Source organism: Colossoma macropomum, unplaced genomic scaffold, assembly GCF_904425465.1.
Source record: "Colossoma macropomum unplaced genomic scaffold, Colossoma_macropomum, whole genome shotgun sequence".
NCBI lineage: Eukaryota > Metazoa > Chordata > Actinopteri > Characiformes > Serrasalmidae > Colossoma > Colossoma macropomum.
In genome coordinates this window covers 32,283,344-32,355,432 of record NW_023494807.1, presented here as the reverse complement: position 1 = coordinate 32,355,432, position 72,089 = coordinate 32,283,344, and the positions used below count along the sequence as shown (strand labels likewise).

Genomic DNA, 72,089 nt, shown 5'->3' with positions numbered 1-72,089 from the left:
GGTCTTTTTGGTCCTCGGGCCACAAACATTCCACTTTGGCCCACCAAGATAAAAAGTTTGGGCAGCCTGGTTTTGGAGAATTTGATTTTCCAGCACTTTGACTTTTATGTTTTTTACCTCTTTGAACCAAATGCATTTTTATGTAGTTTATACATGTTTCCTATAATCTATGATATATCTAAGACCCCTCATTATTCATTACATTTATCGTTAATTGCTCATTTTATAAGGTCAGTCACTTCCACTAATCAAGCCAGAGAGAATCTGCTACCTCTGCCCAACAAACATCCGCATACAGGGCACAGAGCTTTTAGCAAATCAGCATTTTCTCATCCATCCATTCATCCATCTATCCATGCAACCAAGCCAAGAACCATTAAGAAACCATTATTTCTAAAGGTGTAGCTATTATCTATCCAAGCAACCATCCATCCCTCCATCCATTCCTCTATCTATCCATCTCTCTGCTCTTAACTCTCCATTCTCCAGCCACACTTTCACTGCAGGGAATTTCATGATGCACTTCAGGCCAAAGGTCACCAACAATCTTCAGTCATCCGACTGTCTTATCCCTCAGTGGTCCCTCACCCATCCTCTTTTTTGTTTTTTTTTTATCAGAAACATTCTAGTGGTCAGTGATCAGCAATCCTCACAACTTCTATGCAATGACCCCTTAACCACCAATCTCTCTGGTGGGTTAGAAACTGCCTTGATTAAAATCGGTGGCTTTGGTCTCCATCGATCCATCAATACATCAATCCAACCATGCATCTCACCATCCATCCATCCTTCCATCCAATCATCCCTCCATCCATCCATCCATCTATCTATCCATCCATCCTTCCATCCAATCATCCCTCTATCCATCCATTCAACCGTCCCTCTATCCATCCATCCCTCCACCAATTCATCCAGTCATCCGCCCCTCCATCCAATTATACATACCTCCACTCATCCAACCATCCATCCATCCCTCCCTCCCTCCATCCATCCATCCATCCATCCATGCGCAGAGGAAAAAGAATGAAATAACCACTGACCAGACTGGCTCTGATCATCCACAGTCATACTTTGGGGAAATGTCCTTTTCTATTAGAATACTGTAATATGCAATTACTTTATCTGTAAAGCATTACAGTTTACATTCTTGTAATCACATTACAGTAACTGACTTATTAAGAATTGCATGATTTGTTTGCTCACATATCTCTTAAATAACTATATTAATTACATATGATTAATTTAAAACATCAACAGCATATTAATACTACAGTGTAAACTGGTTGAGCTATTATTGACCCCTTAAAATCTCAGTCGTATTACATACTTAGGCTTATTATTCAGTAACTACAGGGACGTCAGTGCAAACTGGCTGAGCTATTCTCAGGTTATAAAAGTGTCTAATAAAAGTTCTGACCTGCTGGTGGGCCCTGACCTTTCGAGGAATTAAAGGGTGACTTCTGAGAATGAGATGAGTGAGTGTAAAAAGCCTTTTTCATGTTTTTCTTTTAAAAAGGAGCCGCTACATAATGTGAAAAGACTACATCAATTAACTTTTTTTTTTCCTAGAAACGTACATCCAACCCAGGAACCACTAAGAAACCTGAAAGTGAAGCCCCTCCCCTCCACCCACACTTTCACAGCAGGACATTTCACAATCATGATGATGATTTCATGATGTACTTCAAGCCAAAGGTCACCAACATTCTCAAGTCATCAGCCTGGCTGGCAGCTCCCACTTGTGACGCTTCTCCTGCATGTGAGGGTGTAAAAGCATAACAACCTACTTCACTGTTGCCCACACACTGGCCAACAAACCTGGATGGAAAACTTTGCTCTCCTTCCTCCTCCACCCTCAGTGCTCCTGCATCCATCCCTCTGTTTCTGTCAGAAATGCCAGTGGTCAGTTATGAGCAATCCTCACATCTTCTATGTGACGATCTCTTGTCCACCAATCCGTCTGGTGAGCTAGAAACTGCCTTGATTAAAATTGGTGGCTTTGGTCTGACTGCAAGCTGCCGGTTACACAGTGAACTACTGCATCATTTCCAATGAAGACTTGTACTGCTTCATGGATCACATCATATCTGGAGGATCAGTCCTACAACTCAGCCTGGAGAGATTTAGTAGCTTTTGCTCGTGAGATTAACCTGGTGTCTCAAATTACATCTCAGCCCACTGACCTTTTCATCAGCGCCAAATCACTGGCCGAGGTTTGCGTGCCATCTATTTAAAAGAATAAACACGAATATATTTTATTTTCTTCGTCTATTCCACCCAAAGTCCCTCAGAAGATACCAGGAGGCCTACCTGTCCATCACTACCTGTGAACTCATTCACGTGTTGTTTGATAATGCCCGATAAACTTGACCCTTATTTTAAAGCTGCACTGTGTAAGATGTCTTTGTTAAAACTGAAAGAGGTGTCATTACTGAGTGAGGAGAATTAAAACAGGCTAAAATGAAAACCAACAGTGAAAAAATGTGCCCGTCAACTGTAATAAAAAGATAAAAACCACAAAAACTAAATCAGAACTGTAATGTTGACTGCAAAACTAACTAAAACAAAATGGAATTACTGATTTAGAAACTTTAATTTTAATTTTTCAGTGTGCGAATGAGAGTTTAGAAGTGTGCTTCTGTGTGTGGCCTCTTTATGGAAAGCTATTACAGCGTTCATTATAATACTAAAACTAAACTAAAACTATTAGTTTTCAGAAAATAAACACAAAACCCGAAACTATTAGTGCACCTGTAAAGCTAACTGAAACCAAATTGAAACAAAACAAACTAACAAATAAAAAAAGGAAGAAAGAAAAATAATGAAAATTTTAAAATTATAATAACCCTGGTGTGTACTGCTGTGAGTCGCCTTGTGAAGCCTACAGTAAACATTTAAAAATCAGAGGCGTCGAGTTTTTCACACCACGTTGTACATCTTTATGTATTAACGTCACACACAGACTCTAAAAGGAGGTCCGGCTTGATGTTTCGGTCTCAAATGATCTCAAAATCAACATCATCCTGATGAAGATGTGATGACAGTAGTAGATAATTCACTCACATCCTCAGAGACGCTCCTTCACCAAGTTTAGACTGAGTTCTCTCTGAATTCTCTTTCAATCAGCAGATTCATCCGCTCGGGGAAGGGGACCAAAGCGCAACCTACAGTACAAAATGTTCTTCCACATGCTGCATGCAGTCATACAATTCCACCAGAGAGGTGAGGTCTCCAAATCCCTAAAACTTTCCTAGTGCAGCATTAAGCTAATGGCATCATATTCAGCAAGAATAAAAGTGACACCAGTACAGAGCCCTGTGGTACACCACACTGAATATTATGTCTTCTTAGTATATCTTTACCTACATTAAAGAAATTATGTCACAAACCAGTACGAGAACACAAAGACATAACCACTGTCCAAACCGACCAAGTATAGGACAATTCCAAGTCTAGTTTTTTAGGATGATTTATAAACATATTTTCATCAGTGGTTTCAAATGCAGCACGTAGATTCCAGGTTTACTAGTTATTCTAGTCCTTTTTTTTACTTCTGTCTCTAATGCTATTTTAGTGATAAGACTTGTTCTCAATCTAACACTGTTTATCACACTGACAGCCATTTAAAAAAGGTGTTGAAATTGCGTCTAGTGGAACAGTTTAGGTGCTGAACAGTTTTTTATTTTACTCTTCTAAAAACATCAGCTGAGGTTTGTGAATGTGGATTTATATGATGTGTTCTGGACTCCAGAGATGGCCTTTTTAGGAAGATGCTAAGAAATTAATGGTTTACTTATCAAATCATGCTCAGTGAAAAGGCTTTAAGTGTGGATCAGCAGATTACAATAAACCTGTGGGGTTGTTTTTATTGTCAATTTTTTATTATTATTATTTTAGGAGTATATAGCTGCTTCTGTGTGCATACAGACATGTAATAAATGCAATTTTAAGAATGTAATAATGGACAGTTTGCTTTTTGTTATTGTCATGTTTGTGTTACGCATTTCTCCACTGGTGCTCCTTACACTGACAGCAGTGATTTACCGTGACAAATAAGCTCGGCCACTAGAGGGCAGTGCATTTTGCCGGTTGGTGTCCTGTTAAAGATCAGGACAGACTGGAGCACAGGTGCTGTAAAAGCTAATTGCATAGTATAAGTGTTGAGATCAGCGCTTACAGGACCTCAGAGCTCTTTACGCCATCACTGTAAGTGTTTACAGTCATTTACATATTTCTGCTTTGTTTGTTTTGTCTTTGTTTTCTCATATAAACAAATGTGCAAATGTCAACTTTGTTTCCAGCACTTATAAATAAATATAATAAATAAACATGATTAGAGGCTGATTTATTTTTGACCATGCAGCATTATATAATGGAAATACAGCAAAGGTTTTGGCACCCCTGGTCAAGTTACATGTTTTTGCTGATTTTCTAAGTGTAATTAAGTTAAACATCCTCTACAGAGACACACTGCTGCACATTTTAATACATTATTACTGCTTATTGGCTGAATTTAACATAATGGGGGAAAAATAAAGCTGTGCAAAAGTTATGGCACATACTGTATGTTCTATTTTTTTCAATATGTTGAACAAATAAGTAGTTATTGTGCTGTAAAATTAGCAGAACAGGACCACTTTTAAGTTTTTCTCTCAGTAGAGGATAGGATGCGTTTTTATTATTATTATTATTATTATTATTATCAATAAAGTGTGAAATTTGACCAGAGGGTGTTCATACTTTTGCATACACCTGTTATTTAATTTACATAACCTCAACAGTACAGTTTTTTGTGAACAGTTTTATTTTGTTGTTTGACAAACAAATTGACAATCATGAGTATAAAATAAGGGACACACCATAAAATAAAAAAATCCTTGGTAGGCTTAAGTGAGTGTGTGTAAAATATGTGTAACCAGTACGAGGTTGTTTTAACAAAGGCAGTATTCCACCCCTCCACTGTTCCAGTCTTAGCCTCATGTATATGTATAGCAGCTTATTTTTGATGAATCTGTGAATAATTCATATTATTAATGAAAAACTATAGAAATCTGTGTCACATTTTACCCTTGAGTTACAAACTACACACAAAGTATATGCATCGACGCTCTTAAAGATGGTTCCTCAAGGGTTCTTTAGCAAAGACAATGGTTCTGCATAGAAACAACGAAACACTCAAAGAACCATTTGCATGCTTAAAAGGTTCTCTGCATGGTGATATGGTTCTCTATAGCACCAAAAAGGGTTCTTCTTCTTTGCATCATGAAAGGTTCGTCAGATTGATGGAGAATGGGTTGTGTATAGGTTCTATATGGCACCTTTTTAAAAAAAAGGTTCTATATAGCACCAAGAAGGGTTCTTCTATTGTTACAAGGTTGACATCATAACAATAGCAGAACCCTTTGGTGTTATTAGGAACCATTTACAAAAATATACATCACCTTCACTGTACACCAAGAACCATTTCACCATAAAAGAAGAAGAACACTTTTTGGTGCTAAATAGAACCTTTTTATTAAAAAAAGCTTCTATATAGAACCATCTACAGCACGTTTTCCATCAATCTGAAGAACTATTTTAACATGCAGAGAACTTTTGAAAAATCATCTTTTTAAATAAAAAAAACAAAAACACTACATGTTGTCAAACTTATTGGCCATTTTATCAGAAACACCTACCACTCTGTAGTTTTACAGTTACAGACTGTCGCTGATCCGTTACTGATCCGTTACCGCAGGTGAGGAGGAGAGATCGCCTGAAGGACAGAAATGACAGTGTATCAGCCCCTTCTACACCATCCATCAGTGGAAAGGGACCACCGTAGGACCACCGCTGACCAGATTTTATTTTGGGTGGCGGACCAGTGTTTCATGTGCTGTTTTTGTTATTTTGTCCAGACCCTGTACATAAAAAGACATGTTGGTGTCTATTAAAGGTAAAAGTTGTACATGTTGTATAATAAAATAATTAAAAAAGAAACTATTTAAATAAACGAGTAAAGCAAACTGACCGCCAGAAAAGCCGAAAGCAGCTGGGAAAACAACAACGTAACACAAGCTTCACACACAGGACTACAGTCTTAATCTCACAGGTGCTGCAGAGCGTGTCTTCTGGTGGTGGCTGACCTACTGATCTGGGTGGTCTGAGTGGTTTAGTGAGCAGATGGAGGGTAGATGATCTTTTCCCTCTACCCATAATCCTCTTCACACAGGAGGGGTGGCCGCAGGGTGAGGAGGAGAGATCGCCTGAAGGACAGAAATGACAGGTCAGTTGAAAACAAGGTGAGAGGTGGGCTGTGAGAAGAGGCTTCTAGGAGGAGGACCTCACTGAGAAGGGTCTTTAAGGGCAGTCCAGTTCTCTGTGTCCTTGATGACGGGGGGAAGTGGGCTTTAACACTGTACTGTAAGAGTGAGGGGTCGCTGAAATGGCTATTAAGTACGAGTTATTAATTTTTCAGCATCAGAAAAAAAGCAGAAAATACATTTAACAGAAAATCACACAGAAGCCTGAACAGCTAAATCTACTCTCAGCTGTTTGAGTGTTCAGTGAGTCACTCTTCACCTTTATTCCAGCTTCCGTTCTTTTCAGGAGACTCTCTTTCAGTTCCTCAAAGAATCTGCAGACACACCTCCAAAGTTCAGTCTTAGAAGCTGGTTGATCATTTTCTGAAGTAATCAAACACATTCAGTGGTGTTGAGGTCTGGACTCTGGGGTGGTCAGTCCATTGTTCAGCTTCTTTGTTTGATGTGTCCGTCTCCTTTTCTCAGTGAGGTTCTTCTTGACAGCTACACATCCTTTCAGACCCACAGCGCTGAGTCGTCTTCTCACAGTGGAAGGATGGACAGAAACACCTGTGGATGTTTTCAGATCTGAAGCAGCTTGATTTTCTCCTCTCTCTCAGAGATGAAAGCTTTAAGTGCTGTTTATCTGATGGGGGCAGTTTTGGTGTCTGCCAGGTCTTCCAGGTGGTTGTTAGGAGCCACATTTTCTCTGTAGCTTTTAATCAGTTTTTGAGCTCCAGTTTTCTCTTTGACTTTCTCCTTCATTATGCAGGTGGATTATCTCATACATAGTCTGTGCTGAAAAATCAATCAACAATTACGTGTACACAATGGCTGTTTTGTTTGGAAATGAAACACATATATATGCATTACTCCTAAAGTGTATATATATATATATATATATATATATATATATATATATATATATATATGAACTTCGATATATATATCAGTGGTCACTCGATATTCCTTGGCGTGCCATAATAAATAAGCAAATAAATAACTAAATACATATCTATATATTTACAGTTGTGTGCAAATGGCCGGGTTCAAATGAGCTAAGTTAATATATAATAGTATATGAATATTATATCAGTTGTGTGCAAATGGCCGGGTTCAAATGACATGCTTAGTTAAAGTATATAAATATATAAATTATATATATATATATATATATATATATATATATATATATATATATATATATATATTAAAAGTGTATAAATATATAAATAAATAGACAGAGCACACATTTCTGCACGTTTTAATACACTATTACTGCTTATCTGCTGAATTTGTGAAAAATTGCAGGAAAATGATGCTTCATGCCACATACATGCTATAAGATATGAATGGCTGCTAATGGCTGTGCATTAGCAGTAATGCACTTCACAGTTCTCAGAGGTCAATGTGAATTTCAGTGCCCTCAAAACCAGCGTCCATTTTCAAACTGTTTCTTTACGTATTTCTATTCATCAGAAGACCTTCAGCTGAAAAAGCATCCTGAAAAGCATCTGCAGTGTGTCCAGCAGATATTTTACCCTTTCTGAATGTTTCTCGCTCTCCATTGAACAGTCGCTCTTGCTTTTGTTCAGACAGTTTGACAGGTTTAAGTACAGCCTGTCAAATTGTTCATAGGACAAAAACAATCTGCTGAACCCCTTTCAGGATCTGTCGTTTCCAGGACGACTGATATATAGAATAACTGTTATTCTACATAGAACTATATACAACACATTCTGCATCAATCTGAAGAACGATTTCACCAAGCAAAGAACCATTTAAGCTTGTTAATGTTTCTTTAAGTGTCCATGGTTCTATAGAGAACCATTGTCTTTACTAAAAAACCCTTGAAGAACCATCTTGTTTAACGACTTTGTCCCAATGCTGGTTGAATGAAATACAAAAATGTTTGTGTTGTATATGGTTCCATATAGAACTGTTTTGAAAATGGTTCCATATAGCACCACGATTTGTTCTGCTGTTGTTACTTTATTGTTTGGAACCATATCCAACACATTCTCCATCAGTCTGAAGCACCATTTCACCATGCACAGAGCCATGGTTCTTTGAGTGTTCATGGTTCTATAAAGAACTGCTGTCTTTACTAAAGAACCCTTGAAGAACCATCTGTTTAAGAGTATATGAATGATAAACAATCAGCCCCACAGTGAAGGCATGGACGTGTCAGACCAGGCCAGCGTGACCTGGAGCACCTGGTTCAAAATCTCAGTGCTGTAATAGTACATAGGCGACGAGACCCACTGTGTTTGGGAACCCGGGACACTTTTGGTGGGGATTATCTCATAGAAGCTTAGGGTTAAAGCACTGAGTCAACCTATATCGAGGCACAGCTTTAGATACCTGTTCCCTGGGGGCCAGCAGCAGATAGTCTGCCAAGGTGACATAATTGCTGTGACTGGATTTTGGAGAGAAAAGCTACTATTGAAAAATGCAGCAGCTACAGCTCAGATATTAAATCTGGGTAATATTACATCATTACCAGACAGAACCATCAGAGCCACACTTTTGGCTTGCTGGCCTTTTTAAGTGGTCAATCAGGGTGAAATAGGGTCATGTTTACAGATCAGTGTCCCACCTGCAGGGGGCATTGATGAGTGTATGAATAAAAGCAAGTGAGAAAATTGACGTAAGAGGCCGGATAGCTGTGAGGTAACGACATGAAGAGATTTGTGGAAAGCCTTTGTAAGATCTATAAACGAGGCAGGCTTGAGGTCATCCGTAAGAGCCCTAGTGCACTAAAAATACCACACACACACACATAATGGGTAATGCATTAAGGAACTGGGTATAAACATAACCAATAATATCCAAAATAGTAACATAAAGCTACTGTGGTTTAAGAATACTGCACTATATTTGTCAATACAGCAGATTAACCCTTTGAAAGCGCTGCAAACCAGGCAATGTGAGATATATAATTTTTTTTTGCACTTATTTATTAACAATTTTCAGGTTTTATTATGTTTAAAAAGACTCACATGGCAAAATATACACATAAACATACTTCTGCACATTTTAATGCACAGTTGCTGTTTATTTATGTTTTATTTTTTCCTTATGTCAAATTCAGCAAATGAATAGAAATTGTGCACTAAAGGTAGCAGAAAAGTGCCATATTTAAGTGTGCTTTCTGTACAGGACCTAGAAAATCAACAAAATATGAACTTTGGCTGGGTGTTGAAGCTTTTACACACTACTGAAACATTAATACAGAAGTTGCTGAGGATCCCTGAGTTACAAGGGGCCCTCTTTTTAACAATTATTTATGTTATGTCACGATATTGGCTGGAAAAAAAACTATAAAGTCATCTTCAAACAAATAAACCATGTCATCTATCTGCAGCTGTTATTACACTTTTTCCTGATCAAAATACAGCTTGGTGTCACTCAGGGCCTCCAAACGTTCAGAAACGGCCTGTGAAGCTGATACGGCGGCAGCACAGACTCTTTTAGAAGTTGCTGCTTTTAGAATTAATGGCATTATATGTGTAAGGAGAGGATCAGCCTCACAGCTTTATATACACACCTGAACACTGACAGCAGCTCTGATCCACACTCACACCGTTACCTGCTACCTTTAGAAGGAATACAGATAGACAGATAGATAGATAGATAGATAGATAGATAGATAGATAGATAGACAAACAGTCAGACCGACAGACAGACAGACAGATAGATAGATAGATAGATAGATAGATAGATAGACAGACAGACAGACAGACAGATAGATAGATAGATAGATAGATAGACAGACAGACAGATAGATAGATAGACAAACAGTCAGACCGACAGACAGACAGATAGATAGGTAGATAGACAGATAGATAGATAGATAGATAGATAGATAGATAGATAGATAGACAGACAGATAGATAGATAGATAGACAAACAGTCAGACCGACAGACAGATAGATAGATAGATAGATAGATAGATAGATAGATAGATAGATAGATAGACAGACAGATAGATAGATAGATAGACAAACAGTCAGACTGACAGAGAGACAGATAGATAGATAGATAGACAGATAGATAGATAGATAGATAGATAGATAGATAGATAGACAAACAGTCAGACCGACAAACAGACAGACAGACAGACAGACAGATAGGTAGATAGACAAACAGACAGACAGACAGATAGATAGATAGACAGACAGACAGACAGATAGATAGATAGACAGACAGACAGATAGATAGATAGACAAACAGACAGACAGATAGGTAGATAGACAAACAGACAGACAGACAGATAGATAGACAGACAGACAGACAGACAGAAAGACAGACAGACAGATAGATAGATAGACAAACAGACAGACAGACAGATAGATAGACAGACAGACAGACAGACAGACAGACAGATAGATAGATAGATAGACAGCTTAAATGGTAAAATGGTTCTTCAGATTGATGGAGAACGTGTTGTGTATGGTTCTATATAGCACCAAAAAGGGTTCTTCTATTGTTACGATGTCAGCCTTGTAACAATAGCAAAACCCTTTTAGGTGCTATAAAGAACTATTTTCAAAAAGGTTCTGTAAAGAACCATATACAACACATTCTACATCAATCTGAAGAACTATTTCACCATTTTCACCATTTAAGCATGCAAATAGTTCTTTGAACGTTCATGGTTCTATGTGCCATTGTCTTTACTGAAGAGCCCTTGAAGAACCATCTGCTTATTATAAGTGTACTATTTGTCCACCTCTGGTCATTTGTACTCCAAGTGCAAGAAACTTTGTTTTGAGGCAAAACATCAAAAACCAGATTTTTGTGAGAAGCCTGAGTGGAGTGGAACCCGAGTAGTGGACCTCATTAGGGTTAATCGGTTTTAAAGGCCTGGTCAGCGAATCCGTTTTAGTCCACGTCCAGCCCAGCTCCATAGAACGAGGGGGGGAGGGGGGCAGATTGAGGGTAAGCTGTTTGAAAAAGTGGAGTGTAAGTAAAGTAGATATAGAGGTGATACAGTGTCCCCCCGGCAGTAACCTGGTCACACCGAAGACGGTGACTGTGCTCACAGATATTTCACTCTTTCACTCAGGATCACTATTTTACGATGGCGGTTTAGGGCCACTGTTTAAAAAATAAAAATGATAGACTAAATAGAATAAAGTCATATTTTCTAGAATAAAATCATAATATTTTGAGAACAAAGTCGTAATATGTTGCGAATAAGGTCATAGAATTATGACATTAAAGTGCAATATTGCCAGGAACAGTCGCAACACTGTGGTTTTCAAAAGGAAGGTAGCAACTTCCACGTTATAATGAGGGACGTTGGTAAAGTTCTACTTTCATATCAGTTTCACCTACAAAGAAACACTCAGTCTCCCTGTCTCTCCTGCACATCAGCACCAGCCTGTTATTAGTATAAGAACCGGCTGAACCGGCTGTGCAGGAAACTGTGTTTATCTAGAATAAAGAACCAGACTCGGAGGAAACTGTCTCTATTGTTGAAGGAGAACTCGTGGGCAGTGCTCGTCTACATGGCTATCAGTGGTCACCTGTAGTTTCACAGAGGACAAAGAGACTGACAACCAAAATGATCGCTTGGTGTCTTCGTCGTCCCCAACACATTTTGGCAGCCCCCCCTACAGTTAGCCCACTTTATCCTCCAAATATTGCAAGTCTATTCTTGTAACTTTATGACTTTATTCTCAAAATATTATGACTTATTACAATTTTATTCTAACAATAAGACTTTATTCTCTGTTATTTTCATTTTTATTTAACAGTGGCTTTAAAACGCTGGTGTACTATTTAATTCATTAAACAGTGCTGAGTTTTTCATGGTTTTTAAGATTCTCGGGGGAAGATCTCAAACACAATATTACAAATATCATGCACCAAAAAACCTCACAAATTCACCTGCTTTGCACGTTTGATTACTGTGGTTGCCTCTTCATGCAGCGCCCCCTAGTGGACATCCACTTAGATGTTTTCAGTATAATCAAATAAAATATTTGTTCCCCCTAATTGTGTTATCAGAGTGACTAGGATGTTGTTGTGTCTGTATTTGTGAAATTTTGTTGAGCTGCTAGCGAGCAATGAGGGGGGGGGACCCCCTGCTGTGAAAAACAATTCACACCTCTCCACAAAAGAGCCGTGTTGAGATAAAACGCACAACTGGAGCTTTCTACATGTCAAACAATCAGCTCTTACACACAAACAGCATTAAAAAACACTTTTATAAGGCTTGCTCAGCTACAAAGAGGAAAATCCTGTTTTCAGTTTTGTATGTGCATGATTGGGATAATGGAATACAAGTATTGGGAATATGTATTCAGAATACAGACATTAAGTATCTATATTCATTATAGATACTTAATGACATTAAGTATCTGTACACAGTTAAATTTTCCTTTTTTAGAAGAATATTACAAGAATACTTACCTAGTAAATAAAAAAATACTACCTCCAAAATAAACACCATCAGTGCGTGTTTATTAGATTTATTTAGAATGTGTACACAACATGTAGCAAACATGCTTCTTAGTCGAATCATAAAGAGGACCTTAATTACAGCTTGAAGTTACAAACACTGAGGTTCCAGCTAATATATCAATGTAATCAGTTATTAATCTCAGCGTTACTGAGCTCTGCTAAAGCCTAAGTAGACTGATAAATCAACGTGATCAGTTATTAATCTCAGCGTTACTGAGCTCTGCTAAAGCCTGAGTAGACTGATAAATCAATGTGATCAGTTATTAATCTCAGCGTTACTGAGCTCTGCTAAAGCCTGAGTAGACTGATAAATCAGTGTGATTGGTTATTAATCTCAGTGTTACTGAGCTCTGCTAAAGCCTGAGTAGACTGATAAATCAACGTGATCAGTTATTAATCTCAGTGTTACTGAGCTCTGCTAAAGCCTGAGTAGACTGATAAATCAATGTGATCAGTTATTAATCTCAGTGTTACTGAGCTCTGCTAAAGCCTGAGTAGACTGATAAATCAACGTGATCAGTTATTAATCTCAGTGTTACTGAGCTCTGCTAAAGCCTGAGTAGACTGATAAATCAATGTGATCAGTTATTAATCTCAGCGTTACTGAGCTCTGCTAAAGCCTGAGTAGACTGATAAATCAACGTGATCGGTTATTAATCTCAGTGTTACTAAGCTCTGCTAAAGCCTGAGTAGGCTGATAAATCAATGTGATGATCAGTTATTAAGTGTTGTACTGAACTCGTGGGAGCATCAGTGCAGTGAAGCAGACTGTGAGAGAGATGTTACTTTTTATGTATTGCAATAAAATATGTTTCTGAATACATTTAGGACAGCGTATTCAGTATTCAGCCTTCACTACTTCTTTTTGCACAACCCTCTGTATGTGCATATTTATACTTGTATAGTTTAACTGACATTCGCTATGAAACTGAACTGCGAATTTTCCAGAATTTGTCTAGGAAAAAGTTACAAATTTGCCAAAAAATTAGTTTTGTTGCTGATCTGCTTCCTAGTTCATTGAGTGTAAATCCTCCTAATGTCTTCAGAAACCAATTTCTCCCAAAATTAGCGAACAATTGTTCGAGATAAGTCTTAAGGCTACTCAGCAGTGAATCTGCACTGTGTCTTAGTGGACAGATGGCCTCTTGTTGATATCTGATCTTTTATAAGAGCATCTGTCATTCAAGTTAGCAGAGTCAGATGGCCTCAGGACGTTTGTGCTCTACATCATGCTGACTGGTTTTCTCCCACACCTTCTTTCTGCTCATTGTATCCATCTTAGTGTTTAGACAACATCAGCTCATTTGACGACCATTAGTTGGTGTTCTGCTTCTGGCTAAATTTAGACACCCGTAAAGCTTCTTAGAGGAGAACCCTCTTATGAGTTCCTTTCCATGAATAGCATCCAAGTATAGACCACACAAAGATCCTTAAGCGAAAATCCCTGGCAGGTATTTAATTCTAAATGAGTAATTACTGGGTTTGTCAGTGTGTCTTGGTCTTGCAGGTGCGTGTGTCTAAGCGGCTCATTCGCGCCTTGGCTTTGGAGCGAGTCGCACATACACACACACCGTGAGAGGCAGCCATAGTTTCGACTAGCCGTTCCGCGGAGCTCCGAGTTTTCTCAGGGTGGGATCTGATCCGAAACAGCCGCCAAAATGTGTGACATGGGGGCACTCGATAACCTGGTGGCCAATACGGCCTACCTGAAAGCCCAAGGCGGGGACGACAAGGAAATGAAGAAACGGCGCCGGAGCTTGGCCCTGCCCAAAGCCGAGCAGTGCGCGTCCATCAGGGCGAGCGTGGAGAAGGACTTTGAGTCCATTTGTGAACAGCAGCCCATCGGACAGAAGCTTTTCAGGCAATACCTGAGTAATGCTTCACCTGAATACGTGGTGGCTGCGGAGTTCCTAGATGAACTGAACGACTGGAACCTGTCCGAAGGTGGTGCCAAGGACAAGGCCCGGACCAATATCATCAACAAGTTCTGCAAAGAAGGATCCAAGAGTTTTCCTGTCCTACCTGACTGGAGATGCGCTGGCAAAGTGCAAGGCTGTCTCGGACAAGGACTTTGAAGAAGTGATGATGGGCAAAGTGAAAGATGCGACACGGGAGTTCCTCAAAGGCAAGCCCTTCACGGATTACCAGGCCAGCCCTTTCTTCGACAAGTTTCTGCAGTGGAAGGAGTACGAGAAGCAGCCAATCACTGAGAAATACTTCTACGAGTTCAGGACGCTCGGAAAGGGTGGATTTGGAGAGGTAGGTTCTTGGTGTAATATAGCTGTTGATTTGTTGTAGATCCAGGACGTTGCTGGGAATCGATCAACATAAAAGTCGTACCATGCACGATTAAATTAGAAGGATCATGGTACCTGTGAGAGAATGTTTGCGGGCATCTTAAAACTAGACTAAGCAAAAGTTTAGGTCTCTTCTAACTTCTCACTTGCTTTCAGGTATGTGCCGTGCAAGTCAAGAACACTGGCCAGATGTATGCCTGCAAGAAGCTGTGCAAGAAGCGTCTGAAGAAAAAGCATGGTGAAAAAATGGCTCTGCTGGAGAAGAAGATCTTGGAAAAAGTCAACAGCCCTTTCATAGTAAGCTTGGCCTACGCTTATGACACCAAGACCCACCTGTGTTTGGTCATGACCTTGATGAATGGCGGTGATCTTAAGTACCACATTTACAACATCGGGGAGAAGGGTATCGAGATGGAACGGATCATTTACTACACCGCCCAGATCGTTACTGGCATCCAGCATCTGCACGCCATGGACATCGTGTACCGTGACATGAAGCCCGAGAACGTTCTCCTGGATAGCCAGGGCCAGTGCCGTCTCTCTGACCTTGGTCTGGCTATTGAGATTCCAAATGGAAAAACATCCACCCAGAAGGTGAGATCGAAGTAGTCATTAACTGTGTAAATCAGGGCCCAGCTAATATGAAACTTTCATCACTGATACCGATTTTTAAAAAGCTGAAAATGCTGTAAGATGGGCAAAAATTATATTATGCCAGTATTTAAATATGTCAAACCTGTTAAACTTGCATAAACCGCACAAACTTGCAAAGCATCCAAGAACCTAAACTCTTGAAATGCTCCATTAAGGTCACTCTGCAAAGAAACCTGAGATTGTCCAAAATGATAACTTTCCAGGAGAGGGCAAAAACAATCTTAACCTTTAATGTAAGTTAAAAGCAATGAATTTTTTTTTGAAGCAAATTCAGAGCATTTTTATTGGTCCTTTCATCATAAAATTTCACACAACGTAAAGCACATCTGCTGAGCTCAAATTGTGCAGAACATTAAAATTTGCAAAAAAATTTAAATTTAAATAACAAAATTTAAAGCACTTTGTTTCTTCTACTTAACAAAAGCACCTCACAAATGAGTTTACACACAAAAAAAATCACTTCCTGTTCTAAATTGATTTTCTAAGTGAAAGAAATCCTCTACAAAACAAACTGTGACCTGTGTAAAAGTTACATCACATTTTATATTTCATGGTCTAGGTCATATATGTTCATTTCCAATATGTTGAATACAGCAAATATAGAATATAAATTGTGCATTAAAATTTGCAAAAAAAAATGCCATATTTGTAGAGCATGTGTTAACTTACTGTCACTTAGAAAATCAACAAAGCATGTAGTCATACTGGAGGCGTTCAAACGATTGCAAATGACGATACAAAATCTCCATTCTGAGACTGGACTGAAATTTTTGGCAGGATTCCCAACAATTCTGATAATTCCATGGAATGATAAATTGGTCAAGCCCTAATATAATAATATAATCTGTAGTTACAACAACCAGAAGTACCAAAGAATCAGAATGAAAAAGTTTTGAATTAGTGAGGAGCTGAAAGTTGAAAGTTTTCAAAATTTCCAAACTTGAATCTCAAACTTAGATTGGACGTCAGTTTTGTGTGATTTTACTTGCAGCCTAAAAAAGCTGTTTGCTAAAAAGGGGTCTTGAAGTGTAAAGCACTGACCCCTGTGGCCAGGTTCTCTGTCAGAGTGAGGATTACCGCTTTGTTAGGAACATTCTGAGGGGGGCCTCTGCTTCTGTTACATAACTCATTTGGTCTCTTGCATGCTGAGCATCGCCGGACCAATTATAAGCACAGTTCAAGCTCTTAAAGAACCATCTCGTTTGAGTCCTGAGCAATGTGCAAAGTGTGCAAGGTGTCCTCATCTGCTCTGATGGACCTTCATCCACAAAGCTCTAATTTGAAGGAGCAATTCTGTGGTTTTGAGCTTCGTCAAGCTTTAAATGGCTAATATATAATCAAATTGTGTTTTCGCAAATATCTTAATTGATATAATTTAAGTTTTACGTTACTATTACATAAAGTGATATTGGTTTCCTATAAGCAGCCACAAAGATTTGGAACAAGGGCAGGGCAAAGTGTGAACACAGCAGGAAGACTAAAGCTGATTTTAAAGATCAATTATCAAAATATTCAAATTGCCACCCAGCAAATGACATATGCCAACTAATTAGGCCGCCAGCACTGATGATGGTCAATGAATTTGCTATGGCTGCTCATACAATAAACATTTACAAATAGGAGGTGTGTAAAACTGAATCCTATTAGCTGTATTTTATTTTTATTCCATTTTTGCATCCAATCACAGACTTTAAGATTCTGGTCACTAAGGAAAACTAGCTTTGTCGTGCTATCATTTCTGACTCTCTTCGTCAGCTAGCATGTTAACTTTCCGTAAACTTTGCTATTGATTTCAAGTCATGGCTCAAAGTTACTTTTCAGTAAAAGTAAAATCAGAAATTAAACTGAATTGCTACCAAGGCCATATAAGGCTAGTACAAGGCTAGCTTGCCATATAAGGCCATGGTAGCTAGCTTAGCATGGAGCCCACGATTCGATTCTACTGCCATTTTACTGTACGTAGGTCTTCCGCACTTAGCATCTGCATTCAAAACAAGTTTCTATGATAGTTTTGAAACTTCGATTAGCTTTTATTTTTATTTAGTTTTTTGTCTTTGGCTTTTGATTTTAGTTTAGTTTTAGTTAGTCTTAAGCAGTATTAGTTTTATTTTGTTTTGTTTCTTTCTGAAAAGTAATACTTTTAGTTTTTATTAGCTTCTGTTTTAGTTTTAGTGTGATGGAAGGTATTTAATATATGTAAAATAAAAATTAACACAACGAACCTTCATTCATGCACTGAAAAAAACTAAATGAAAGTCTTTTCTCAGTAATTCTCTTTTGTTTTAGTTAGTTTTCCAGTGGATATTGAAGTTTTGATTTAGCTTCCATATCTGTCATTTTTATTGTTATTACAGCAAATTAGCACATTTTTTAACTGGTAGCTTTCGTTTTAGCAATGGTGTTTCAGTTAGCAATAACAACCCTGATTCAAAACACTATAAACATGTTGTGGTAACACTTTCTATGAATGTCACGTTTGTAAGCATCTATAAACACATTTGTAACATGTTATAACGCCTTCATTCTGCATTATAAACATGATTATAAACATTTATAAAAATTAATTACACTTTATAGCCACGTTTATTATACATTATGAATTGTTAATATAATGCATTATAAGTAGTGTTGATAACATATTATACTGTCAGTGCCAAAGAAGTCAGTCCCGGCTTGGAGAGCGTAAAGTAAAGACAAATACCAAGCTAACGGTGGTGTACATTACCTTTCCCACACTGGGTAAAGCACTGATGGCAGCTCTAGTTTAAACTCTGACATTTGAAGCCTGTAATGTGTTTTATTATGTATGTTTTAGTGTTTCAGTAAATCCTTCAGTAAATACTTCAACTTGAAGCCTCACTCTGAACACTGGAGGAGGCTTTAGTACAGTACGCTTCACTTTATTTAGAGCGGACAAATACGACTTATGAGCTGTTATAATTTGTTATGATCAGTACTTATAATGTATTATGTTAACAATTCATAATGCATAATAAGCATGGCTATAACATGTAATGCATTTTTATAAATATTTATAGCCATGTTTATAATACCTTATGAATGCATTATAACATGTTATGAATATGTTTATAGATGCTTACAAAGGTGACATTCATAGAAATTGTTACCAATGTTGTTTTTAACTGCGCAGTGGATCCAAACAGGAGTCAAATCTGCTTCAGTCAAAATGAAAGCCCGTTCCATGGCTAAGCTAAGCTCATTATCCTGTGCCCTTCTTGGGTCACCAGTGCAGGCTGAAGCCCAAGGCTAACCCCCAGCGGCTTGGTTGACTTTGTGCTCCTGATCCGCTTACTTAGAAAGAATTACACAAATCTGTCTCTGAGCAGTCTGCTGAACTTAGAAGAGACAGCATATGTGTTTGTGGGTGCTAAGCTAGCTCCCTTCATGCTAACTGTACCTGCTTTCTTGACATATTTTGGGACTGGAGTGGTCAGAAACTCCTGAAAATAGACACAGTTGGCTAAAAATGTAACATATTAGTAACAGATATGCCTACATTTGACCATTTGATGGTCTTGCTCACGATCTAAATGTCAAGCTAGCTTAGCTATTTCATTATTAAATGGCTAAGCAGGTGGTCTTCAGTCATTGGTTTTCATTCTGAAGAGAAAATGTATTCATTCAAGACAAGGACGCAGCCCAGTGTCACATCTTGCATGTTATGCTGGAAATATTAGTAAGTTAAATAACAAAACTAACTCTGTGTGAAATATAAACATGCTAACCAGCTGCTTGCTAACCGCCAAAACCATTTAGTTTTCACAGTCAGCACAGTAGTACATTAAATATCTGACTGCAGGCTGGATTTTATGTTACAAAATGCTGGTGTTGGTGAAATGAAATCCAATATTAAAGCTCAAGAAATCTCTCTGCAGAACTCGTATTAATGTTTTCCATAACTTAAAGCCATTTTAACCAATTTCCACATACGTTTAGAACGATTAATGAATGATTCCAGGTAAAAGGGCGCACCGCGAGCGTCCAGTAGGTGTGCAGTGGAGTTTTTATGTGATGTAAGGCGGTCCACTTCATCACCGCGGATCCGCACATGACTCTTGACAGATAGTAGAGGATTACAATTAAGCCTCTTCTCTCTGGCTCTGAGGAGAGGTCAGCTAGGAGCAATGGGCAGGCCAGCGCTTACATAAAGAGCCCTACCGTAAAAAGGGTGGACTATTTTAGCCACGTCTGCTGAAATAAACTCCTCTCATCCATCACCGTTTTGGCTTTACTGTGTTAAAGATGTTTCAGCTCAAAATACATTTCGGTTTCAATTAACCAGACTGTGCAGAAGCCGCTGAAACATATTCTTTAAAGTTATTTAGCTGGGCAGTAAGAAAGTTTTTGTCACTTAGAACACCAGGTCATTAGAACAGATGCAAATAAACACACATACAATAAAAAGTAACATGAATTTCATATTTTGGTAAAAGTAGTTGATATCTTGTGAGTTAGTTTCATTAAAAAATTTGTGGTTCCAGATTTCTCCAGCTCCAGCCACCACATGGATTTATTCAAATTCCTTAATTTAATCAGCAGCGCCTGATTTAACATAATGAAGTATTGATTAGATAAATCAGGTATTGGATAAGAACTACAATATGGGCTTCCTTGAGGAGAAACACATAAAATCACTGATTATAGTATTCATGTATTTGTGTTTATTCTAATTTATTTCTGCGCAAATAAATCCTGGTAAGCAGATAAACAGCTTTTTAACTCTAAAGCCTTTATACAGTACTGTATATGTATAAATGGAGCCCTTTGCATGATTAAAGGGTGCTCTGCATCATTAAATGGTTCTTTAGACCATTATATGAACAGTATGCTGTAGATGGTTCTATAAACGGCCTTTTCTGAAACGGGTCAATGTCAAGCCTGTAACAATAGAAGAACCCTATCTGGTGTTATATAGAACCCTTTTCAAAAAGGTTCTATATAGAAACACATACAAAACACGTTGTTCATCAATCTGAAGAACGATTTAACGATGCAAAGAAGGCTTTAATCATGCAAAGGGTTCTTTGAGCGTTCATGGTTCTATGTAGAACCATTTCCTTTACCAAAGAACCCTTGAAGAACAATCTTTTTTAAGAGTGTAGACAAAATTCTTTATTGTACAATGAATGTTTCCTCATTCTTCAACAACAACAACAAAAAAGGTTCTTCTATTGTTACAATGTCAAGTCTGTAACAATAGAAGAACCCTATTTGGTGTTATATAGAACCCTTTTCAAAAAGTTATATGCAGAAACACATACAAAACACGTTGTTCATCAATCTGAAGAACAATTTAACGATGCAAAGAAGCCTTTAATCATGCAAAGGGTTCTTTGAGCGTTCATGGTTCTATGTAGAACCATTTTCTTTACCAAAGAATCCTTAGTGTGTAGACAAAATTCTTTATTGTACAATGAATGTTTATCATTCTTCAACAACACAGTGATATTACAATAGCAGTAAATAATGAAATAACCAACTATGCTATTTGTAGCTGTATTGTGTAAGAGTAGTAACTCCAATCCTGGTCATTTTGACTCAAAGTTCTAAAGGTTTTCAGATTAGCATGACATGCATTTATAAAAAAATGAAATTGCCAAATAGGGTTCTATGGGCGGTTCCATTGAAGAGCCACTTTTGCCAACTTATAAATAATGTTTTATTATTTATACACATTTCTATAATCTAAGAATAGCTCAGCTAGTTTGCACTGAAGTCCCTGTAGTTACTGAATAATAAGCCTTATTGTGTTATAAATAAAGAACCTTCACAAAATGTAAAGCTTCTACACCAATTTCCAGTCTCATCTTCAACAAAGGGTCTCCAAAGAACCATTCATTGAAAAGCGTACACAGCACCCACACAGGGAAGAAAGCAAATAAATGAGAATGACCTGTGTCCTCGTCCTCTGAATGAGCTCATAGCTAATATAAAAGTTCTGGAAATGATGTTCTTCTGTATTCAGTCTATAGATTATCTCCATGAAGCCACTTTGACCACCTCTCACATCCATTATTAAGCATGTTTAACTTAATTTCATTTCAAAATTTCCTAATAAATTCCCCCATCTTCTCCTCTTCAGGCCGGTACCGGAGCTTACATGGCCCCTGAGATCCTGACCGAAGTCCCATACCGGACGTCAGTGGACTGGTGGGCTCTGGGGGTCAGTATCTATGAGATGGTGGCTGGCTACACCCCCTTCAAAGGTCCTGACGCCAAGAAGGAGAAGGTGGAGAAGGAGGAGGTTCAGAGGCGCATCATCAATGAGGAGCCCAAGTTTGAGCACAAGAACTTCAACGCTGCCACCAAAGACATCATCCAGCAGTTCCTCAAGAAGAAGGTAGACGAACGCCTTGGCTGCAAGTAAGCTCCTCCATCCCTCTTAACCGCCTGATCCTTCGAACCGAGAGTGTTTAAGCAAGACGAGCAGACTGGAACTCTGTGTCCTCTATATTGTAGCCAAAGGCCACACAAGGTTTACAGGAGAAACAGACTGTGTTGCTTGTATGTTTAGGGCTGGTTTGGTTCATTTGCTCCTCCGTCCTACTTATATAATAACCTTTAGAGGTCTAAAGTTATTGTTGTCATATTGCGATACTGGAATAATAGTTAAATTGTTAATTACATTATGAAATTTATTTACATTACATTTCAGTGAGACCTTCCATTTGTTTACTGCAAAAATGATGTTTATATCCAATCTCAGCTGTTTGAGTGTCAGGGAGTCACTCTTTCCCTTTATTCCAGCTTCCACTCTTTTCAGGAGACTCACTTTCAGCTCCTCAAAGAATCTGCAGACACACCTCCAAAGTTCAGTCTTAGAACCTGGTTGATCATTTTCTGAAGTAATCAAACACATTCAGTGGTGTTGAGGTCTGGACTCTGGGGTGGTCAGTCCATCGTTCAGCTTCTTTGTTTGATGTGTCCGTCTCCTTTTCTCAGTGAGGTTCTTCTTGACAGCTACACATCCTTTCAGACCCACAGCGCTGAGTCGTCTTCTCACAGTGGAAGGATGGACAGAAACACCTGTGGATGTTTTCAGATCTGAAGCAGCTTGATTTTCTCCTCTTTCTCAAAGACGAAAGCTTTAAGTGCTGTTTATCTGATGGGGCAGTTTTGGGGTCGACCAGTTCTTCCAGGTGGTTGTTAGGAGCCACATTTTCTTTGTAGCTTTTAATCAGATTTTGAGCTCCAGTTTTGGAAACTGCTGTTTTTTTACCTTGATTTTCTCCTTCTTAATGCAAGTGGATTATCTTATATGTAATCTCCTCACAAATATCTCTTGATGAATCAATAACTTGTACTTAATGGCCATTTTGACTGGATGTGGTCTCCACAGTCCAAAAGTATCCAGACAGTTCTTTTAATAAGTGAATGAGCCTAAAGTCACCATGTCTAGTGCCAAGCATTGGCTAGAGGGGTATAAAGCCCCCCAGCATTGGGCTGTGGAGCAGTGGAACTGCGTTCTCTGTAGTGATGGAGCTCCAACCGGGAACTGACCATCCAACATCACCTGACCTCACTAATGCTCAATCAAATCCTCACAGCTATGTTACAACATCTACTGCAAAGCCTTGTCAAATATTCCAGATAAAGTTCATTGATACTAACTCTGACCGTGTTTGTGTCCACAGGGGTGACGACCCCAGGAAGCACGAGTGGTTCAAGTCCATCAACTTCCCTCGTCTGGAGGCCGGCCTCATCACTCCGCCCTGGCAGCCAAAGCCCAACGTCGTCTACGCTAAGGACACTGGCGACATCGCCGAGTTCTCCGACATCAGGGGGATCGAGTTCGATGCGAAGGATGAGAAGTTCTTCAAAGAGTTCAGCACAGGAGCCGTGCCCATCCCCTGGCAGGAAGAGATGATTAACACGGGACTCTTCGACGAGCTCAACGACCCAAACCGGAAAGAGTCCTCGGCTGGCCTGGACGGCGACCAGAAGTCAGGAACCTGCACGCTGCTGTAATGGAGCTCTCCAGCCGTACAGTACATGCTATATCAATGCTAACTAAGACCAAAGTCAAACCACACGTTCCTCTGAAGACGAGAGGAACGCAAGCAGAAAGAGAATGGCACGTAAGTCCACTGTAGGGATAGGAATGTTTCGGTTTTCGTCTTCAGATGCTGGACACATTCCTTCGCGCTGAGTTGGACTGAGCTTTGGACCGAGTGGGGAAGTTTGCGTTTACCTCCTTTCCTGCTTTGTTTTTGTGAAGTAGGTAGTAAACCCTCCTCCCCAGCAGGGGGCGCAAGTGAAACTACCATTTGAGAAGACTTTAGAGGACTAGCTTTATAATTTATCTCCTTAATGGACTGTGTGGGTGTGAAAATTGTAACATAGAGTTTGTTTGAGCTTGCTGGGGCGCAACGTCGACAGAAGGCTCAAATGGTTGGAAACGCGTCGGTTGGCGGCATCGTTTCCAAGCATTTCTCGCCTTGCCAAAATCACTGTTTACTTGCGTATCAGTTCAGAAACAGCAACCGACCACACTAAACATTTACATAGCCCTGTTAGAGTGAATGAAACTAAGTTAAAGTTATAGTTATATTTTTGCAAAAAAAAAAAGTGCATTTGAAAGATGTTTCAATGCCTCGTGATACGTTCTGACCTCATTAATCAGTGGGGTTTGCACGACGAGTCTACTCTGATTATGCACCTAGGTTTTCAAATGAAATGTATCTGTATAAATATGTATATATAATTGAGATGTTAATCTATTGAGGTTCGTGTACAGAGTTTAGGTTTTTAATAGATAAGGGACAGAAGATAAGCTTCTGTTCCGTGATGCCCGAGTTAGGATGGTCCAGCATTTCCGGCCCTGCTCATGTCAAAGGAGAATAGACTTTGACCAATTTTCAAAATTTCTGCATAACTCAGTGTGTGAGGTGTAATCAGAGTGATTCAGAGTGGTTTGGTGTGAAATAGTTCAAATGTCTTTACAGTGGTGGTGATAGGAACCAGGCGTCACCATGACTACAACACAAATATAGACATTTTATTTACTATCCAGAACCACCAGTGAACCTACACGAGTCTTCTGAGTTTATATGGAATGTTGATGATGGAAAATAGTGGAAAACCTGAAATAATAAGTTTTCTTTGGGGACTATTTTGCCTCACAGCCCCATGCATATTATGTATCCCTCCACCATGAATATAGTTTATCTCCAAAATCTTCTCAGGCAGTGAATTCATAACCATTTCATGTAGTAACAACTTTCTGTGAGGTAGCTTTTAGAGGTGGACGTCTGGTTCCTATCACCACCACTGTGATCAATTCTGACTCTGTAAGTTTCTCTATAACGGAGCGTTTCACACCAAACCACTCTGAACGATTCTGTTTATATCTTAACCATTTAATTATACATAAAATTTGGAAAATTGGTGTAATTTCCTATTAAGGCTGTGTTGTTGTGCTATTGTCCTGCCTAAGTTGTGAACAGGAACACAAATCTGTCGTTATTAAGAGTGTGCGAAATCCATTACAGTTAAAGATCTGTGTAATAGGGCCTGACCGATATATCAGTTAGCCGATAAAACTGAACATGCATGCATATCACTATCAACAACATTTCACCAATGAACAACAACAAGGTGAGGAGAATTTGAGGATTTTAAGGGTCCAGTGTTCTTATACTACCAATCTTTAGCATTGGTGTAATGTTATAACACAAAAAAACATCAACTGGCATCAAAAGACAAAACAGTACTGGGAAGCTCCACACAAACCTTTCCATAATTTAAGACTTTCTGCTGACAATCATATCAATGGATCAATCCATTAAGTCACTAAAACTCTGTTTAAGTAAAACTACAGAAATCCATTTAATTTTTCACCATAATAAATCATTTTAGCTGATATCGCAGATTATCTGAATTTTATACCTTCTTAAAATCAGTATCGGTGATGATTTATCATATCGGTCGGGCCCTAGTTTGTAACTGTAAATATAACATTGCACAGTCACATGCTTGGTTTATGAATTATCTGAATTAATAAAAATGCTTCTGTCTTTTACAAGTTTGGCCTAAACTTTTCAATGTTTGAACAAATGTGAGTGTTAAATGACAGTTCAGCAAAAAAATCAACCTAATTTTGCACTGATCCCAGATCTACTCAACTAGCCAAGACCAAACTTTGCTACTATAGCTTAGAACAGGAGCTGCAATGCCAAACGCCGAAATAGCCTAAACCGTTTCTGTAAGAATAACTTCTCTTGACCCCCTCAAACTGCATCCAGGTCTTCATTAACGTGGTTCAGAGCACAGTATGACTCACCGTGAGCTATAAACCTTAATAAAACTTCACCGCAGCCATTTCAGACAGCACGAGGGCTGGTTTCCACAAAGCAGGACTGATCTTGGATCAGATTCCTTTGTATTTATGAGAGTCACTGTCCCAGGTACTGGTCTGGATGTGGTTTAAGCGGGCTGAGAGAGGTTCTGGGGACGTATTTTTACAGATTCAATTTGGGTGACTACTGAGCTCCAGTTTCTGTTAGTAATGTTAGTAATGTAAGTGCAAAATTGTGTAAATTGGATTTTTCTCAGAACCATTCTTTTAAGGAAGACCCCTGAATGTATGTTACACCACTGAAAAAGCAAAAAATAAGTGATTATTGACATTAATGAAGTAAAGCAGTAAGCCTTGGCTGAACTTTTGTAGCAGTAAATGTTCATACCTAAAGGAAAACTGCAGGTGAACGTGAAGAAGACAAGCTGAAACTATTTACAGAAGGAAGCACACATCAGCGCAGAAGCTGGCTGAAGTCCTGGGCTGATTTTCAGAGTGCCACACTTATCTTATAAGATGATAATCTGGATTATCATGGCGTACTTAAATCAACCTCTAATCTCTGTGAACTACAGCCGCAAGATGTGTAGCTTTCACCTTTGAGCCACATCTGATCTCTTCACTGCACTGTTTGTATTGTTTTTGATACATTATGAGGAGTGCAGCAAGTCTAACAAATCAGAAATTAAACTAAGTCTTTTAATTCTGAGCCAAAGAAGGATATTTCTATTTTATTTCAAATCTGAAATGGAAAAATGGATATTTTGACCTTGTCACTATCATTGTAAACAAGCAAACACATGACTATACATTCACTGAGCACTTTATTAGGTCCACCTCCTTGTCCCTACTCTCATTGTCCATTTTATCAGCTCCACTGACCATATAGTTTCACTCTGTAGTTCTACAGTTACAGACTGTAGTCCATCTGTTTCTCTGATACTTTGTTAGCCCCCTTTTACCCTGTTCTTCAGTGGTCAGGACCCCCATGGACCCTCACAGAGCAGGTACTATTTGGGTGGTGGGTCATTCTCAGCACTGCAGTAACACTGGCGTGGTGGTGGTGTGTTAGTGTGTGTTGCGCTGGTCTGAGTGGATCAGACACAGCAGTGCTGCTGGAGTTTTTAAACATATCAGTGTCGCTGCTGGACTGAGAACCAAAAATATCCAGCCAACAGCGTCCGGTGGGCCAACACAAACTGTGCAGCAGCAGATGAGCTATCGTCTCTGACTTTACATCTGCAGGGTGGACCGACAAGGTAGGAGTGTCTAACAGAGTGGACAGTGAGTGGACACAGTGTTTAAAAACTCCAGCAGCACTGCTGTGTCTGATCCACCCGCCCCAGCGAGTAACAGGCTGCAGCCTCGACTAAATCTGGGAGGCTAATCAGCTGAGGCAAAGTGCTGATTTATTGATAGCTATTGGAGGGTCAGAGAGTGCAGCTGCTCCTCCCTCACACCGATTAGATGGTGTTGTTGGTTTCAGACTGCAACTCAGCAAGACTGCACAGTTTAATTTTAGCTTTTTAAGATACTGAAATCATCAGTAGCAGAGAGTACAAAGCGCAGCAGCAGTCATGTGCAAAATATGTGAAACACCCCCATACTGGGGGGAATCAACACAAAATATAACAGAGTTAACTATGCATTAATCTGCTTTTTTTCACATGTGGATAAGAGTAAAAAGACTTTATAACTGAAATACAACTGGTTTACAATACAAATGTCAGCATCTGCCATAAGTCTGGGCTTATAGAAAATTAGTTTTCTACTAGCAATTAGGTTGGTTTGATAACTTCATGTTCTTCATCATCTTCCTCTTATTATTCTACACTTTGCCACAAATGATGTCCCGAATCATAGAATTAATTGTGTAGAATCAAATACAGACTCACATAAAAGCACACATATGAACCCACATATTAGTAATCACCTTAGTTACCACCGCAATGGCACAACAACACCTTAGCAACACTTGGGATATCATAGCAATGGCTTTGTCAGGTGAACTAAAAGTTTCTTCAGGAATTTATCCTTTTTAGTTTATTGTGGTGGTGTTTGTGTTCTTTTATCTTCTAATTATGATGTTTGAAACAGCATGAACGTAGCATTATCCACACAGGGCCTGCTTCCTTTCCAGCAAAGTAGGATAAGACCATCTTTTACCAAGATGAGGCTGGATTAATCTGTCCACTCAGTAGGTGGTGCCAAACCCATTTCATGAAATACTTTGATTCTGTAATATCATTGTATGTATGAAATGTTTCCTACTACACTACTACTACACTGTCACAGAAATAATTAGTAGGAAGCTGTAATACATATATATATATATATATATATATATATATATATATATATATATATATATATAGTTTTCCAATACATCAATTAAATGCAGAAACGCCGCCGAGTTCTCTGGGCCGGAGCTCAGTGGAAATATGCGCTGTGGTCAAATGACTCCACATTTCAGCTGGTTTTGGGAAAAACAGATGTTGAGTTCTCCACACCAAAGACGAAAGAGAACATCCAGACTTTTATCAGCGAAAGGTGCTAAAGCCGATATCTGTCATGATACGGGGCGCATCAGTGCCCATGGCATGGGTGACCTACATATGAGTGAAGGTTCCTTTGACAAGGAGGTGCATATTGGGATTATAGAGAGACATATGCTGCCATCAAGACAACGTCTTTTCCCAGAAAGTCCATGGTCATTTCAGTAAGACAGTGCCAGGCCTCATTCTGCATGTGCTACAACAGCATGGCTTCATAGATGCAGAGTGTGTGTGCCGGACTGGCCTGCCTGCAGTTCAGATCTGTCACCTATTGAAAATATATGGTGCATCATGACAAATCAGACAACAACCACAGACTGATGAGCAAAAAGTCCACTGGCAAAACTGCAACAATTAGTATCCTCATTTCCCAAACTATTAAAAACTGTATTTAAAAGGAAAAGTGATGTAACACAGTAGTAAACATGCCTCGGGCGCATTTTTTTGAGCGTGTTGCATCAAATTCTAAATTTGTTTATATTTACAAAATACAATCCAGTTGCTCAGTGAAAACATTGGAAATCTCTTTGTACATTTAAACAAATTGTAGTCAGTTAAATAAGCGTTCAAGAGAGTTAACAAATCACAGATTCTTATTTGTATTGCATTTTTACAAAATGTCCCAATTTTTCCAGAAATGAAGTTTGTAAATACACCCTCAGATATACAGCAATGGTCTTAAAGCTCAACTGTGTATCTTAAATGAGTTTTAAAGATACATTGCATTCACTTTCCTGGGGTAAAGGGACATATTTAACCTGATGTTTCAAAATAGAAAAAATAAGATAATAAGATGGAGAATATGGAATCAATGCAAAATGTATAACTGCAATCGAATATGGTACAATTATGTTGCCTAACATGAATAATTATGTTGCCTAACTTTCAAATGATCATACTTTCACTTCTACTCAATTATATTAGTGAGTAAAGAAATGTACTGTTTACTCACTGAAATTTCTGCCCTTCATATTTAGTTACTAATTCTTTTTTTGTGTTTCATTTTATTATGTTTTTTGAAGACAACATCTGTACTGTTTCGAGATTGGTCAGATCTCTGACTTTGGTGCTTTAGCATTTTATTTTAGACCAAAAGTGAAGAGCAGAGTGTTACAGATCTCAGTTCTTATGCTGAGAGATGCTGGATTTACTGGGAAGTTAAAGCGCAGTTCTTACTCAGTACTTTTTTCTGACCTGATACTTTTGTACTTCTACTCAAGTTGTTCTTTAGGAAGGTACTTTTACTTGAGTCTGGGTTTTGTACTCTACCCAGCTGGCAGTTTAATGTATGAGGGGGCAATTTTTGGGAACCACTGCAGTAAATTAAGGACACACATCATTCACAGTTTTAACATTGTCTATTTGAATTCAAAGTGTTTCATAGTGATGGCATAAACGGGACTTTTGAGAGATTAAAGCAAATAAAGAAAGTGATTCAAAAGAAAGATTTGATCTTTAAAAGCGTTTGAATCGTCACCCCTACAGTGGTTAAATGTGGCTTAGCACAACACTGTCATACGGACCACAGAAAGAAGCACTGATTCATGAAAGTGTTATGAAACACTCCCACATCAGATATACAGCCTTCTTGTCTATATTGTGTATGCAGTGATGCTCATTTAACCCCTTAACAAGCCCTACTACACACTTGTATCACCTAAGAATAGCTCCATTAGTTTGCACTGTCCATGTAGTTGCTGAATAATAGGCCTAAGTATAAAATAATCCTGAAATGTTAAGGGATTAATTGAAGCAAATATAAAATATGAATATGATACAAACTCCTAGGCAAATAGAGGTATCTGTCTTGACCCTGCAGCCGGACTCAGTTGGGGTTTTTCAACCAGCTCTTCAGGTGCCAAACTGCTGTGTAGTTTTATGTAAGGAAAGGTAACTGTTCAGCCTGACGGCGACGATGGAAGGTTTTAGCTCAGTCTTATTATAAATTAGCTTATGATTCAGTTTCTCTCGCTGCCTGAGGCCACCCTGCTGCTGCCCTCGAGGATCACGCTGTCCATCAGAGAGAAACTGGCCCTGCAGCACTTTCTCTCTCTAATGCACACTCAGAGTCACTTACTACAAACTTTACAACTTCTGAACTTTCTGAAGTTTGATGGCACTTGGAAATGGATTTTTATGGCCAAATTTCCAGACCTCTTATATTTGGAGTTTATTTAACTCCTCTGAAATTGTGCCATACGTGCCAGGCTGCTTCTCTCATCTGTAATTTATGCTCTCAATGGGTTCTAGGGACCTTTTCAGCATTATGTTTGGCAGCGTTCAGCTCTTTTAACATTCTGGAGGCAGCTCACTGTTGATATTTCAGTTTTAATAAAAAAGAACATACACACCAGTTTTATTTTTGTAAATAATTTTTCAAATCTTAATTTGTCAATAGCAGAGAAATCTTCTGCTAGAGACTTTAACAGCTGCAAAATGTTAAAATGTTTATTAATAAAACCCCACGTTTGTTAGGTAGACATCTTTGGGACTGGACATAATTTATATATATAAATGATATATGTGTGTGTGTGTGTGTGTGTGTGTGTGTGTGTGTGTGTAAATAGTTCCACATGTTTAGATGGTTAAGATGTAAACAGAGTCGTTCAGAGTGGTTTGGTGTGAAACGCTCCATTCTAGAGAAACTTACCGAGTCAGAACTGTTCACAGTGGTGGTGATAGGAACCAGACGTCCACCTCTAAAAGCTCCCTCACAGAAAGTTACTACATGAAATGGTTATGAATTCACTGCCTGATGACTGAGACACTGTTTTATGATAGTTTTGTATAAAGTTTTGGCCTAAAACGTCTTGTTAATCCATTTATTTTCATCCATCATAGTGGAGGGATATATGCAGGGTGTTGTGAGGCAAAATAGTCCCCAAAGAAAACTTATTTCAGATTTTCCACTATTTTCCATCATCAACATTCCATATAAACTCAGAAGACTCGTGTAGGTTCACTGGTGGTTCTGGATAGTAAATAGAAATGTCTATATTTGTGTTGTAGTCATGGCAACCCCTGGTTCCTATCACCACCACTGTAAAGACATCTGAACCATTTCACACCAAATCACTCTGAATCACTCTGTTTACATCTCACACACTGAGTTATGCAAAAATTTTGAAAAATCAGTGGAATTCCCCTTTAACATTGAGTAGGAGGTGCTGCACATTACAGGCTGTACAGCTATGTTTGACACTATATTAATAATCAAAATGATTTATTAACAGTAAAATACAGAAACAGTTTTTACACGTTTTTCCAAAACAGACTGCAAAGTCTGACACACAGAAGATGCCACTATGGGTTTTGTAGTTCAGTTGTAGTTTAATCATCGCCGTTATGTGGCTCGGTAAATATGCTGCTATTAATTTGTATTCATTTGTGCTTCTACGGCTGCAAAAGGCTTTTAATTCGTTATCGACATTTTTCCCTATGACAAAATGATGGCAAGTCAAAATGATTTGAGCGCAGCCAGCAGATGGCGGTGTTCTGCCCTTTTCTTTCCATTAGATACTAGCAGAGCATTTCCAAGTGCCGTGGATGGACAGGCGTTCTGGCGCCCTCGTGTGGTTCAAACGTCTTACTGCACAAATAATTCCATTACACACATTATTTCTTAAAATAACCTTTATTCCAAGATGTTAAATGGCTCTTAAGGCATCTGCATAAACCCCAGTCTACGCAGAGGCTACAGAAATCTCTTATGTTACAGATATTTGTTCCAGTTTCTCATAAATGTATTAGATATCCCTCCTTTACAAGCAAACAGTACATTTTTTACAGTGATAGGACATGGTGAACCATGACAGACAAAACAGTGCTCGATTACGTTAAATACGTTTGCAATTTACACGCACGAGACAAACACATAAAACACGTGAAACACAGGGTATTAGTCACCACCAAAAACTGTTCTCATTCACATTATATACAAAAGCCTTGCATGGTTCAATATACCGGCGTTTAAAAAGGGTCTGACGAAGGACGGCCCAGGCAGAAACAGTACTGACAGACGTGCGCTTTGATTTATTCGTTTTTCCGTTAATGATACTCATGACAAAACAGGAGAGGGTGCCTCATATTGACAGGAAATAATATTGATAAAATTATGGGTACAGGTTGATCGATATGGACTGATCGTGGCGTCTATCTGACCTCGGGAGGTCAAGTGTTTTTCGGAGAGTTCTGAAGATCACAGGCCGTAGAGAGTAGAGCCTGACCGATATATCGTTTGACTGATAAAATCGGCTGATATAAAAGTTCCACAGATTATTTTGGCAACCTATCAATGAAGCACCTGTAATGTATTTTTAAATGTTATATATAATATAATATATATATATATATATATATATATATATATATATATAAAACATATTCAGGAATGTGAAGCTATTTTGAACAAAATTATGAGAGTTCATATTACATATCTGTTATAATATTTATAAATATAATATTTATATTATTTAAGACTTGACAACTGAGAACTGACAGTCAGTAAAGATCCATATTATCGGTTACTGGAATGTATGTAGCTCTTTAAAATTGGTATCAGTGGCAAAATTTCCTTAATCAGTCCAGCCCTAGTTATATATTACTTTACGGGCTGTTATAAGCCGTTTTAAAGGGGAATTCCACCATTTTATCAAATTTCCTGTATAATTTAATGGTTAAAATGTAAACAGAGTGGTTCAGAGTGGTTTGGTGTGAAACGCTCTGTTCTAGAGAAACTTACCGAGTCAGAACTGTTCACAGTGGTGGTGATAGGAACCAGACGTCCACCTCTAAAAGCTCCCTCACAGAAAGTTACTACATGAAATGGTTATGAATTCACTGCCTGATTTATGATAGTTTTGAGAAGATTTTGGTCTTAAAATCCATTCATGGTGGAGGGATACACAATATAGAGGGTGTTGTGAGGCAAAATAGTCCCCAAAGAAAATTATTATTTCAGATTTTCCACTATTTTCCATCATCAACATTCCATATAAACTCAGAAGACTGGTGTAGGTTCACTGGTGGTTCTGGATAGTAAATGTCTATATTTGTGTTGTAGTCATGGCGATCTCTGGTTCCTATCACCACCACTGTAAAGAAATTAGCCGAACTACCACTGAATTATGTAGAAATTTGGGTGGAATTCCTCTTTAACATAAACTTTGTCAGGTCCTCATATACTAATCGGTTTCAGTGATAGTAATGTCATATCGGTCGGGCTCTAGCGGAGGACGGCAGCTCTGGCTGTTGGTGTTACTCGGTCACCAGCACCCTGAAGGCGACGCGGCCGAGGAATTTGTCCCGATCGTCGTTGTTTTTGAGGTTCGAGCCCTCCACCCTGCACTCCACCATCATATCCTTACTGTAATCTTCCTTCTTCAGCTGCAGCTTCACCGCAACCAGAGGCTGAACGTACCCCTCCTACAGGCAGGAGGACACGGGGTCAGACACAAGCAACTCTGTCACAAGAATGTCTTATATTTTCATGCAGTGGTGTTAAGCAAAGACATCAGGATGATACTTTAATTTTAACAGATGTGCTGATTGTGCTGACATGTACACACTTAAAAAAGACGGTTCTTCAAGGTTTCTTTAGTAAAGGAAATGGCTCTATTTAGAACCATGAACACTCAAAGAACCCTTTGCATGATTAAAGCTTTCTTTGCATCGTGGAAGGGTTCTTCAGATTGATGGAGAACGTGCTATAGATAATTCTATGTAGAACTTTTTTTGAAAAGGGTTCTATACAGTACCCAAAGAGTTCTTCTACGGTTACAAGCTTAACATTGTAACAGCAGCAGAACCCTTTGTGGTGATGTGGCGGCACAACCAGTTATTAGGTATTTAGGGGGCAACTGCTTTTTCACATGGTTGAAATGGGTTCAAAATAATACTTTTTCACAGCACTGTACATCCACTTTTGTACTGGACTGCCATGTGCAGGTTATTTTTATTATTGTTATTTTTCTATTTTTTTTCTGATTACTGGTATTATTAGTTAACCACAAATTCAGCTTTTAATTTTTAATTTTTTAATGTTTAACTCACTCAAACCAGGCGTGAGTTCAATTGTACAAACACATTAAAAATGAAACTGATGAAGAACAAAATTTTTTATGATCAGATTTGACCGTATGTGACTTTTAGGGCCTGTTTCACTCAAAGCCGCCCTGTTTCAGTACTTACGTGTGCCTTTTTTCCGTAGTAAGGAAAGTACATCCTATCAATGCGGCCCTCCTGCGGAAAATACTGAATCACCAGATTCTCCCCCTGCAGAAATGGAGACAACATTCATCAGGCAATGATCTGACACACAAGCGTGAAGTCAGAAAACAGGATATTCATAAAACATCAGCATACACCTTTAAAAACACGTACAGTAGCTGTAAAGGACAAACCGACTCACAGAGGAGATTCAGAGAAACAGAACTGAAGGTGAAACACATGCTGAGTCCCTGCTGTCGATGAAGACCACTGACTGGGGGTTTTCACTTCATTTAAATTGAAATTTGAAATTTTTCTTTTGGAAATAGTTTCATACACAGGCATCAACTTCCTCTGTATTTTGTATTTCGTCCCAAGATTAATTTTTTTTCTTGAAAAATGCATCTTCAGTGTGTCAGAACTTCTGACTGGAGGTGTCAGTGGGCCATTTTACAACTCCATTTCCAAAAAAGTTCGGACGCTGTGCAGAATGTAAATAAAAATAGGATGCAATGATTTGCAAATCACGTAAACCATATTTTTTTAAAGGGAAATACTACAAAGACAACAAATCAAATGTTGAAAATGAGAAATTTTATTGTTTTTTGAAAAATATAGGCCCATTTTGAATTTGATGCCAACAACACGTTCCAAAAAAGTTGGGACGGGGGCCTGTTTACCGCTGAGTTTCATCACCTCTTCTTTTAACAACACTCTGTAAGTGTTTGGGAACTGAGGAGACACTGCTGTAGTTTTGAAAGTGAAATGTTTTCCTGTTCTTGTTCGATACAGGATTTCAGCTGCAGTTCAGGGGCTCATTTGTTGTATTTTTCATTTAATAATGTGCCAAATGTTTTCAGTGGTGACAGTTCTGGACTGCAGGCAGGTCAGTTTAGCATCAGGACTCTTTAAATATGGAGCAGTTCTGTTGTAGTACCTGCAGAATGTGGTTTGGCATTATCTTGCTGAAATAATCAAGGCCTTCCCTGAAAAAGACGTCGTCTGGATGGCAGCATATGTTGCCAAAACATGTATATATCGTTCAGCATTAATGATGCCTTCACAGATGTGCATGTCACCCATGCCATGTGCACTAAGGCCCCCCTATACCATCATGAATACTGGCTTTTGAACTGTGCACCGATATCAAGCCTGATGGTCTTTAGCCTGGAGGACACAGTGTCCATTATTTCCAGAAAGAATTTCAAATGTTGATTCATCGGACCACAGAACACTTTTCCACTTCCTCTCAGTCCATTTTAAATGAGCTTAGGCCCAGAGAAGGCGGCAGCGTTTCTGGATCCTGTTTATATTTGGTTTCTTCTTTGTGTTTTCGAGTTTTAACTTGCATTTGTGGATGCAGTGCTGAACTGTGTTCACAGACAGTTGTTTTCAGAAGTGTTTCTGAGCCCATGCAGTGATTTCCACTACAGAATCATGTCTGTTTTTAATGCAGTGCTGCCTGAGGGCCCAAAAATCACGGCCAGCAAATACTGGTTTTTGGCCTTGTCCCTTGCATACAGGGATTTCTACAGATTCTCTGAATCTTTTAATGTTATTATGTATCTACCACCAGGTATTTTTAGCATTACACACCTTTACCAGCCTTTTGTTGCCCCCGTCCCAACTTTTTTGGAAAGTGTTATTGGCATCAAATTCAAAATGGGCATATATTTTTTAGTTAACAATAACATTTCTCAATTTCAACATCTGTTATGTTGTCTTTGTACTATTTTCAATCAACTATAGGGTTTAAATGATTTGCACATCATTGCATTTTGTTTTTATTTACATTTTGCACAGCATTTTTGGAAATGGGGCTGTACCACATTAATTCAAACGGTGCTCCCACACAATGAAGTTTTCAGATCTTATTTGATGATTTTGTTCTAATCTATTTAAACCCAAAGCATTAATAAAGATAGCAATAATATACAAAATATTTTATTTCAAAATAAATTTACACTTCTGAAAATAATACTGACTTTTTTTATTTTCACAAGATATTTTTCAATTTTATTTTAAAAGTGGGTCATTTTGATTTCTTCTGAAGTCGATATAGATTGATCATGAGTTTATTTTTTAAGTAAAAAACTTAAAAAATGCTGTCCCACGTTTTCATATCACTACCAAAATACACAGAAACATTTGGTAAAGTTTGGTATTTGGAGTTATGATTGTTTTGGTAGTGACAGAATGGACTGTTCAATTATTAGTTTTAATAAAATAAACATAATTAAGGTTTAGAGTCACTCAGAGCAAAAGGATTTTAGTCTAAAGTCCAAAATCAGTTAAAATCCCAAATGTGTTTCAACGCTGACTTTGAACCAGATCAGCAATGATCTATAAAGACCGTCATTAACAGTAATATAAGAGTGCAGTGCACAGAGTGACCAGCAGAGGGCGGCTGAAGCCAACTTCAGACACTACAGCTTAAAGCTACAGTGAGTAATATTAGTGTTCTGGTTTTATAATGTTCTTTACTGAATCACAGCAGGTCAAACCGCTGCGTGCAGATCTAATATAACCTGCACAGTGATGACCACTACAAAAACACAGCACTTCCCCTTTTTATTCATCTAGGGAGTCAAATCTGGTTCACAATTTTAAGAAATATTAGTGTCATTTAGCATTTACTTAAAAAAGTACTGTAATTAATGTAGTTTTTTGGTATTTTATTTAATCTTATTATTTTTCATTTTTATTATTTTATTTTAATTATTATTACTTTTATTATATGTGTTTCTGCTTTTTTTGTTGCTTTATTATTTGATTTTCAGCATTTTCAGCTGCTCTGTGTATGAAACTTGCTCTATAAATAACATTATTATTAATCTTATTACTACAAAAGAGATGTCAAAATTCATTTAATATTATTCCTAATATTTTAAAGAAAATGTTCATCATTCCTTTAAAGCGCAGTGTTTTGTGATATCACATACATACAGAGGTGAAGATCAGAAAAACTGAGAATTTCATAAAAATGCAGATTTCTGTAGAACACAAACACACAGAGAGACACACGAGGGAGAATAAACATGAGCATCACACAGTGATCTTACCCATCACTTTACATGGGAGTTCAACTGGCGGCATGCAATAGAAACACGAGAGGAAAAAGAAGAGAAAAAAAAGAAAAAGAAGAAAAAAGAACAGGCTGGTGAGAGAGGACGAGACACAGAGAGGGAGAACAGGCAGGCGAGACATAAAAACAAAAATAAAGTCATGACTACACCAGACCAATGATTACAGTCTTTAATTACTAGGGGTGTAACGATGCATAAAAATGCCATTTTGACGTGTTTCGATTTCAGTGGCACGATTTGTTTTAACCTTCTCAATGTTTCTGATTATAATTCAAAGTTTCGCCACAAGGGGGAGCTCACAGCTGCAGCTGCGGTTCTGTTGCAGTACTGCGTTTAACACGGCATCGTCAACGTTAGCTCACCAAGAGCATCACACCTACGTTATACAAGAGGCCACTCATGGACGAAGGACAGGGGTCAGTAGCCACGTTTACAAGCAGCCTAATAATCCATTAATAATCCGACTAATAGCTCAATCGGAGTAGAATACGTCCATGTAAACACCTCAACTGGAATAGTCTAGTCCAATTGAGGCTATTCGGAATACAGTTTCTTTCCGATTGAACGAGGTGGGTAATCCTGTAAATAATCCGTTAAATAGAAGAATAATATCCGTGTAAATGCCTGTATCTGATTACATTCCCTATCAGAAAGTTTAAGTCCGTTCTGATCGTGTTCGTCGCGTCATAGTGAAAGTTTATACCGTTCAACATGGCGGAGCAGAAACTGGTCTGCAGAGGAGACGAAGTTTATGCTCTGATCTTTAAAAGACGGCGGTGGGACGGACGTCCAGCTTATGTGTCTCAGAACACGACGTCTTCCTCTCGGCCTTCTTTAATAAGGACATGTGAAGGACGTTTTCCTGAGTCTGACATCATTTTAAATTATTAAAATTAAAGACACAAGCGCTGCTCACTGCTTACTCTGACTGGACTCACGTGATGCTGGTTGTCATGGTAACGTCTACACTAAGTGGTTCTCTGCGCATACGCCTCATTTTGGATCTGATTACTTGTAGTGAGCATGTAAACAGATTTTCATCAGATTGTTGAGTAGAGTGGTATAAACACCTCAGTCTTAATCTGTTATCGGAATGTATTCAATCGGATTGGCAAAAATCTTTGCATGTAAACAGACGCTGAGGAGCAGATTAGCGTTTTTGGGATGTGTGAATATTAGCACACATACTGTTATGTGTAAGCATGCATTTGTTTTTTTTGTGTTTGTGTTTGTCTCTCTCTCTCTCTCTCTTGGTCTCTTCCTTCACAGAGGTACCTGCTCTGGAACAAGTCATGTGAGAACCAATCAGAGGCCTGGCTGGTGCAGTTGGGGGAGGAGCCTATGTTTTAGGAGTGCTTTGTTTTGGGTATTTTACCAAAGCTTCTTTTAACTTAGTTTGCATGACTTTGTCTTTGTTAGAGGAAGTACTTCAGCTGTGGTATTTTACCTGCACACTTTTAACTTTGTTTTACCAGAGCTTGTTTGCACCACCTGGGGTTTCAAACAGGTAAGAGGGGCGCGCCTATACATCTGCACCACGTAGATGTCTGCCCCGTCTAGCTCCCTAGGTCAGAGGGCAACGCCACATGTACTTTTGGTTACTGGCTAGGGAAGTTTAGAGTAGTTCGCTTTGGTTTCCTTTTTTTAGATTAGTTAAATACTTTTGGTTTCAGAGTAGGTGGGCGTGGTTAGGTTCTGATTTGTTCTTTTCTTTGGTGCCGTCCAGTTTGATTCTTCCAGTGTGGTACTGGGTATCACAGCACAGGTTTTATAGAGGTTTGTTTTAATAAAAATGGCCCTAAAAGGTCTGTTGCTCACACTTCTAATCATTTCTCACCAGTTCAGTATTTTTATTTATTTTTTTATTTTTTTACCCCGATTTTCTCCCCAATTTAGTCGTCTCCAATTCCACCCCGCTAGTTAGGACTCCCCCAATCACACGATGCTATCAACGCTAGGAGGGTGAAGGCTAACACAGGCTTCCTCCGAGACCTGTGAAGCCAGCCACCGCTTTCTTTTCGAGCTGCCGCTCACGCAACGCCACTGGACAGCCGAACGCGCTCGGAGGAAAGCGCCAACCGCCAGATCTGTTACGTCAGCTAACAGACGCCTGCGCTGACTAGCATGAGTGCTGAGTGATGGGGGGAGAAGGGCAGCCATCCCACCCACCCAGAGAGAGCGAGGCCAATTGTGCTTTCTTGGACTCCCAGCTACGGACGGCTGTAGCATCACCAGGGATGGAACTCGCGATCTCCTGATGATAGGGCCAACGCTTAGACGGTTGCGCCACTCGGGAGCCCCCAGTTCAGTATTTTAATGCCACATGTTACAGATCCCACGCACCCTAGACAAAACGTGAGGTCGTTACACACACATTCAGCGAATAACGGCTTAGTCTGGCTGTAAGCTTCCTGTAGAGCCGCACTGTAATGTGGTTGTTAGCTGTGTAGCCTTTAGCATGTTAACTAACAAGCCTAGTATTCTATTGAAGTTGTATCAGCACTCACGTATAACGTGGAGCAGTTTGAGTAGCATGATTTCCTGTTTGAACACTGCATACTATCATTTTGAAATATGAAGTATTTTTATTTTTTTATTGCTATGACTTTTAAACAGGTTTATCCATCATTGTAACAAGTTTGTTAATCATGTGATTAATCATGATTACAATTTTCAACGTTTGAATAATATATATATATATACACAATATACAATATACAGTGTGTTTCCCTCAAAACTGTGGGAATCTGAATTTGAATTAAATGGAACTTAATTAATGAACTGAATTAAAGGAATTTGTTGCTGCTTTTGTTTTGTTTTTGCTGACACTGCACATTATTTTGCTTGATGAAGGGAAAAATTATGCCTATATTAAAGATTAAAAATCGAACGTATGCTTTGTAGATTTTCAATTTCAGTTAAAATTTTACACCCCTATTAATTACACATTCAGAAACATCGACTGAATAGATACCAAAAATATAAAATGTACTTTATTAATGAAAACTGTCAGCACTGCATTAAATTAATCAGCCACTTACCTTCGCTGTGCAGTTAATAAATGGATCTCCAGCTGGCTTTAGACCAATAATCTGCAGATTAATAATAATAATAATGATAATAATTTAAAATACAGGACACGCATGTTCACATTGTTAAAAGTGTGGTCAAAAAAGAGAGGGCAGCATAAAACAAGGCCTGTTGACTCTAAATAATAATATAAAGAACAAAGTGAATTAGAACACATATCCATAATAATTCTGATTATTATTAGTAGTAATAATAAAAGTAGTATTGCTGCTGTTGATTGACTGACCCTGTTCATTTGGAATATTAATGACTATTAATGTAAGATACGTGTGATGACCAGTGGTGGACTGACCCTGTTCATTTTGACGATGACGCAGGGTCGTCCGTCTCTGTAGCCGAAGCTGGAGTCCTGCAGGCCAGAGCAGAGCCCCAGAGAACTCCTCCTGAACTGACACACCTTCTTCTGCTCGGAACCGTCCTGCTCATAATACTGACCCGCCAAGCACAGCTCGTTCTTCGCCTGCTCCGAGTCATTATACTCTATTAGAGAGAGAGAGAGAGAGAGAGAGAGAGAGAGAGGGAGAGAGAGAGAGAGAGAGAGAGAGAGAGAGAGAGAGAATCACACCCCCTCATCACTTCTCACTGTGGCGTCCACACAACCAGCAATTAAAGTGATAGTCTATCCAAAAATCAAACTTCTTTACACTTAGCACAGGAGCTACATGGCTCAGTTTACATACATCCTGCCTACAGCCGTTTAGCCCCGCCCACTCACGCAGACGTTATAACAAGTGTTTCAGCCTGGACTGTTATTTGAATGAAGCACAGCCAATCAGAACAGAGTTAATATATACCACCTCCTTGTTTCTGCACTTTGTAGTTCTACAGTTACAGACTGTAGTCCATCTGTTTCTCTGATACTTTGTTAGTCCCCTTTTACCCTGTTCTTCAGTGGTCAGGACCCCCATGGACCCTCACAGAGCAGGTACTATTTGGGTGGTGGGTCATTCTCAGCACTGCAGTAACACTGACGTGGTGGTGGTGTGTTAGTGTGTGTTGCGCTGGTCTGAGTGGATCAGACACAGCAGTGCTGCTGGAGTTTTTAAACACCTCAGTGTCACTGCTGGACTGAGAATAGTCCACCAACCAAAAAGAGTTGATAAAATAGGCTATAATTAAAATTGCAGCTCTTACAATCTGAAAATTGCAATTTCAGTGTAAAATCAATTGATCATTCTGAGTCTCTGATCCTGACTGTTAGAGTAGTATGTCTGTTAGGCCTTAGAAGTACCTAATAAATAATTGGCACAATATTTTCTGGTCAAAAAGTCAGGATTTCAGATTATATCATTCCCCGCTACCATCACGCCCAAAAACACACAAACCCAGCCCACTGCAGTTTACACATATTTTCTATTCTGTTTAGCTTATATGCTTTTTTCATGAACTGATCTATTAAAAATATATAAACTTTAACATATTAAATAATACATTTACATCTTGTGTGATTAAACAGTTTCAGCTCGTTTTAAAAGCTGTTACTGTAAACACATGCATTGGTGAGCTCCTGCTGGTGTGGGCTCACTGCCACTTGTGTGCTAACAGCAGCCCCTGCTGGCAAAACCCCAGACTGCAACGTGCATTCCCAATCTAAATCCAAATGTGGTCTGAAATTCAGTCACATATGTTTGTGGGAAAATCATGAAGTATTACATTATCTAAGGGGTTATTAATGACTTGTAATATAATAATTTTATAATAGTAAAGGAAACAAAGCTTTACATTAACATATTATTTAAAGTATTTAGCTGTTTAAAATCACATTAGGCCTGTATCAATTCTCTTTACCAGAGAAGATGAAACTGAAGGGATGTGCTGAAGACTTACGCTGCAGAAGGGTCTCCAGATGCTGCACAAACTCCTGATACTGTGAGGGATCTGATCTGTTGTAGACGATTTCCATCGACTTTGGCCTGATGACCAACCCTGGAAGCAGAGAATGTCCCTCATGAGATGACTGTTATTGTCAGTTACTTTCAAATGATACAGCCAAGCTCCACCCACAAACGTGATCTTGATGCTTGTCTCATTTTCTTTGAACATAAAAATTATTCCAAATGTTCTTCGGACAATAAAAACAGTTTACATAAAATAAAAGTATTAAAAAGACTACAGTCTGTATTCGTGCAGACGGTGTCAGTGTGTCAGTATTCTGCACATTGTGACGTATGTTCAGGTGCCATCAGGCCTGCACTGGAGATGTTCTTGAGCGTTGTAGCTCGCTAAAAGGAATCGTTTGGCGAAAAACCTAATTCAATTGATTTATCACTTTCCCCAGATGCAGTCAATCAGGTTTTACATCTGATGTCTGCTTCTCTTGCTAGGCTAATGTTGCTAACAATTGCTGAGCTCAGACTGTCACTAAACTCATCTCTGTAAATACAAGCCCAAGGCTTAATCTACTGGGCTTATCAAACTTTCGAAAACAAGTAATATATATATTACTGTTTTAAAACAATCTAGTAAAATGGCGTACACTCTTAAAAAGATGGCTCTTCAAGGGTTCTTTAGTAAAGACAATTAGAACCACGAGTTCTATATAGAACCATTTTATGCTTGGTGAAATGGTTTTTCAGATAGATAACATCTCCCGCTGTAAACTAGAGCAGCTATCATACCTGCAGTGAGCGTTGTAGTTCGCTAAAAGTAATAGTTTGGCAGAAAATCAAATTCAAAAGATTTATCACTTTCATCAGATGCAGCTGATCAGCCAAGACAGGTTTCAGACAGGTAACAGATAAATCAAGTTAATTAGATTTTTTTGCCGAACTGTTCCTTTAATACTTGGGATGAACAGACTGTGTTTACTGTTCCAAATAAAAAAACTGTGAAAAAGTTGCACATGGCTGATATTTTCACTGCTGATTGTGACACTTTCTTGTAGTCCTATTTAATATTTGGGTTTTTTTCATCCAAAATTTTCAGCCTTTTTCTCCTTTGGCCAAAAACCCGAAAGCGCCGCTACCGATCAAAATGTTTTGGCGGCCCATATTTGACCGGATCTGGCAACCATTCATTTCCTATTTTAAACGTTTATCTAACTTAAATATAGATTATAGAACGTCCTTATCTTTTTTTAATTTACTTATATTTTGTTTTTGTGGACAGTTTTATTTATTTGCATTTATTATTTTTTTTTTATTTGTCCATCATTGTTTATCCTTTATTTATTTATTTTACTATTTTATTCTATTTTATTCATGTATTTTTTAAGTTGGGGGAGGCAGGCAGAAACTGTGGGTGGGGGCTTTTAGGGGTGGGGGGTATAAGGGTTGGGTGGGAAGGGTGGGTTAGGCAGTTGGGGGGGTTTAGGGATCCATAAGATGGAGGGGGGCTAGGTGGTTTATAAGGTATTGAGGAATTGACACTGTTATAATTGTAACTTTTTTCAAGCAGAGGAATAACAAGGAAAAAAAGTTTCGGTGGCTGAAATTTCAGTGCATCTCTAACATGCATACATATGCAACTAGGGGCTGCACAGACTAGTTGACTTTACTGCTCACTGATGACGCTTTAAGCTTGATGTCACTGATCATGTGATTATGACACTAACAACATGGACGCCTCAGAGAAGACAGCAGGTGAGGAGCCTGGAGATTTCAGGTCCGTATCTCTGGTTTCCTGAAGGCTAGCAAGGTGATCCAGGGTGATCATTGGAAAGAGCACGTCATGCTCTACTGGCTTCATTCTAACGTTTCACCATCTACAGTGCTTCAAAGATCAGATACTGAATGTCCCAAAGAGTTCAATAAAAGTCCTGTAAAGTTTGAAGTAAGTTACTCTTTTCTTTGCCGAGTTACGGCGCTTTAAATTTCTCTGGCTCTTAAGACAATCGCCGCAGGCGAGCATCTTGGCAAGGCCGTCAGGGGTCCGCCTAAGTTGGACACAAATTTTCGTAGATTCCGTATCTCCGTTTTCCTGAAGGGTAGCAATGCGATCCAGGGCTCTTTGGAAAGGGCATGTCACAATCAACTGACCAGTCGGATTATTAAAGTTGGATTTTTATAGTCGCTTGCTGTAAAGCAGGGTGTCTCTACCCGTGAGCCACGGACCACCAGTGGGCTGGGAAGCACCCTCTCGTGGTCCTTGGGCTTGTACTCAGGGGGAGGCATTAGTTCATAGTGGGCCAGTAGAGACACATAAATAAAAACACTGCATTCGCAGCCTAATTAAACATCATCAGTTTGAGACAAGCAGCGCAGACAGTTAGCCAGAGATGGAGATGTTCCTCAGGGTGTTTCTCCTGCCTTGTTTAGTGAGGACCTATCAAACTTTTTTCTTTAGTTTTCTTTGTGCTGACGTGTTGGAACACTCCACCCATATTCGGGTCTGCATCAAACAGCTGAACCAGTCTGGCAAAACCCACGGGTCTCCGTCTGCTTCCAACCAAACCCTGTTCAGTTCACCTCTGGTGTGAATGCATTTTATGATCAAACGATGGAATTCATCTACAGAGCTGGCTTTCCTCTTCTTCCAGCAGCAGGTCAGCGCTCTACTGTCAGTATAATCTGCCTGTTTTAACTTCTGGATCTTTACAGACTCTCATGTCGTTCCTGCAGCTCGAGCTGCAGCTGATAAAAACGACAGATGAGCCATAAAGTAATAGCAAAGATCTGTGTTTGATTTCTGGCCGAGTATCAGTGACCAGAGTAGTCAAACTCAAATTGATAAACTAATGGCAGAGAAGCAGATATCAAATGAATCTGATCATGATGCTGATCCAGAAGCCCACTGAGTTTAGTGAGGTTTATTTCAAATGAGGCGCTAAAACCCTCAAAACCATAGAGACTCCAGACCAAACACTGACTCCTGTGAGAGCCACACGAGTGTTTTAGTGAAACCGTGATGCACTACAGCTCCAAATCCGTCCACATCTACATTTCCCTTCTTTTCCCTCTTTTGTGACATCTCTGCAAACGTGTTTTTTTTTATCATAATTGCAATTTTTTTTTTTTGTGATTGAAGTAAAATGAAGAGCTGACGTTTTTCAGGCCCTAAATCAGTGTGAGCAATAAAAAATTAGAAAACTATTTTAAAAAAAGGTTGATTTTAGTTTTTCTGCTATATAGTTATAAACAGGCGGGTCTTAGAGTGGAAAAGGTTGAGGACCCCTGTTTTAAAGCAACCTGTTCTCCTGTGGTTTTATTTGTGACGTCGTCAGCGATTAGTCGACATTCACTCGACTTTCATCACAAAACTGTCGACTTTACATTAAATAATAACACTATAGTGATTAATAAAGGGATCTAATGTGTTTGGCTTATGTGTTAGTCATGTAATTGGGCACTCACTGGAGTTCAGGCTTCACCTTTTTTTTATTTTGCAACTGCATCCCTGCTTAAACCATGATGTTCATTACCTACAGTTACATTTTCTCCAAGAAAAATCAACACTGCTTCAAGCATCTATTAAATCTATTACTAATCCAGCTGCAGGCGTGAAAGAGGACGTCTAATTATCTCACTACTGTTTATCAATGCCTAACAAAGGCATCATGTGTGCCTGATGTGTTCGATGTCTCTGCTGGGACTCACCTGGGGAGGCGACGCGGTCGCTATATTTAGGGACGTTCTCATCCAGAGTCTGAAGCATGGCCCACATCGTCAGAGTGAACATTCCAGCCAGGAAGCCATAGAAGACCAAATAAAAGAGCAAGATGAGGCCTGTGAGACAAAAATAAACCACAATCAGGGCTTTAGAACATGTCTGACCTGCAGGAAAAAAAGGGAATTCAACCAGGATGGTTTTCTCTGTGGTATCTTGGTGGATATGGCAGTATAAGCAGGTTCTGGTTAGTTGTTAGGAATGTAGAGCAGCGTTGTTCAGTTTTTGCTGCTGCTCTTTACATTGTGTGTACATTTCGTGATGAATGGACCAAAAGAAAGGACCCAAAACTAGTTGGAAAAAAGTCTGGTTCCATTGACTTACATTAAAGTACATTTTTTTCCTTCTCCTGGAAAGTTACCATTTTGGAGATATGAGGTTTGTTCCAACAGCAGCGATATATTAAAGTCTGTTATAAGCTTTTATAAGCAAGCTTCCAAATGTCTGTGTTCAAGTGTAACGAATACTGAATAAATACTGAATAATTCATAGTAGATAATAAATAATTCATAGTAGTTATTGAATAATTCAAAGTAGTTATTGAATAATTCACAGTAGATACTAAATAATTCATAGCAGATACTGAATAATTAATCATAGACAGTGAATAATTCATAGTAGTTATTGAATAATAGAAGATTCTGAATAATTCATAGTAGATTCTAAAAAATTCGTAGTAAATACTGAATAATTTATAGTAGATATTGAACAATGCATAGCAGATACTGAAGAACTTTTTTGCAGATACTGAAAACATCATAGTAGATAATAAATAATTCATATTAGATACTGAATAGTTCATATTAGATACTGAATAATTCATAGAAAATACTGAATAATAAATATTAGATACTGATTAATTCATTGAAAATACTGAATAATTCATATTAGACACTGAATAATTAATCATGGAGACAGAATAATTCATAGTAGATACTGAAAAATTTATAGTAGATACTGAATAATTTGTAGTGTATACTGAAAAATTCGTAGTACACTTTGAATGAAAGCAGCAGGACACAATCTGAAAGCTGCCATCAGGGATGCCAGCATTCAAATTCAGGCTCACTTTATTGAGCCCTGCTTCGAGATCAACCAAGGTCCTGAAAGCGAGTGCCAACCAGCTGGCTGCCACTTCCACAGCATCCTCAGCCTCTCCCTGGCACAGTCTACTGTTCCCAACCTCCATCATCCCTTACCAAAGACACTGAACATCTCATGCCTCACTGACTATCACCCAACTGCACTCACACCCATACTGGCTCTGACTCACATGAAGAACTGCCTCCCCAGAACTCTTCATTTCTCCTACTGCACCTTGAGATGCGTATCTATCCCATCTTCCTCACAATGGAACACACTGCACTGAAACATCAACATAAGAATGCTGTTCTCTGACTTAAGGTCAGCATTTAACACAATTATTCCCTCCAGACCGGTCAAGCTCAAGACCTGCGGAATTGTCCCACTCCCACAACTGCATCACCAAACAAACTCCAACACGATCACTAAGGTCACTAAAGACATATCGGTAGTCTGCAGATCAAAAACGACAACTGGCCTTTGTTTATTTGAAATATGGCAAAACTGCAAACAGTACAATAAGCACTGAACACTTGGACCATTCACAAATAATTTTAAATAAAACAAATTGTTTTAAATAGCAAACAATAAACTACATTAGCTACAGATAACCGTTAAACCTCTTTAAATGTCTTTAAACCTGCCTATTTGCTTGAACGAGACACTCGGTATCTTTTCTTTTTGTGGTGTAACTGCTGTCCCAGAGACTGTTGTTTGGGGGAGGGCGTTGGAGTGCACATTACATTGAAGTGCATGCTGGGGATTGTAGTGCTGCTCATGGTGAACCGGGCTAACATTAATAGAAATACTGACTTGGCCCACAGGCCTTGTGTTTGACACATAGGGTGGAAACAAAACCAAAGAGATGACAGTAGATTTCAGGAAGGGGAGCAGAGTGCACACGCCTCCGAGCATCAAGAGGACCATGGAGGACAGACTGAACTGCTTTCATCTGGGTTCTTAAAGAGTAACTCCACCCTAAGACCTTTTCATTAACAGCCGAAACGCTCTGCTCTGTAATAACAAAATATACCAGCCTTGCTTAAAATGTGAACACATCTTTCCAAACTGTAAAAAAATACAATTTTTATTGTGGTCAGTTCCGCCTCTGCAGCGCCCCCTCTGGCTCAACTCTGCTATAGGCACGGATGATGTGTCTTCGTACCAAAGTACAATGACACGTCACAGTATGCAAATCAGTCAGCGAGCGTTACCGCCCCCTGATGACGCCCTACTCGTGCCGCACTCATAAATATGTAAGCACAGGAGCCGAGAGCGAGGAGAGAACCACACCCCCAGCACCACCTCACATTTAGGGCCACTGCAGCAAACCCTGGACGGCAGGTGAGACAGTGTACAACCCCAACCTGGTCACATCTGTGATCAACCTGTTTGGTACAATACAGTCTCACTGTTATTCTTCTGTGCTTGGAATCAAACAGGCAGCAGGCTGAAAGCTAGGCTGGTGCTGGTAATGCTGGAGTTTAGAGCTTCAGTACGTCTAAGAAATCAGGACTCGGGTTATACTGAATATGGACCTGCTGAACAGATCATTAGAAGTGAGCTGTCGCGGTTTTAGGGAATGTTCTACTGTTCGGTGCCTCTGCTGCTCACTGTTCACCATTTTCATACTGTTAAGGCTCAAGATGTAAAAGTAAAGTACTTAACATAAAGTTGAGCAGTTTGTTTCTTGAGAAAGGCTAAAGCAGGACAATCTACCCACTTTTGATTGGCTGGATCTAATTCTCTCCTTTCTTTATTGGCCATTAAGTTTTTATCCCTTTTGTTGTCATTCCTGCTGTTGGCCACCAGATGTCATCCTTTCTTGAGGAGCTCACCTGGTCAGCCAACACGTCTCACCTCATCAAAATGACCCAACAATGCCTTCATTTGTAGGGACGCACTGATACTACTGTTTCTCATCCGATACCCAAACCTGATCCTTAAGTATCGTCCAATAGTGAGTACTGATACCGAGTACCGATATCGACACTAACTCTATCTAACCCAGGGAGAAAATAATTATATGTAAACACTGAGAAACTCAGGTTTGTTGTGGCTCAGGAAACTGACAAACTACCAATCATACTGTACCGTATGCTTTTCTGAGCATATTGTGAATATCCTAAGTACAAGTAAGTAAGTCCTAAGTAAAATCACTTCTTCACTGCATGTTTGGTTATAAAGAGAGCATCATTAGCATAGTTTGTGAAATATAGAACATAAATCATTGAATTCATAGATTTTGATAGTATTTATTCTGTCTTTTCCAATTTATCAATGTCAAATATATATATATATATATATATATATATATATATATATATATAGTGACAAAACCTGAAATATTGTGATTTTACATTTTTTTACAGATCACCCACCTCCATTCTCTGGCTCGGCATATACATTACTGTATATGCACTTTAATCTGATACTACACTTTCTCCATGTTACTGTTCATTTCATGATAAATGGACCAAAATGACTTCATTGATTTACTGTAAAAGTAAAGTATGTTTTTTTTTTCTCCAGTAAAGTTAAAGCACACTGCATTACTGATATGCACACTGCATTACTGTATAAGCATACCGCATGTATGTACATATATGTACATTGCATTACTGTACATGCACACTGCATAACTGTATAAGAACACTGCATTACTGTATAAGTACACTGTATTACTGTATAAGTACCCAGTATTACTGTATAAGTACACTGTATTACTGTATAAGCACCCAGCATTACTGTATAAGTACACTGCATTACCGTGTATGCACATTGCATTACTTTATATGCACACTGCATTACGATATAGGCAGACTGCAATACTGTATATGCACACTACATTACTGTATAACACATTACTGTATATGCACACTGCATTACTGTATAAGCACACTACCTTCCTGTATATGCACTTTAATCTAATTCCACACTTTCTCTGTGTTACTGCTGACTGACTTCTTATATAATTGGAATGAACACTTGAACAAACATTATAAATTACTAACAATTCACACTACATTACTGTATATGAACACTGCATTACTGTATAAGCACACTACATTACTGTATAACACATTACTGTATAACCACACTCCATTACTGTGTATGCACACCTCATTACTGTATTAGCACACTGCATTACTGTATAAGCACAATGCATTACTGTATACGCATACCGCATTATCGTATATGCACACTGCATTACTGTATAAGAACACTGCATTACTGTATAACACATTACATTACTGTATATGCACACTGCATCACTGTATTAGCACACTACATTACTGTATAAGCACACTATATTAATGTATATGCACACTACATTACTGTATAAGCACACTGCATTACTGTATATGCACACTGCATTACTGTGTATGCACACCACATTACTGTATATGCACACCACATTACTGTATATGCACGCTGCTTCACTGTGTATGCACACCACATTACTGTATATGCACACCACATTACTGTATACGCACGCTGCTTTACTGTATAACACATTACTGTATAAGCGCACTACATTACTTTATATGCACATTGCATTACTGTATAAGCACACTATATTAATGTATATGCACACTGCATTACTGTATAAGCACACTGCATTACTGTATAACACATTACTGTATAAGCGCATTACATTACTGTATAAACACACCATATTACTGTATATGCACTTAAATCTAATTCAACACTCTCTCTATGTTACTGCTGACTCACTTTATATATACTTGTAATAAACACTTGAACAAACATTATATATTTATAAAACTTCACAGTAGTTACTGAATAATTCATAGTAGATACTGGGTAATTAACTGTAGATGCTGAATAATTCAGAGCAGTTACTTAATAACTTAGGGTAGATGGTAAATAATTAGTAGTAGTTACTGAATAATTCATAGTAGATACTGAATAATTCATAGTCTAAAGATTAGTATTAATAAACCAAAGTTATTGAAATGGATTAGAATTAATTTAAAGAAACTCATTTACTTAAATAAGTCAACTATAATGAAAATCACCATTTCTCACTTCTAGACCACCTTTCAATCATCATTAATGGGAATTTAATTGAGATTAACGGCTCTGGTGTCTATAAGGCCCAGTAAGGTGTTACTCCTGTGATTGGTGTATACTGTATGTATATTAAAGTGTGAACGACAGGCACCGATACTGATACCAACCTTAAGGAGCTAAAAATTCTGCTCACCCACAATACTCACCAACGAAGTTTAAAGGACCCATATCACGGAAAAAATATTTTCCCTCATTTATTTTGTTTTAATAAAAGAGTTTGATGTGGCTTGTAAAAATCCAAATCAAATCAATCAATGTACCTGCATTTATCCATCCATTCAGCCTACATCAATTTAGCCCCGCCCCTTTACAATGAAGCTATAAGGAATGCTTCGGCCTGGGCTACTCATTTGAATAAGGGCTGCCAATCTGAACAGAGGTAATTTACATATCAATACTACCATATCTTAAAGGCACAGTAACAAAAACAGCCAGGTTGGAAAATTATCGTGTAACAAGATAACACTGTTTTTGGTACAAAGACACAGAGGGGAAAAAAACAAGAAAAATTTAGGACATTGGCCCTTTAATCTGACATCACTCTAAACAGTGCCTTTCTGACTGATGTGATTGTAAACTGTCTGCTATTATTATGTAAAGCAGGCCATTTATGAAGATCAGTGTTTTATCTTCGGCCTTTCTAACCAATATCAATAAATCCACATCGGCCGATTTTATTGGAACCAATATATCGTCCAGGCTTGACTGTATAATGCATAACTGTAATGTATAATTCCTATTTCTATGCGGCCAAAGACGATTTTCCTGTCATGTCTGGACAACACAGCTGTTTTCTATCCCTTTTAAGCCTTCATAATGGAAAAACAAGCCAGATTTGACCTTGAAAGCCTCCATATAATAATAATAGCTGTGCAGGAAAATGCCACAGACAGAGCCATTTGGAGCAAACGGGAGCATTTTAACCCACGCCACATTCAATTTGCACACTTAAAGCACCCATTTTCACACCCCTGGTGAATCAGTGTAGTGCTAATAACAGTGAACAGGCTTTGCCATGTCTGATACGTCTCAGTAGACCCTTCCTCACACGTCTGAGGTGGCCTGGCCGTTCTGAAGGACTGTGGAAAAAACCCAGCATCACTAACAATCCTTACTGACGGGCGAAAAATCTGCCTGTCCCGCCTCTTACTGGTTTGATTTCTGTCGAAGACAAAAGTGCAAAGTGGATTTCGACAGCAGGGCCTTTCTAAAGCCTTTCCACGACATGCAGGCTTCTTATTGGAATTTTCCGTTCCACCTTAAATGCATGTAAATGCTGCATCATTTAAGGTGGAACGGAAAATTCCGATAAGAAGCCATCTCCAGCCTCGTTATTTAATAAATTATTGCATTTGATACGTGTAATACATTAATGTGGATGTTATGTCTTTGACTGGAAGCTACACACGGAGGTTCCTCATGATATCAGGAAAATATGATCATCAAAAATCATTTATTCTGACAGCATGTAACCTTATATAGATTTAAGATGCTGAATGAGTGCATGGCATGCATTGCACGACCCAGCCATTCATTTCCACACTGAATCCAAGCGAACAAGCCCGGTTGCGTGCATGAAATTAATGATATTATGCTACTGTAATGATTTATAAATAGATTTTTCTCTCTCTCACCCCAGCTGCTGGCAGTGCGACCCACAAACTCCCCTGTATTTGGATTATAGATGAGGTGTTTCCAGTTAGATTCAGGTTCTGCCTTCTCCTCTCCCGGTTTTTCCTCCTTTTTCGACATGGTTCGGCTTGTGGCGGCTGCGGTTCGGATGGAGGGAGCTGCTGCAGAGACGCTCTGAGCTTCAGGCTTTAATGAGCTGCTCATCAGCATCACACAAATGAATCCCTTCTGAACGAGTCTTCGAATCGCTCGGCGACACGACTCACTCCGCCCACTCGGCGCTGACTGGCTGCCGGCCGGACCGTTCCACTTCACGTTAGCCTATCACAAAGCAGTATCGTTTAAAGGGAAAAAATTAATTAACGTATTAAAATGGAAATAGATTAGTATACCAGTAGCATAAATGATTGTGGGACATGATAGCATGAATGAATGACTAAATAAATAAATAAATAAATATATTTTTGTATTTAAGCAGCTCCACACTTATGTATTAATATATGTATTAATTTCAGAAATTTATTCTTTAGTATTCTAATGAAGTAGAATAATAATAACCTCATATTGGTTAATCGTAGAGAAAGCATCGTGATCGATTAATCTTGCCTTGTTTTTGCATCGCGTTTTGTCAATTTATTTATTTATTTATTTAAGCCTTTATTTATTTATTTAAGCCTTTATTTATTTATTTATTTATTTAAGCCTTTATTTATTTATTTAAGCCTTTATTTATTTTATGTCCCATATTTAAAATGTCATTCATTTATTTATTTTTGCTTTACAGCCACTCAATTATTTATTTCTTGATTTATTTACTCACATTTTTTATACATTGATTTATTTCAGCAGGTTGCTGTTTTTGAAATCATTTTTTAAATAAATAAATAAGCTAAATAAAATAAAAACCATTCGCTGATTCGTTTCAATGAATCGCGTCCGTGCATGAAATTGAACGCAGCAGAAGCGAGACCAAGATTCGAATCCTTTTCTAGTGTTTCGAACCAAACGAATCAGAGTGGCCATGACGTCGCTCCGACCCCAGCCAATCAGGCCGCGGGGGGAAGGGGTGCGGGAGGGCGTCCATTTAACCCCCAGATTCATGTTCAATGATCCATTTTAAGATGAAACCCTACACTGGTACGTTAATATAGAGGTACACGACCATGATATGACTCAAAAGCATCGATTACGACGATTCGGTACAAATACATGTGAATAAAAATGTTATTAGATGATAAAAATGCTCTTTTACGAGGCTGGGTTATCTGACAGTGTAACGTTAATGGCCTCACTGAAACAGGTGCAGTACTTCCACTCGATTAGACAATGACTACAGAACAATGAGCCCAATGTAATGTTTTGTTGTTTTTCCACCGTTTTCTGAGATGAATCTCTGTACTGGAAGATGTCTGTCCCCTGGGATTTGGGCTGCTAGTTGCTAGGACAGATTTAGGTAGTCTACCCACCCCCATCACACACACACGCATGCACACACCCTCTATACACCCCCTCCTACTGGCAACACTGGGAAATCCTTGATGACGTAAGCAGCTCCAATAGTAAAGGGGTTGAGCCTGAAAATGCTGCCAAATTACAGAACACTCACAGTGAGTGAGTAACTGGCTCCAGTCCATGTGTGGAGTGATGCATGGATGCACATCTAATTAAATCATAAATATTTTGTTACACAAGCAATATTAGCCCTGTATGTTTATATATCAGATAGTCAGACATGGTATAATGAGTAATTACATCATCTGCACAGTTTTTAGTCCATGTACATTGGCCTGTGTTAAGATTATGGCACCACGCAACCAGGGTTTTAAACCAGTGACTGAGAGATTTTAGTCATCTCCGGTCAGCCATGACTCTCCCTGCCCTAGATGAGTAAGACCCCATTTACTCCTGGCCACCTCATGCATCCTGAGTATCACGATTAAATCTGAATGAGGCCACATAAAAATGTAAGTGTAAAAGCACCCAAGACACATTTAAAACTGATCACTCAAACCACTTCAGGAGATGGACCGAGATGCATCTGAGCCACGTATTATAGCAGCGTAAACACATCTGTCTCTCCAAGACACATTCGACACCCAAAACCCCTCCCAGTACAACCAAAACCCTTCCTAGTACAGCTAAAATCCCTCCAGTACAACTAAAACTCCTCCCAGTACAACAGAAACTTCTCCCACTACAACCAAAACCCCTCCCAGTACAACCAAAACTCCTCCTAGTACAATCAAAACCCCTCTCATGGCAACCAAAACCTCTTCCATGACGACAGAAACCCCTCCCAGTACAACCTAAACCCCCCAGAACAAACCGAAACCCCTCCCAGTACAGCTGGAGCCCATCCTAGCACAACAGAAACTCTTCCCAGTACAGCTGAAACTCCTCCCAGTACAACCAAATCCCCTCCCAGAACAACCAAAACCTCTTCCAGTACAACCAAAGCTCCTCCCAGTACAACCAAAACTCCTCCTAGTACAATCAAAACCCCTCTCATGGCAACCAAAACCCCTACCATCACGAAAGAAACCCCTCCCAGTACAACCTAAACCCCCCCCAGTACAAAAAAAACCCTCCCAGTACAACTGGAGCCCCTCCTAGCACAACGGAAACTCCTCCCAGTACAACCAAATCCCCGCCCAGAACAACTAAAACCTCTCCCAGTACAACTGAAATTCCTCCCAGTACAACCAACGCTCCTCCCAGTATAGCCAAAACTCCTCCCAGTGTGCTCAGCTACAGTTTTATTCATTTATTAGGACTATTAGGCTGTGTGTAAACGCAGCCAGTCAGATTACTGTATTCCAGTTTTAGTCAAGGCTCTTTATTCTGATTAAGCTACTAGTTCTCATCAGACTGAGGGATTATGCTTAGCAGATCAGACGTCTCTATGACGATTAAATGTGCCTATGAATTATTTTTATTCCGTTTGAGCTATTAGTCTGATTATTAGAGGATGATTAGGGTGCGTGTAAACACAGCCAGTGTTTTACACTCACAGAGTTAAAGAAGGGAAGAAAATGAGGGAGCATGCAGCAGCAGCCCCTCCCCGCTGCCCCCCCCACCCCCCGCTCTCTTACTGCAGCTAATTCCTGAACACTGCAGCTTAATGAGGCAGCGCTCTTAATTAGAGACAGAACCTCAGTGAACTCAGCTCAGAGTTACACAACACCACACGCAGAGAGAGAGAGAGAGAGAGAGAGAGAGAGAGAGAGAGAGAGAGAGAGAGGGAGAGAGAGAGAGAGACCAAGGGATGGGGGAGGGGGAGAGTGAGAAAAAGAGACGGACAGAGAGAGAGGAGAGACAGATAGACAGAGGGAAAGAAGAAAGAGAGAGAGAGAAAGAAGAGAGGGAGAGGAAAGAGAGAGAGAGAGAAAAGAGAGCAGAGAAAGCAAGAGACAGGGCAAGAGAAAGCGAGAGAGAGAGAGACGGGGAAAGAAAGGAGAGAGAGAAGTAGAGAGAGAGACAGAGAGATGGGGAGAGAGAGAGAGAGAGAGACGGGGAAAGAAAAGAGAGAGAGGAGTAGAGAAAGAGAGACAGAGAGATGGGGAGAGAGAGAGAGAGAGAGAGAGAGAGAGAGAGAGAGAGAGAAAGAGAGCGAGAGGGACGGGGGAAAGAAAAGAGAGAGAGAAGTAGAAAGAGACAGGGGGAGAGAGAGAGAGGAGAGAAAGAAGAGAGGGAGGGGGAGAGAGAGATAGAGGGAGAGAAGAGAGAGACAGAAAGAAGAGATGGAGTGGAGGGCTGGAGAGAGAGAGAGAGAGAGAGAGAGAGAGAGAGACCAAGAGATGGGGGAGGGAGAGAGTGAAAAAGGGGGAAGAGGGAGAGAGAGACACAGAACCAGAGATGGGGGAGGGAGAGAGTGAGAAAGAGATAGGGTGGTGGAGAGAGATAATGGAAGAGAAAAGAGAGAGAGCGAGAGAAAGACAGATGAGTGATAGAAAGGAGAGAATAGAAGAAAGAGTGAGAGAGAGGAGAGAAAGGAAGAGAAAGAAAATGTGAGTGTGTGAAAGAGAGAGAGAGAGAGAGAGATGGAGAGCGAGAGATGAAGATATAGAGATAGAACAGAGAGAGAGAGAGAGAGAGAGAGAGAGAGAGAGAGAGGTTTAGCAGTGCTCTCTGTTGGAGCTGTCAGGTTAAATTTGTCGACATTCGGCACGAAGCAGGACCCTAACCTGCTGTGGAACGTGCTCACCGGCGCACACGGAAAACAGAAAAGCAGAAAGAGAGGAGAAATGATGAAGCGTGTTTGGTTCACACTGCAAATCCGTTCTCCTCTCTCAGTTTCTCCCACATGTTCTGCAGCCTCCTCACCGTGGCCTACAAGAGGGATAAAAATAGCTCACAACACTCAGCCAATGAGCTCATTCATACATTCATGAAGGGCAGACGCTGATACAGAGCCGCCTCAGTTCTAATAAAGCAACATTTCCCTTCATCAGCAAGCGATATGCAAATATATGCATGCATGTATAATTAATAATTAACACACTGGCACAAAAGCATAACATCCGTCCGCACAGTGAAAATATACTCAGTGATACGAATAACTGCCTGTGTTCACACCTCACATCTTATGATGTTCTGTATGTGTATTTCATTTTAAAATGGACCACAGTGCAGCTGTGATCTCAGAAAAAAAAGATTTTATATCCATTACCGAATAGAAATGCAGTAAAAATCAGAGAAGCCAATAAAATTGTTTAGTCGATTCAAAAAAGCCAACAAATCACAGGCTAACAAAAAACAGGTTGCAATCACATACTAATAAATCACAGGCTATCCACACACATCTTCTAAGCCGCTTCTCCCTCAGGGTCGCTGGAGCCTATCCCAGCTGCCATCGGGCAGAAGGCATGATACACCCTCGACAGGTCACCAGTCCATCACAGGGCAGACAGACAGACATACACACACATTCACTCACACCTACGGGCAATTTAGTATGTCCAATTAGCCTGACTGCATGTCTGTGGGAGGAAACCCACGCAGACACGGGGAGAACATGCAAACCCCACACAGAAAGGACCCTGGTCGCCCAGCCGGAGAATCGGACCCAGGGCCTTCTTGCTATGAGGCGACAGCGCTGCCCACTGCGTCACCGTGCCGCCCACAGGCTATCCAATCATAAGTTAATCATTGATAGGTTAACCAGTCACAGTCTAACAAATCACAGACTCACCTAAGAAATAACAGGTTATCCATTTAGAAACCAATCACAAGCTAACAAATCATAAGCTAACAAATCACAGGCTAACAAGTAACAAGTTAACCAATCACAAGCTAACAAATGGTAAGCTAACCAATTACAGGCTAACCAATCACAGGCTTACATATCACAGATTAGGCTAAGAAATAACAGGTTACCCATTTAGAAGCCAATCACAAGCTAACAAATCACAGACTAAGAGGCTAATCAATTACAGGCTAACCAATCACAAGCTAACAAATCACAGGCTAAGAAGTAACAAGTTAACCAATTACAGCTAACAAACGGTAAGCTAATGACAGGCTAACCAGTCACAGGCTTACATATCACAGATTAGGCTAAGAAATAACAGGTTACCCATTTAGAAGCCAATCACAAGCCAACAAATCACAGACTAACCAATCAGTCACAGGCTAACAAATCATAAGCTAACAAATCACAGGCTAAGAGTCTAATCAATGATAGGCTAATCAATCACTGACTGACAAACCACAGGCTAAGAAGTAACAAGTCAACCAATCACAAGCTAACAAATGGTAAGCTAACTGGTTACAGCCTAAACAATCACAAGCTAACAAATCACAGGCTAATAGGCTAATCAATGGCACAATCAGTCACAGGCTAACAAATAACAGGTTAACCTTTCAGAAGCCAACAAATCACAGGCTAAAAAATAAAAGGTTGCAATCACATACTAATAAATCACAGGCTATCCAATCACAGGCTAATCAATGATAGGCTAACCAGTCACAGGCTAACAAATCACAGACTAGGCTAACAAATAATGGGTTACCCATTCAGAAGCCAATCACAAGCTAACAAATCACAGGCTAACCAATCAAAGGCTAATCAATGATTAGCATAGGCTAACCAATCAGTCACAAGCTAACAAATCATAAGCTGACAAATCACAGGCTAAGAGTCTAATCAATGATAGGCTAACCAATCACTGACTAACAAATCACAGGCTAAGAAGTAACAAGTCAACCAATCACAAGCTAACAATTGGTAAGCTAACCAGTTACAGCCTAAACAATCACAAGCTAACAAATGACAGGGTAATAGGCTAATCAATGACAGGCTAATCAGTCACAGGCTAACAAATAACAGGTTGCAATCACATATTAATAAATCACAGGCAGTTCCAATCATATGCTAATCAATGATAGGCTAACCAGTCACAGGTAAACAAATTGTCAGCTAAGTGAAATAACAGGTCAACCAATCACAGGCTAACAAACCACAGCTGGTGACCAAAAATGCTGATTAATATGCATTGTCCCTGTAAATCTACACTCTGAAAAAAGGTGGTCCTTCAAGGGTTCTTTGGTAAAGACAGTGACTCTACTTAGAACCATGAACACTCAAAGAACATTTTGCATGCTTAAATAATTCTTTGCTTGGTGAAATGGTTCTTCAGACTGAGAGAGAGAGAGACTATGAATGATGCGCTGAGAGAGAGAGACAGTATGAATGATGCGCTGAGAGAGAGAGACAGTATGAATGATGCGCTGAGAGAGAGAGACAGTATGAATGATGCGCTGTGGTGCGCTTGAGTAATTGGTAGCAGCATCATTATTGTGCTGCTGCGGGTGTGAGTGTCAGTGTGAATGGGCCGAGCTCATTCACGTCCACTGCTTCATGTGCAGAAGGTCCTGATTGTGAGACCAATTAGGCCACGTCACCCACACATAGCTCCACTCTCAGGTTACCATGGTTACCATGACATTAGCCATTATTATTAATATATTTATTATTGACTCTGGTAATATTCCACTCAACCATTCTTCTGAACAGGAAACATAAAATAAACACCATGAAACATAGAGTCTGTTATATTATACATACATACAGAGTGCATCATATTATAAGCACAACCATGCATACAAGACATAATGCATCAATTTAAACATATTATCATGCATATATAATGCATCATATTATTCATATTACCATGCATGTACAATACATAGTGCATTATATTATACATATTACCATGCATATATAATGCATTATATTATACATATTATCATGCATGTACAATACATTGTGCATTATATTATACATATTACCATGCATATACAATACATAGTGCATCATATCATACATATTACCATGCATATACAGTACATAATGCATTATATTATACATATTATCATGCATGTACAATACATTGTGCATTATATTATACATATTACCATGCATATACAGTACATAGTGCATCATATTATACATATTACCATGCATATACAATACATAGTGCACTATATTATACATATCACCATTCATATACAATACATATTGCATTATATTATACATAATACCATGCATATACAATACATAGTGCATTATATTATACATAATACCATGCATATGCAATACATAGTGCACTATATTATACATATCACCATTCATATACAATACATATTGCATTATATTATACAGGGGGCAGTCATGGGCTGGAGGTTAGGGAACCAGCCTTTTGACCGTAAGGTCGCTGGTTTGATCCCCTGAGCCGACGGTACGTGACTGAAGTGCCCTTGAGCACCTAACCCCCAACTGCTCCCCGGGCGCTGTGGACAGGGCTGTCCACCGCCCTGGGCAAGTGTGCTCACTGGCCCCTAGTGTGTGTGTTCACTAGTGTGTATGTGGTGTTTCACTGCATGAATGGGTTAAAATGTGGAGGTGAAATTTCCCCATTGTGGGACTAATAAGGGTCACTTAACTTAAAATATTACCATGCATATACAATATATAGTGCATCATATAATACATATTACCATCCATATACAATCCATATTGCACTATAGTATACATATTACCATGCATATGCAATATAGAGCACATAATAATACAGATGCATTTTATTTTGTATTGTTTTGGGGACTTGGCTCTTAAAAAATTGTCCCAAATTTAATCAGTGAATGGTAAAGCTTTATGTTCCTACAGTTTTGGTGAAACATCACGAAAATCACAGTGACGCTGTTAAAAGGTCGAGGAGGTTGATTTTCTAGAATGATGCTGATGAGAAAGGCAAACTGCTCAGTCTGTTTCCAGCAGAGCAGTGAGCAGTGGTAATGAATTTGTCACTGCAGATGGCCTGTGTGAGTGTGAGAGAGAGCTGTGTTATGTAAAACCATCAGCTCAGATATGAACGCAACCTCCTCAGAACAAAGTGACCTGACACATACTGCCCTCTGCTGACCAGTGATGGTACAGCACAGCAGTGGTGGACAAAGTACACAAATCATGTACTTGAGTTAGAGTAGAAATACCCAAGGTAAAATATTACTCCAGTAAAAGTAGAAGTTCCTCCCTTTAGACCTCCACTTGAGTACAAGTACTAAAGTATTTGCCTTCAAATGTACTTAAGTATCAAAAGTAAAAGTACGAAAAGATCAATTATGGCTCTGATGTCCTATTATCATTTTTATAACAAGACTCGCTTCATTAACTCATTTTAGGTGAAAATACTCCAGTGTCTCTCTTGGTAAACCAGTCTTTTAATAGACTGTCATTAATTAGTGACGCTGATGTCCATTAAAATTATCATAAGCACAAAACACTGAAGGGAAACAGTTTCCATCAGGTAGAACTGAGTGGCTCTGAAATCACTTTTTACAAACAAGCAAAGTTTCAGTTTAAGATTAATTTGAACTTAGTTCCAAGTTTAAGTTTAATAAAAACTTTAAACTCAGATTCACAAATGAGTTTCCTTTACTAAACTGCATCTGTAGGTCTCTGTTCATAAACATAAACTAGACAAAACTAATTCACTATAAAATGAAATGTGTTTGTATAAATTCAGAATAAAGACACGTCAGTCACAACTGCATATGAATACATATTTCTATATTGTGGTCTATTTACACAAAGTTAGGTTAGTTCATCATTTATGTTGAATAGACTCTCCCAAAATTTTACGCTGCTGCACTGATGTTGAGCCGTGTGCTGCACTGGGTCGGTATGACCAACAGGTCAAAAAAAGCTCAAAACAACGTGCGCTGTGCTCTGATTGGTGTTCTTCTTCACCCTTCTTTCGTTTTGACTTTGACAAGATATTAGACTTCGAAATGTAGTGGAGTGAAAGTAAAAAGTTGTCCAAAATGGAAATACTTCCGTAAAGTACAGATACACGAAAAACACTACTTAAGTACAGTAACGAATTACATTTACTTAGTTACTGTCCACCACTGATCGCACCGCACAGACACTAAACACACTCACTAGTCTGATCTGTGAAAAGGTCACTCTTAGTCTTTCAAAAATTCACACAGACTGACACTGTTTATTAGTTTATCTGGTCCAGCTAGCTTGTGTCTACACTCATTAGCCATTTTATCAGAAACACCCACCATATAAGCACATTCTATAGGTTTAGAATTACATCACTGGCTAACAGTGACTATTAGAACTAGGCATTCAGTTCGGGCCAAAAATGTAGAAACTCAAAAATCACCTGCATAATCATGCTAATTTCTGCTAGCGCTCCTATATGATTCTATTAGTATGTTAGTGCTAATTCATGTGCATTTTTTGGCCTTTCTAGGTTAAACACAGATATTTGAAGCCACTGATTGGTCAAAAAGTCAGGAACAAAGCTTGTAAAACTCATTCCATATGTTTTATCTGAAGCCTGTAACAGACATGAATATATATTTGAGCTTGTATGTATCAGTTTTAGTGTGACTCTTTCAGCAAATTGTCCTGGCTGTTTTCAGAACTTCCTTAGAATATGACTCATATTCACAGTTAGTGACATATCTAGAGTTTCCAGAAGATTTACAGTGATGTTTTTTTTTATCATTAATCGGTCCTAAATCAAAGCGTGATTGGTTGATTCCTCTGTCACTTCCTAATTATGTTGGCAGTTAATCTAACATGTAAGGCCTTCAGTCCAGCTCCTGAAGTCTTGACCAATAGGAGAGCTCGCTCGGCTGGATCTACCCGGAGCCTTATAGAGAGAGAGTCGTGTCATCTCCGTTCACTCCAATGGACCATTTTTTTCTTCCAGCAATGGTGGATCGTGGAGCCTCTCAATAGTTCCCGGAAGTTAGCAGCAATTACTAGCAGCGCAGCCGATTTGCAGCAGAGCAGACCGGTTGTGATTCACTTTAAGAGGGTATAACATTTAAAGAATCAGTTTGTATATGATCAGCACATCTGAATCAAGTTAAAATGTATATTAAAGCATGTTAGTAGATTATCCCCGACTAAATTAGTAGATTTAGGGAACATTAACAGATAACAGATCAGGCTGGGGTACTGAGTAAAGTTAGGAACCCATAATGTGATCCATGAACAGCCTAGTAACTGTAAATTCCCTGCTCTAATGTCGTTTCATCCACTGTTGTTGAATTTTAGAAAAGGCTTCTAAACATGATTTTTCACGGGGTGGGTGGGAGTTAAATATTAGTTAAATTTAGTATGGGGCAGAGCTTGTAGAGTGGAGGAGGTGAAGGAGATAAAGTGAGAATATCGTTATCCATTTTGGAGTATGAGCTAACGCAGGTTACACAATAAAAAGAAAGCTATTTCCGTGATACGTCACTATTGATGTGGACTTAGAGCACATATTGGAGATTTTTAAGAGTTAACAAATATAAGACTTATGGATTGAGCGTTTGCAGGCTTTGTCATTCTGTTGACTGTTATCTGTACATTATGTTGCAGTTTAGATGATTTTGGATTAGTGGCAAGAACCACGGGGGGATTCAACTCAGCCAAAAGACTCCCTACAATAAGACAGCACCCCCACCCTGCACCCTGAGTCTTAGCTCCCTGGGATTTGCAATTCTTTACCTATTCCTTATTTTTAATAAATAAAACATTAAGCTTCCCAGTGGTGTGGCTTTTGTTTGTGAAACGTATGCAATGTCACGTTGTTGTTGTAATCTTTAGTGATGGTCAGTTATTTAGTAATTGCTCCTGCTGACCTGAGCCAGCAGTTTTTTCTTCTGTGTCAGAGGAGAAACCAAACATTTCACTCCTTTCTCCGAGCGACTGAAGCATCTCCATGCAGCAGAGCAAACCATGGTGGGGACTATATGCAAGGACAACATGGAGAAAAGGGCACAGACAAACTGCCTGCCAGGCTATTCATGTTTGAGTTTGTTATAGCTTTATTTAATGAATCCATTGCAGCAAATATGTGCATAGTAAAAAGACAAGATACATAAAATATGTTTATATGTGTACAAACAAATATAAATAGATGTGTTTATCATGTCCTGTCCTGTCTGGACGTGATGTGTTTTAATGTACCCTTTTTAATAGCAGATTTTTGTGCAAGCCAAACAAATTTCTTTAGCTCCTTTTCCTTCTGTCCTTTCTGAAAGTCATAGAGTTTACAGTAACAACCATTAATTAAAGATGTGTTAATGTTATAAAATTAATCTGATCCCAATTCTGAAACATCCCTTCTCTTCCCCTCCCTCTAAGTATATCAATAAACATTAGGATGTGCCTGATCTTATAAACAACGACAAATCAATAAACAACGACAAAACACTTTGACACCATGTTCACATTAACCCAACATGTCAACAAGGCAAGTAATGACAGCTGTTTAATCCTCAAATAGTAGCGAATTTGACTTTAAAATATATCATATTGTTGTAACTACACACACACACACACACACACACACACACACACACACTCACACACTTCTATATAAATATTGTAAATCAGTGCATTTATTAACTTTAAAGTACCTAAAGACGCAGTTCTGTCGCTGAGTGTTTATGGGTTTAAATTGCCTGCAAAGAACTTCCTGGAACTATCTGAAGTGTACGTGAATCACGTGACCATCAAGCATTTTGAACTTCCGTTGAAGCGACTTTCTCTCTACACGGCTCTGGATCTACCTAGAAAACACAGAAAAACCTATTCTGATTGGATAATTTTCTATTGGCCACTTGAAGACATTTGTTGTTCTTCTTTTTAATGTAATATAATCATCATGCTTGCTGTATTTCTGCATGTGTTGTAGTAATACTTTTATTTTTTTAATTTTGGTAAGAAACAAAAGGCTTAAATTCTTAAACATGGCCACCTGAAAATTATCCAATCAGGATTGTTTTCTCTTTGGTATCTAGGTAGATACAGCCGAGCGAGCTCTCCCATTGGTTAGGACCTCAGGAGCTGGACTGAAGGCCTCACACGTTAGACAAACTACCAATACAATGAGAAAGTGACAGAGGAATCAACCAATCACGCTTTAAGTTACAATGGATGAAACTAAAAACGTCACGCTAAACCTTCTGGAAGTTCTAGATACATCACTGAGTGTGAATACAAGTCGTAGTCTAAGCAGTGTTCTGGTTAGTTGCAAGGAATGGAAAACAGAGGCGGCAGCTCTGTGCAGGACTCTTCACTGAAAGATTGACTGTAACACTGATACATGCAAGCTCAGATATACACTATGTTGCCAAAAGTATTCGCTCGTCTGCCTTCACACGCATATGAAATTGAGTGACATCCCATTCTTAATCCATAGGGTTTAATATGATGTCAGCCCACCCTTTGCAGCTATAACAGCTTCAACTCTCCTGGGAAGGCTTTCCACAAGGTTTAGGAGTGTCTACGGGAATTTTTGACCATTCATCCAGAAGCGCATTTGTGAGGTCAGACACTGATGTTGGACGAGAAGGCCTGGCTCACAGTCTCCACTCTAATTCATCCCAAAGGTGTTCTATCGGGTTGAGGTCAGAACTCTGTGCAGGCCAGTCAAGTTCTTCCACACCAAACTCGCTCATCCATGTCTTTATGGACCTTGCTTTGTGCACTGGTGCACAGTCATGCTGGCACAGGAAGAGGCCAAACTCCCCAAACTGTTCCCACAAAGTTGGGAGCATGAAATTGTCCAAAATCTCTTGGTGCTGAAGCATTAAGAGTTCCTTTCACTGGAACTAAGAGGCCGAGCCCGAACTCCTGAAAAACAACCCCACACCATAATCCCCCCTCCACCAAACTTTACACTTGGCACAACACAGTCAGACAAGTACCGTCTCCTGGCAACCGCCAAACCCAGACTCGTCCATCGGATTTCCAGACGGAGAAGCGTGATTGGTCACTCCAGAGAACACGTCTCCACTGCTCTAGAGTCCAGTGGCGGCGCTTTACACCACTGCATTCGACGCTTTGCATTGCGCTTGGTGATGTAAGGCTTGGATGCAGCTGCTCGGCCATGGAAACCCATTCCGTGAAGCTCTCTATGCTGTTCTTGAACTAATCTGAAGGCCACATGAAGTTTGGAGGTCTGTAGAGATTGACTCTGCATAAAGTTGGCGACCTCTGCGCACTATGCGCCTCAGCATCCGCTGACCCCGCTCGGTCATGTTACGTGGCCGACCACTTCGTGGCTGTCGTTCCCAATTGCTTCCACTTTGTTATAATACCACTGACAGTTGACTGTGGAATATTTAGTAGCGAGGAAATTTCACGACTGGACTTGTTGCACAGGTGGCATCCTATCACGGTACCATGCTCTGATTGGTCAACAAGTCAGGAACACAGCCTCTGATTGGTCAACAATCAGGAACGCAGCCTCTCATTGGTCAACAAGTCAGGAACACAGCCTCTAATTGGTCAACAAAGCAAGAACACAGCCTCTGATTGGTCGACAAGTCAAGAACATAGCCTCTGATTGGTCATTAAGCCAGGAACACAGCCTTTGACTGGTTGACAGACTCAAACCAAGGCATCAGTGGATGGCCAACAGCCCTGCTAACAACAACAATAACTCTTTTCAACGTGTGTATTTGTGTGTGCATGTTCATGATGTGTGTTTGTGTGTGTGCTTGTTTGTGTGTGTGTGTGTGTTTGTGTGTGGATGTGTTTGTTTGTGTGTGTGTTTGTGTGTTGATGTGTTTGTTTGTTTGTGTGTGTGTGTTTGTGTGTGGATGTGTTTATTTGTTTGTTTGTGTGTGTGTTTGTGTGTGGATGTGTTTGTGTGTGGGTGTGTTTGTGTGTGGGTGTGTTTGTTTGTGTGTGGATGTGTTTGTTTGTTTGTGTGTGTGTGTGTGTGTTTGTGTGTGTGTGTGTGTGTGTGCTTGTTTGTGTGCGTGTTTGTGTGTGTGTGCATGCATTTGTGCATGTGTGTATGCATGTGTATTTGTCTGTGCTGTGGGTGTTTGGGTGGGTCACTCACTGTCCGTCAGATATATATCTTTTCAACACGGAGAAACGGAAAAATAATCACAGAAGACATTCAGTGTTGAATCTGTCGTCATGGAATTAATTTACAAAGTCTCCAAAAAGACAGTGCAGTTCAAGGCTGGATTACAAGCCTTCTGAAAGGGATACGCTTGCAATGGAGTGCTCACTGGAACAGCACAGCACTACCCTTCTAGGAAAATTAAAAGTAAGTCTCTAGCATGCAGCATTACTGAGATATTTATTTTTTTATGTATGATATAATTTGATGTCACATACGACATTGTTGACCTGATAAGGTTAATCTAGAACTGCCAAAAACTGTTCATGTGCACAGACACTAGCTTAGCGCTAACATACTATTAGAAATACCAAAGAGGTGCTAGCAGAAATTAGCATTATCATAGAGGTGTTTTTTTTGCCATTTTTGTTCAAGTTTTGACATTTATGCCTCAAACTGAAGGCATAGCTCTAACTGCCATTGTTCACCCATAGATACTGTAGAAATAGCTTATGCAGCAATACTCAAGAGAGAAAACACAAAGTGTTTCCATAGCTGTAACAGCAACGTGTGAGACAAAATCAGATGACTTTGTCATGCTGTATAATGTAGTGAGTGAATCGGACAGCGTGTGACTGCTGATGTGTTAAAGTCAGAGCGTGTGACTGTGAGCAGGAAACAGTAGATTAATTACTAAATGAACCAGAGTGAAGTTAAAGACTGATTCAACCTCACAGCTAGTTATCCATGTCCACTGCTTTACGGCTGGCGTGCGATAATACATGGGATTTTGGCTTTAACCAGTTACTCGTTGACGAGTGCTGCTAGAGAATGAACAGGTGAGGTTTTGTTTCAGCTCAAATGTTTCTGTGTAAAGTTATTAATTTGAGTCTGTCAGTGTCAAACACTGCAGTACTGATGTGAAAATTACATATCGGCTTGTTTCTACGCTCATTGTCCATTTTATCAGCTCCACTTACTGTATAGGTGCACTTTGTAGTTTCCATCTGTTTCTCTGATACTTTGTTAGCCCCCTTTTACCCTGTTCTTCAGTGGTCAGGACCCCCATGGACCCTCACAGAGCAGGTACTATTTGGGTGGTGGGTCATTCTCAGCACTGCAGTAACACTGACGTGGTGGTGGTGTGTTAGTGTGTGTTGCGCTGGTCTGAGTGGATCAGACACAGCAGTGCTGTTTTTAAACACTGTGTCCACTCACTGTCCACTCTATTAGACACTCCTACCTTGTCGGTCCACCCTGTAGATGTAAAGTCAGAGATGATAGCTCATCTGCTGCTGCACAGTTTGTGTTGGTCATCCTCTAGTCCTTCATCAGTGGTCAGAGGACGCTGCCCACAGGACGCTGTTGGCTGGATATTTTTGGTTGGTGGACTATTCTCAGTCCAGCAGTGACACTGAGGTGTTTAAAAACTCCAGCAGCACTGCTGTGTCTGATCCGCTCAGACCAGCACAACACACACTAACACACCACCACCACGTCAGTGTTACTGCAGTGCTGAGAATGATCCACCACCCAAATAGTACCTGCTCTGTGAGGGTCCTTGGGGGTCCTGACCACTGAAGAACAGGGTAACAAAGTATCAGAGAAACAGATGGACTACAGACTGTAACTGTAGAACTACAAAGTGCACCTATATAGTAAGTGGAGCTGATAAAATGGACAATGAGCGTAGAAACAAGGAGGTGGTCATAATGTTATGCCTGATCGGTGTAGCTAACAAATATAATGCAGTGTAAGTATGTTTAGGAGCATTGACCCCAGTGACCTCCTGCAGAAACTCCCACTTTGCTCTCTGTGTGATGCAAACGGTTTGTCCTGTTTGGGCCCTTAAATGAGTCTCAGTTCACAGCTTCAGCTTTCATGATGTAAATTTTATCTTCTTCAGTCTCTCTTATTGTAACGAACTCAGCATCATATGACAGTAAATAATAAAGCAGGGAGTGTTTGTTCTCGTCTGGGACGCAGTCGCCCTGCATTCTCTCCTTCTTTCTTTTTACTCTCTCGCTTCTCTCTCTGTTTACTCTGTCTTTTCTGTCTTTTCTCTCTCTCACTGTCCTTTTTCCTTTTCTTTCTTCCTCTTTTCTTTTTTCTGTCTCTGTCACTTTCCCCTCTCTCTCTATTTGTCTTTCTCATTTCTCCCCCCTCTAATTTTTTTTGTTTTTCTTTCTCTCTCCTTACTCTTATATTCTTTCTTGCCCTCTCTCTTTCTTTTCCTTTCTCTGTCACCGCCGTCTCTTACTCTCTGTCTGTCTTTCTCTCCATCTCATTCCTTTCCCTCTTTCTTTTCTTTCTTTCTCTACCTCTGCCTCTCACCTTTCTCTCTCTCTCTCTCTCTCTCTCTCTCTCTCTCTCTCTCTCTCTGTCTCTCTGTCTTTCTCTCTTTCTCTTTCTCTCTCTCTCTGTCTTTCTCTTTCTCTCTCTCTCTCTCTCTCTCTCTCTCTCTCTTTCTCTCTCTCTCTCTCTCTCTCTCTCTCTCTCTCTCTGTCTCTCAAATCAGTTCAGTTTCAGTTCAGTAAGCATCATGAGGAAGTATAAAAAAGGGACGTTTAGAACATTAAGGATTATAAACTCTTGATTTCATTTGATAGAAAAATAATTATGATCAGAATCACATAAAAGAACACTAAGAATTACATGTTGGAATTGAGGTATTAAGAAAAAATAACTGGAAAAATAATGAATAATAAATATTTAAATACATACATAATGTTCACAAACAGGGGGATTTAAAAATTGGGCGTGTATGCGTGTGTGTGTGTGTGGGTGTGTTTGTGCATGCATGTGTGTGTTAGATTGTGTACGTGTTTGTGTGTGTGTGTGTGGGGGGGGGTTGTTTGTTGTATGTGTGTATTTGTATGTGCATGTTCATGGTGTGTGTGAGTTTGTCTGTGTGTGTGTGTGTGTGTGTGTGTGTTTGTGTGTGTGTGAATGCATGTGTGTTTGTGTGTGCATGATCATGGTGTGTGTGAGTTTTTCTGTGTGTGTATGTGTGTGTGTGTGTGTGAATGCATGTGTGTTTGTATGTGCATGATCATGGTGTGTGTTTGTGAGTTTGTCTGTGTGTGTGTGTGTGTGCGCTTGTTTGTGTGTGTGTGTGTGTGTGTGTTTGTGTGCATACATGTGTGTTTGTTTGTGTGTGTGTGCATGTCTGTTTCTGTGTGTGTTTGTGTGTGGATGTGTTTGTGTGTGGGTGTGTTTTTTTGTCTGTTTGTGTGTTTATTTGTGTGTGCATGTATTTGTTTGTGTGTGAGTGTTTGTGTGTAGATGTGTTTGTTTGTGTGTGGGTGTGTTTATTTGTGTGTGGGTGTGTTTATTTGTGTGCGCTTGTATATGTGTGTGTGTGTGTGTGCATGCATGTGTGTAGGTGTGTGTGTGTTTGTGTGTGCATGCATGTGTGTGTGCGTGTGTGTTTATTTGTCTGTGCTGTGTTTGGGTGGGTCACTCACTGTCCGTCAGATATAAATAGTCCTGCTGCAGCACTGCTTTCTCTTGTTTCTCTGAGCAGGACGGGCAGTTTGTTTTTATTAGAGAAACAGTTAAATTGTTGGTGGATCTTCTGAAATTTTATAAAGTATATTTTGCGTAATTGTATTTTTCACACTCTGTAAAAAGGTGCAGCTCTTCTCAACAGTGCTGGCAGAGTCTCTGTTCTATAGCCAGATTGTGTTCACTGATTCTTTGCTGTAATTTCTTTACACTGTAAGAAATAAAGGTTCTGTTCAGATCATCAAAGTACAAACAGTGTAAATGTTCCCTCAAAACCCCGTCCAACAGGGGTTTTAAGGTCTGATTGTGAACCTTAAATAAGTTTTTCCAGGTGAAAAGTTCGTATTTGTACCTTTTCATAACCGAATGTTTTAAACAGAACAGTAAAATAAAAGCCTGGAGACGAGACGGGGTGTGTGGAGTCAGTACAGCTTAGAACATATCATTTCAGAGGATTATGGTTCAGTTATGTTCCCTGACTAAAGGTACCGAGATGGAGCCTTGAGGGTTCCACCCCAGTGACAAGAGGGGAACCGACCCAGTGAGAGATTAGTACCTTTACTTCTGATCTGAGAGTGAGGCTGGTTTCTATTGATAGTATTCCAATGATAATCAGGCTGCCACCATTTTGGTAGCATCATCAATTTCACTCAGCAGAGCTGTGGCTGTTTACAATGAGATAACAAATCCATAACCAATCCAGCAAAGGCAGTAAAATCACTTTTTAAATCTCATTTTATACACAATTTTTAAAGTGTATTAACTGATATATTTGAGTCTACTCTCTTGATTTTATTTGATTTGTTGCCGTAGTGATAAGAAATG

General features: G+C 39.3%; 2 protein-coding genes across 2 annotated transcripts; one reads left to right on the top strand and one right to left on the bottom strand.

The window, feature by feature from the left end:
* The first annotated feature begins 14,413 nt into the window (after positions 1-14,413).
* On the top strand, positions 14,414-23,695 carry grk7a (G protein-coupled receptor kinase 7a). Its single transcript, XM_036556286.1, is given in 5 exon segments — positions 14,414-14,764; positions 14,766-15,014; positions 15,209-15,646; positions 21,810-22,090; positions 23,362-23,695. Coding segments are annotated over 5 exon segments (1,653 nt in total).
* Positions 23,696-33,651: 9,956 nt separating this feature from the next.
* atp1b3a (ATPase Na+/K+ transporting subunit beta 3a) lies at positions 33,652-53,584 on the bottom strand. The gene is made up of 7 exons (XM_036556214.1): positions 53,382-53,584; positions 46,497-46,625; positions 42,790-42,888; positions 41,255-41,442; positions 40,914-40,964; positions 34,769-34,852; positions 33,652-34,003 (listed from the first exon to the last, which is right to left on the bottom strand). The coding sequence occupies exons 1-7, from the start codon at positions 53,581-53,583 to the stop codon at positions 33,836-33,838; spliced, it is 921 nt and encodes a 306-aa protein (XP_036412107.1). The 5' UTR covers position 53,584; the 3' UTR covers positions 33,652-33,835.
* Positions 53,585-72,089: the final 18,505 nt, after the last annotated feature.

What these genes read in the sequence shown, in the direction of transcription:
- atp1b3a (XM_036556214.1), bottom strand. Translation starts at nt 53,583, where the DNA reads ATGAGCAGCTCATTAAAGCCTGAAGCTCAGAGCGTCTCTGCAGCAGCT. An exon ending in CGACCGCGTCGCCTCCCCAG is followed by an intron (nt 42,889 to 46,496) that starts GTGAGTCCCAGC and finishes CTCTGCTTCCAG; the next exon opens with GGTTGGTCATCAGGCCAAAG. An exon ending in ACTACGGAAAAAAGGCACAC is followed by an intron (nt 34,004 to 34,768) that starts GTAAGTACTGAA and finishes TCCTGCCTGTAG; the next exon opens with GAGGGGTACGTTCAGCCTCT.